This window comes from Aegilops tauschii, chromosome 7, assembly GCF_002575655.3.
Source record: "Aegilops tauschii subsp. strangulata cultivar AL8/78 chromosome 7, Aet v6.0, whole genome shotgun sequence".
In the NCBI taxonomy this organism is placed as follows: domain Eukaryota; kingdom Viridiplantae; phylum Streptophyta; class Magnoliopsida; order Poales; family Poaceae; genus Aegilops; species Aegilops tauschii.
Window position 1 is genome coordinate 8,082,207 of NC_053041.3, and position 60,948 is coordinate 8,143,154.

Sequence of the window (60,948 nt, forward strand, 5' to 3'; positions counted from 1 at the left end):
TGATTTGGAATAGGTTTGTAACCTTTTACACAAGCCCCATATTCCAAATGTTAAGAAAAGATATAACATGGTTGGGCGTACCATACCATGGCTTCATTTCAACAGACCCGATGTAGCTCTTTTCAGTGTAAAAGCCGCAGTCTCTAAAGCATCACTTTAAAAGGGATAATGGCAAATTTATTTATGTCATCTTTCACCTTACCATGTCATAAATGGTTTGATTACATCTCCACAGACTTTTCACCTGCAGTGGTGTTCCGGGAGGTGCAAGTTATGAAACCCCTTTCACAACTCATCAGACATTCGCTAAACATGTAACTCAAATATTCCTTTGTGCAATCAAATTGCAGAAACATAATTTTCTTGTTACAATAACTTCTACTTCATTTTTGAGAACCTTTCGAATGATTTCAAAAGATCCAGACTTACGTCTCATCAAGTAAATATCCATATATCTACTTGAGTCATTTCTGAAGATAAATAAATCCACCACTAACAACACTTATCGGACTACACACATCAAATGTATGATCACTAATAAGTTTGTTGTTCGTTCCTTATGGCCTGTGAACGGTATTTTAGTCACTTCACTTTTCGGAGGAAAGTTGCAAGTGTCAGATGATTCAAAATCAAGAAGACTTCAAAATCCATCATAGTGGAATTTTCCATGCGGTTTCTCCAATGTGACCAAATGTAGTGCCACACTTGTGTGGTATTCTTTTAGTCTTGCGACATTTAGCGTCAGTGTTATGGATGTATCATATTACCATCAATATTCATAACATACATGCCATCTTGGATGGAAGCATGGCCCTTCATGTTATTCATAATACTTAACAACAATTGTTGTTTTTATGAACAACTCTTTTGCAACAAACATTGTGCAATGGGCTAGAGTGTATGAAACTCTAAAATGAATTATGAAAGTAAACCCAGAGGTATTGTATTATTATCAATATTCATAACATACATCTCATTCATAATGAAAGTATGGCCCTTGTGTTATTCATAACATCGAACATAAAAAGTTCTCTTATGAACAACCTTCTTGCAAGATACCTTATGCAATGGGATAAAGTTTGTAAAACTCTAAATGAATTATGAAAATAAATACAGACGGCAATACACCGATGGAAGGTATAGTAACATTTACTATGTTCCCTGTGTATCCCTTAACCTCATTTCTAGCTACTCTTTCAGGCCATAGTAGTTCTTACATCGAGTTGCAACAGAATGCAATCGAGCGGGCAATTTTGTGATGAACTCACATACCCAAGAATTAGTGATTAACATGTTTAACCATAATTCGCAAGAACTATATCTTTGACCAGCCTTCTATACATCAAAAACTTGTATGACATTCATACATGAGCTGGATATTCCAGTCTTCTTTCCTTTTGCCTTTATACTGCTAACAGTTTAACTTTTAGTATTTCTCCTACTCTCAGAAGAAGCACCCAACTTAAGAGTGGCATTAGCCCCGGACTTCCTAGGCGTGTTAGTCATACTAACACCCTTTGGACACTTCCTTTCTCTTTAAGTTGTTGTTTTATTCACCTTTCATTATATGACAGGCGTTCTTCTGGATCCCTTTCCCAACAGTCAAATGCATAGTAAACACTTTTACTAATACTTGCAAACAAACATTGCTTTGTTTGTATCTGAAAATAATTTTCAGTTCCATGAATATCATATAAGTATCCCAACTTTCGAAGTTTGGGTTTCATGGAAGCAAACATATTCCACTTGACTGTAACAGAATTCTAGCTTTTGGATCGAAGGACGAGAGTCACATGATCCATAGCATTAGCGGGAGGATACGGAAAGCATGCGATAGGACAATGTCCTTCTCGGCACTTTTGAGGACAATCCTCATATTACGTTACCAATCGTAAAGTTTTAACCAGATATTTGACAGCTATTCAATTTTAATAGGGAAGGTGGAAATGCGAGCCATTATTCTACAACTATTATGCAAGAAACACTTAGACAGTGTTCATAATTAATTGCACTGAGAATTAAATATGTTAATTCAACAGTGCGCTCCCACTCAAATCAATATCTCTCACAATTAATTTTGAGTGATACAAGATCCAGACTTCAATTCATCGCCATAGAATCATCATCTCATAACGGGAATTTTAATCGGTAGGCCAACTTGCCGATCACATCTCTATGTGACTCTTGCTCATCTTTCGATGCGTGTGTTCCGAGCTCAGGACTATCCTGCCATGAACGTCAAGACAACCAAGTGATCTTGCTGCGAGGTCTGACCTCACCCGCCTCACACTTCTCTAATCGTTCGTACCCATGCATCCATGGCGCACCCCGAAAAGATAGGTGCCGTGACGGTGCTACACTTGGGAGAACACTAACTACTTGATATTTTAAGTGAGAGATCACCCTAATAAAAGAGACTACCGCGCAATCAAGAAGGGTGCATCATAAGGGATAAACATCTCAGGCAATTCATAATAGCATGATATTGTATAGCCCTTTCTGACGGAGAAGTATTTCATTTCTTCGTCTTCGGCAATCGCGTCGGTGTTCACCTTCGCGAAGATTGCCACCACCTTGTCGATGCACCAGATAATATTGCTATCTCTATAGCTAACAAAATAATGCATTACAACAAGGTTGACACGCAGGTCATTAAAGTGCAATCATATGGCTCCAGCCATCATGCCGAATCATGACACGCAGGTCATGTTAATCAAATTACATCATATAGTCATCTCATACATAATCGAATTAGTATGAGCACTGCTATACCACATCACATGCACATCCTGCAAAACCAAGTTAGACGCCTCTAATAGGTTTATGCAAAATTTTATTTTACGTGGCTTCTAAGGTTTTGACTTAAACCGCAGCTACCAACGTTTTATCATCAAGTATGATTATTCAAGTTGCTACATTAACATCTCGGGGTGTATGAAACACGGGATAATTAGATCTCGAGCCCCATACTAAACTTCGTCATACGCATGACCCCCGTGCAGATCATATCTGCAATGCCCTTTCATCTGCGAATTTCATCTTTCTTTTGACTACGACAGAACCCAAAGAACTGATAGCACTTCCATGATCAATCAGGATCACGGATTGCCAGAACTTTGTCAAATTCCACCATGCTGTCTCGAGATTGAGCAAACGCAAATTCTAGGGAAGCAACAAGAACCTCGGGTAACAGATTTCATCTGTCACCCGCATAAATAATTTTCAGCAATAGATCTCATCTACTACCTAATTATATTATGCAATACCCATACATCTCCATGTATTCTAGATCGAAACCTGCATCTACGCATAGCACGGCTCTTGATGCCACTGTAGGGGAACGCAGCAGAAAACAAAAAATTTCTGACCTACGCACCAGCCCAGGACCACTATGGAGACTGCATACATGGTTTGATCTTTTTCGTTACCGACTCGTAGCGCAGCGGGAAGTAGAGTCAATGACGATCGGCGATGCAGATCCCTGCAGCTAGGATTTACAACCTCCCAACCGCGAGGATGTATACCCTCATCTGCTCCTCAGACAGCCCTCCGGGAGGCGGTCGAACAGCCCCCCGGACGGTGTCGCGGACAGCCCTTCGGGAGGACCTTCGAAACTCGAACGGTCACTCGGACAGCCCTTCGGGAGGACCTTCGAAACTCGGACGGTCACACGGACAGCCCTTCGGGAGGCACTCACGAACTAAGACCGAAACTACGATCTCTCTACAGAGTTGCACACATACGGTGTCATCTATCCGGCAGGGCTTCGCCGTCCAGAGCTAGTTCCTGCCGGAACCCAGACAGCCTTACGGCTCTACGAAACTCTTTTCGTGGGAGGGAGAGAAGAAGCCAGATAATGCATGGCATGTGTATGAGAGCAAGGGATGAGTGTGGAGGGCTGCCCCTCCACCTCTATTTATAGGAAATCCCAAGGGGGTAGGGTAGTTTCACAAAAAACCCAAAATGCACATGAATGAAGTCCTTCCACAAGGACCTAGGAGTGAAACCAAGGAACTAGAGGGTCCCCAAGGGGGGATACCCCATGTGGCCGGCCACACCCCCATGAGGGGCCCCAAAAATGGCTCCTATCCATCCATGTCATCCCCAAGATCTTTTGGAGCAAAGCCCCAAAAGGTGGCTTTCCATAAAGTAACCATAAAGCTGATTTTCACTATTCACGACGACATTTTTCAGCGTCTGATCGAACTGAAAATATTTATGTGGGCTAAGAACATTTCCAGTACCCACTAAAATGATTTTCAACGCGTTCCGAAACAATTCCGGTTTTAGTGATTTTCATCTGCGAAACGCATCTGAAGTGGCTCCAGCAGCTCCGGAACATTTCCGGTTTTTATCTCAGAAAATTCCAAAAAGCTTCCAGAATGATTCTGGCATCCTCCAAGAATTATCAGGCATGTGCCGAAACCAATTTGACTTAATGGTGTATCCCGAAACAACTTTTCGGTATCATCGAAACTTATCCGATGACCTCTCTCTGCGGTACGATTCCGCTGTCCGAAACTTTTTCGGTGATTTTCTCTCAGACTCCCTGTCTAGTATTCAGCAGATAGATGACCCTTAAGCGTGTGACCCTATAGGTTCGGTGAAGTATAGACATGACCCGGAACCCCTTCCGATCAATGATCAACATCGGAGCCGTGGACACCCATATTGACCCCTATACCCACACGAATAAATATTCGAGTGAACCTCCAGTTGCCGTGTGCTATTCCTGTTGCTTCGCGATATGTTACAAATACCCGAGGTGAGACATGTTGGCATTCCCGTGGATCAACAACTTGTCCACTATGCTAGTTACCTCGTTACCGGTATTGTTCTCTTTTCTCGTTATCGTGTTCCGGCATCCCCGTGATCAAATCACAAAGTGTCTGGCCAGACGATGATGGATACCGTAACACCGAGAGGGCCCAGAGATATCTCTCCATTGTCGGAGGAGCAAATCCCAATCTTGAGCTATCAAGTTACTTGACACACTTTTCCATGAACCCGTAAGCCGCCGTAATAGCCACCCATTTACGGATGACGTTTAACAAACCCCAAAGTTCATGAAGCAAGCATGAAGAAACTCGATACTCTCATGGTCTAAGGAATCATGCAAACGTTAACCATCTCTGTGTTATGTACCAATAAACTTGTGACGAATGAATCTCATAGCATAACATCAATCCGGGTCGATTCAACACAAATGTTCTCTTAACATTGTGCCCTCAAGGTTGCTGACATAGACATGCCCATGATCAGGAAAACATAACCATCATGCAACACTTGAGCTAGTCTTAGAGGCCAGACTAGGAATACATTTTACCGTTTATTATTCCACACGTGCATATGAGTCTTCCTCCGAGCCTCGTGGTTATTGCAGACTCGAGAACCATAGCAGTTATAGCATGGAACATAAACATAATTATGAACTCGGAGATAAATAATATCATTTATTATTGCCTCTAGGGCATATCTCCTACAAGTACGACGCTCACTCTCGGTTCGACACATAATATTGTTCTCCCGCATTAGCTAAAATGGCTAAAACCGAATGCGATAATCCTAGTGTTCTCTTGTGGTGGTGGTGAGATGCCCATATCATGCATTGGTGGGCAACGATGATTAGATTAAACTGTAACCAGGCACATACTTACAGGTGTTTGCTAATATGAAAAAGGAGTGGACCATTGGGTACAAAGGAGTGGACCTGAACGGTGCAAACAAAAAGAAACTGATAAAAAAGATGAGTGTTGTGTTCCCGGGGGTGGAAGAACATGATAGGGCCAGCCGACGATTACTAACTCGATCAAAAAGTGATTATTGCCCATGGAAATGGCACCAAATCCCTCCGGATCGTTAACAAGGGAGGATGTAGACAGGGGACTTCAATCAATCGAGCATCAGCAGCACAACGGCGTAACCAGATGGAATGGAATCGGATTGGAAGGGCAGCTAGCAAGCAACATGCAGAGCAGTAGTGTGGCGGCAGCAGAGAGCAGCATCAGCAGCGGGAAAGAGCAACGCCAAGGCAGCAGCAAGCAGCGGCCAAGCAGCGAACATCAATAGCAGCAGTAGTGCCGTCAACAGAGCAACAACAGCAGCGGGGACGGCGCGACAACAGTCAGCACGGGCGCGCGCGAGCGGTAACGGGCGGACGAGCACGGGCGAGGGATGGCCAGGGGCGCGCAGGCGGATGCGTGCCCAAGGGCAGGAGCAGCGGGGAGGGCGTGCGCCGGGGCGCGGCAGAGGAGCCCGGGGGCACGGGCCGGCTGTGGGGTGAGCGCGGGGTCGACGGCGGCTGCTTACGGCGGCCTATGGAGGCGGATCGAAGGGGGGAACGGGAGAGGGACACACCACGGAGATCGTGGCAGGCTCGGTGAAGGCCGGGGTGGACCGGAGAGACGGTGGCGACCGCGAGATGGCGACGGCTGGAGGAAGAAGAAGGACTCGTCGTCCTAGTGCTCCGGCGGCGACTCCGGCGGCGGAGCGAGCGTGGAGGTCGTCGGGTGCGGGGGGTCGTCGGCGGCGGTGGAGAGCGGGCGCGGGGGGTTTGCTCGGCGGCGGTGGAGAGCGAGAGCGGGCGAGGGGGATCTGGCGAGGGGGATCTGGCGCGGGGGGTTTGAAAATATCATCAAATTTGTTATTTGAAGATATTTGAAAAAATATCATAAAAATTTGTATACCAATGGCGCACCTCCTAGGGGTGCGCCATAACTACCCTGATAGCAATGACGCACCTTCCCCTGGTGCGCCATTACTAACTTTTTTTTTAGATTTTTAGTTGCATCTAATATATTTTTAGAAAATGACGATCAAATTTGAAAACATTTATGAATGTGAAAAAATATCATCAAATTTGTTATTTGAAAATATTTATGAATATGAAAAAATATCATCAAATTTGTTATTTGAAAATATCATCAATTTTTTTTGGATTTTTAGTTGCATTCATTTGTGAATTGGTAAAACATTTATGAATATGAAAAAATATCATCAAATTTGAAAAAATATTCATGAATTCAAAAAGTGCCCATGAAATTTAAAAATATTCATGAGTTCAAAAAATATTAACAAATTCAATACTTTTTGTGAGTTAGAAATTCAATACCAGAATGAACATAAATAAATATTCATGAGGGACTAGAACAGAAGAAATATCATTTCAATATGTCGAAATACAATCGAGAAATGAAGACTACAATTTAAATACAATCGATCTTAGCTAGTTATCTTTTCACAATCTTCTTGCCCTTCTTTTTCGCAAATGGAGTTCTTCTGTTGAACGGACGTCCTTTAGGTAGGGTGGTCCTGCTTCTTCTTGTGGTGTATGGCACTTCATCGTCGTCGTCATGTTCCATCTTCGGGTCACCGTACTTGTCGAAGTCTTGCTCATTGGCGAATCCATCCATTCCGATGATCTTCCTTTTGCCTCTCCTCACGACAACACGACTGGGCTTTGACGGGTCGGTAATGAAGAAGCATTGGTCCACTTGGGAAGCCAGTACCCATGGCTCATTTTTCGCGGTGACGTTTGCACCCGCGGTCTTGGATTTGGCTTCGGGTATAACCATGGTGGTGAAATACCGGTCTTCTTTTAGGACGCTCTTGGCCCATCTGACACGGAACATCGGGACCTTCTCTCCAGCGTAGCTCAGCTCCCAGATCTCCTCGATCCTTCCGTAGTATTTGTCCTTGTCGTTACCGGTGTAGGATTCCATCGTTACCCCGGAGTTCTGATAACCATCGCTCTTCATGTCCTTGTCCTCGGTGTAGAATGTGTAGCCGTTGATATCGTACGCCTCATAGGTCATCAGGTTGTGCTCGGCGCCCTGTGACAAGGCGAATATGAGTTTGTCTTACGCGGAAGAATCCTCATGTAAAGGGTACGACAGAAGCTTCTCCTTGAACCAACGCGTGAAACATGAGTTGTGCTCTTTGATTATATCTCCGTCCGTCCTTTGTTGGCCTCGGTTATTGTACGTCTTCTCAATAAAAGTTTTGTGCTCTACCACCCAAGGATCGACCACGTCTATGTGTTGTAGCGCGACTAGGTTTGCTCTTTCCAAGTCGGCGAGTTGACCCTTGAAGTCGACATGCATTTCGCGGTGACCATCGCGGTGACCCCATCCAGCGAGCCTGCCGAGGTGCCTGTTGACTGGCAGACCAACGGGGTTCTCGATGCCTAGATAATTCGTGCAGTAGGAGATGCACTCTTCGTTCAGAAAGCCCCTGGCCATGCTTCCCTCTGGACGTGACATGTTGCGAACGTATCCTTTGATGACACCATTCATCCTTTCGAATGGCATCATGTTGTGCAGGAACGTCGACCCGAGTTGGATGATATCCTCCACGATATGGACTAGCAGATGCACCATAACATCGAAGAATGCGGGCGGGAAGTACATCTGAAGCTCGCATAGTATCACCACGATCTCTTCCTGTAGCCTTCTGAGTTGCCTCACGCCAACCAACTTCTGAGAGATGACGTCAAAAAAGTTGCATAGGCCAAATAGCGTTTCACGGACGTGCGCGTCCATGATCCCACGGATTGCAACTGGAAGTATCTGTGTCATCAGCACGTGACAGTCATGAGACTTCATCCCGCTGAACTTCTGCTTCACTGAGTCTAGGTATCTGCTTATCTTCCCCGCGTAACCGTAAGGAAGTTTTACTCCTACGAGGCAGGTGAAAAACTGCTCGATCTCCTCCTGACTTAGAGTCAAGCACGCGGAGGGTAGTCATTTCCGATCTTCTTGGCCTTTTTGCTTTTGTGACGACTTTCCGTGTCCTGCTTCGCCTCATCATCATCATCATTAGCGTGAAGCTCCTCCCTGATGCCCATTGATTTCAAGTCTGCCCTTGCTTTCGGCCCATCTTTGGTCCTCTCTGGCATGTTGAGCAGGGTACCAAGCAGACTCTCGCACACGTTCTTCGTGATATGCATGACATCAAGGCTATGAGGCACACGGAGGATCTTCCAGTACAGCATGTCCCAGAAAACAGACCTCGTTTTCCATACCTTCAGCAGCGGCTCTGGCCTTTCGCTTCTTTCCCGGCTCTGGCGCCTTTTGCTTCTTTCCCGGTAGTGGGCAATCTTTCCAATTTTTAACAGCTCGTCTATTTCCTCGCCGCTCCTCGTACGCGGGCGTCTTCGGGGTTCGGTTTCACCATCGAACAGATCCTTGCGTTTTCTCCATGAGTCATCGTCGCGAAGCCACCTTCGATGTCCCATGAACACGGTTTTCGAAGACCCGGGATCTCTATCTAGCTGGCGATACGTTGTGTCATCCATGCACCTGACGCATCCAGAAAATCAGTGGACCACCTGCCCCGCGACATATCCGTAACCGAGATAGTCGTGCACCGTCGTGAGCAGTGCGGCTCTCATAGGGAAATATTCTTTCTCTGCGGCGTCCCACGTATTGGCTGGCGTTTTCCACAGCGTGTCTAGCTCCTCTTTCAGCAGCCCCAGATACAGATTGATGTCGTTCCCTAGTTGTTTCGGCCCTTCAATTAGCATACTCATGTGAATGTACTTCCTCTTCATGCACAACCAGGGGGAAGGTTGTACATCCACACAAACACAGGCCAGGTGCTATGTGTGCTTCTCTGGCTGCCAAACGGATTGACTCCATTGGTGCTCGCGCCCAGCACGATGTTCCTTGGATCGTCCCCAAATTCTGGGTGTTCGAAGTTCAACGCTTGCCACTGGCTCGCATCCTTAGGCTGACTCAACATCTTGTATTTTTTATTTATCTCCGGATCATTTCCGTCATCTTCTCGCTTCTTCTCCTCCCTATCCGCGTGCCAACGCAGGAGCTTTGCTAGCTTAGGGTCCGCGAAATACCGCTGCAGATGAGGAGTGATCGGAAAGTACCACACCACTTTTCGAGGAGCTTTCTTCCTCTTCTTGTATCGAGTGACGCCGCACACCGGACATATGGTAGACTCCGCGTGCTCATTGATACGTCTCCAACGTATCTATAATTTTTGATTGCTCCATGCTATATTATCTTCTGTTTTGGACATTATTGGGCTTTATTATTCACTTTTATATTATTTTTGGGACTAACCTATTAACCGGAGGCCCAGCCCAGAATTGCTGTTTTTTGCCTATTTCAGAGTTTCGCAAAAAAAGAATATCAAACGGAGTCCAAACGGAATGAAACCTTCGGGAACGTGATTTTCGGAACGAACATGATCCAGAGGACTTGGACCCTACGTCAAGAAATCAAACAGGAAGCCACGAGATAGGGTGGCGCGCCTACCCCCCCAGGCGCGCCCTCCACCCTTGTGGGCCCCACGTTGCTCCACCGACGTACTCCTTCCTCCTATATATACCTACGTACCCCAAACGATCAGATACGGAGCCAAAAACCTAATTCCACCGCCGCAACCTTCTGTACCCGTGAGATCCCATCTTGGGGCCTGTTCCGGAGCTCCGCCGGAGGGGGCGTCGATCACGGAGGGCTTCTACATCAACACCATAGCCTCTTCGATGAAGTGTGAGTAGTTTACCTCAGACCTTCGGGTCCATAGTTATTAGCTAGATGGCTTCCTCTCTCTTTTTGGATCTCAATACAATGTTATCCCCGTATCTCGTGGAGATCTATTCGATGTAATCTTCTTTTGCGGTGTGTTTGTTGAGACCGATGAATTGTGGGTTTATGATCAAGTTTATCTATGAACAATATTTGAATCTTCTGAATTCTTTTATGTATGATTGCTTATCTTTGCAAGTCTCTTCGAATTATCAGTTTGGTTTGGCCTACTAGATTGATCTTTCTTGCAATGGGAGAAGTGCTTAGCTTTGGGTTCAATCTTGCGGTGTCCTTTCCCAGTGACAGTAGGGGCAGCAAGGCACGTATTGTATTGTTGCCATCGAGGATAACAAGATGGTTTTTTTTATCATATTGCATGAATTTATCCCTCTACATCATGTCATCTTGCTTAAAGCGTTACTCTGTTCTTATGAACTTAATACTCTAGATGCATGCTGGATAGCGGTCAATGTGTGGAGTAATAGTAGTAGATGCAGGCAGGAGTCGGTCTACTTGTCTCGGACGTGATGCCTATATACATGATCACACCTAGATATTCTCATAACTATGCTCAATTCTGTCAATTGCTCAACAGTAATTTGTTCACCCACCGTAAAATACTTATGCTCTTGAGAGAAGCCACTAGTGAAACCTATGGCCCCCGGGTCTATTTTCCATCATATTAGTCTTCCATCAACAAGCTATTTCCGTTGCCTTTTATTTTACTTTGCATCTTTATCACAAAAATACCAAAAATATTATCTTATCATATCTATCAGATCTCACTCTCGTAAGTGACCGTGTAGGGATTGACAACCCCTTATCACGTTGGTTGCAAGGATTTATTTGTTTGTGTAGGTGCGAGGGACTCGCGCGTAGCCTCCTACTGGATTGATACCTTGGTTCTCAAAAACTGAGGGAAATACTTACGCTACTTTGCTGCATCACCCTTTCCTCTTCAAGGGAAAACCAATGCAGTGCTCAAGAGGTAGCACTCGGCCCGATAAATGATGCAATTGTTCATGCACACATGGTATTTCACGTGCGGTAAATCCAGAGGACACACGATTTTCTTCGCCTCCTCGAAACTGGTCGGGCACTTGTTCCCCTTGGGAAGACGTTCGTGCCAGAATGACATGTTCTCGTCGAAGCATGCGTCGGTCATTTTGTGTTTTACCTTCATCTCCAGAGCCATGAGCGTTAATTTCAATCGGGTATCCTCGGGCCTGCATCCTTCATACAATGGAGTAACCGCGTCTATCTCTAGTTGATCCAGCTTGGCTTTCTCTCAGGCGGCAGCTCTTGCGTTATCCGTCTGCTTGAGAAGCAGCTCTTGAATACGAGGGTCCTGCACCCAGCCCATCGATGGTCCATCGTCGTCTGCTCCGGCATCTTCATCTTCATGATCATGCCCTTCGTCTGCTCCGGCATCTTCCTCATCATCATGTCCGGCATCTTCTACATGATCACTTTGTACTGCATCTACTTCGTGATCATGTCCTGGAGATTCTTCGTCTTCTCGCCCGCCCTCGCTGCGGTTGTCTTGCTGCCCTTCCTCATTTCTTGCCCGGCCCCCATGGACGACTTCATAATCATCTTCATCACCTTGCCAGCGATAGCCATCCATGAAACCACGCAAGAGCAGGTGGTCCCGCACCTGTACGGAGTCCGGGTCCATAAGGCTCCTCTGCTTGCATCTTCGACACAGACATCTTATCTCCGTCTCGTTCTTTTGAAGCATCTCGGCCTTCGCGGAGCTCAAAAACCTATTCACGATGCCTTCGGTCATCGTGCGGACCATGGTCGCCTGCGGGGTAGAGCAAAACGATATTTTAGAACCAAAAAAAATTTGGCATGACTTTGCCTAAAAATAGGACAAAAAAGAATGCATAGTGCCAAATTCTCGCCAAAACGTAAATGAATCAACATTCCGGTAAAATATTGGCAACTATCGCATTTCAAATACCGGTACCAGCTGCAAACACAAACATATGCAACACCACAAACATATGCAACACCACAAACATACGTAGATCTAGGCCATAAAAAGTGCATGTGCACGTTGTTGGAGGGAGAAAAAAGTAGATCTACAACATAAAGAAAGCTTTCCCCTTACTTACCTATCAAAAAAAAGGAAATTTAACCACTTAATTTGGGTGAATCTATGGTGCAAATGAGGTGAGGAGGAGGAGGCAGCCGAGACAAGCTTGGAGGAGGAGGTGGAGAGAATGAAGTGGGGAAAGTGAGTGTGGTAGGTGGCTGTCCAAAATATCTAGCTGCTCTCAGGTTACCAATGGCGCACCACCTAACAATGCGCCATTAGTAACCCTGGTTACTAATGGCGCACCTGTTACGTGGTGCGCCATTACTAGTTTTGCAAAAAAATAAGAAAAATAATTGTTAGTAGTGGCGCACCATGGTTGTGGTGCGCCATTACTAGTTTGAACTAGTAATGGCGCACTATACCCTGGTGCGCCATTACTAGTTTTGAAAAAAAAAGTAAAAAAAAATTGTTAGTAGTGGCGCACAGAGTGTGTGGTGCGCCATTACTAGTTAAAACTAGTAATGGCGCACTATGCACTAGTGCGCCATTACTAGTTTTGGAAAAATAAGAAAAATTGTTAGTAGTGGCGCACCGTGTGTGTGGTGCGCCATTAGTGATATGGACACTAATGGCGCACCTACACATGGTGCGCCACTGCTATATAGCAGTGGCGCACCACATATGTGGTGCGCCATTAATGTCCATATTAGCTATAGCCCTTTTCCTAATAGTGTACCATGGACGGCATCCTAGCTCACACTTTTTTCCTCCTCATCTACAATGTATCCCTCCTCACCAAGTTGTTCGGCCACGAACGCGGTGAGCCGCGACGGGCGGTGCGGCAAGCTAGAAAGCAAACCGCGGGACGCTGCAGAGATGCCCGTGGTTTTTGCTGGACCGTGCCCCGGCAAGCTGCCATGGTCACCGCAGCGATGTCCTTTTTGCTGCAACCGGGGCATACCAGAGCTGGAACCGGTGAACCCCACTATTTCAACCGGCGAAAGGTCTTCCCGCCCTGGATGCATACGGCGGGCAGCGACAACCTTTGCTGCAACCGGCCATCCCATTTTACTATAACCGACATTGGTTTTTGCTGCCATCGGCCATGCGATTTGCTGGAAACCCCCGGCGTCGGGGTTACAACCACGGTGGTTGTTTGCTACAACCGCAGTGAACATCTTTTATGTTGGAACCGAGGCGAGGGTTGCAACCGACATACCGACGAGCTACACGCCTTTTTACACATGTTACAAGCATGGACTATGAATGTTAGAACCACGGACGACGGTCGACCATCCACGCGGCAGGGGGGTTGCAACTGACGTCCCGAGGAGCTACAAAGGATGTCCTGAGGACCCGAATTCGGTAATTTTTTTTGTTACTACCTCAACGGCAAGGCAATACGACGACCACGTGAATGCTACAACTGTAGTATGGGGCAGCTGCAACCGTGAACTATTTTTGCTGGAACCGGTGACCCCGGAGAGCGCGACGGTCACCACGGCGGGCTGGAAATCATGGGGGCGGTGAGCTGGGATTGTGGTTGGGGTTGGTACAACCGTGTGTATCTGTGCGCTGGAACTGCAACCGCAGCGAGCTGCATTAGCCAGCACGGCGGAGTTGGAACCATGGTGGCGCCCGCGCGTGTGCTGTAATTGGCAATGCGTCGTGCTGCGACTGTCGGCAAAATTTGCTGGAACCAGCGGTCTACGGTGCTACATGGGGGCGTGTGGCGTGCAAGGATGCTGGAAAAGGCGGCTACATTTGCTGGAACGAGCTACTTGGAGTGTTACCATGGGTGTGTGGCGTGCCAGGATGCCATGCAATACCGCGTGATGGTTGGGGTTCTCTAACCGCGGGGGGGCGCGGCGCGACACTATGAGTTGCGAGACGCGGCGGCTCAAAGTCAACGTGAGCGCCCTATCTCTGTTTGGACGAATCGGTGGTGGGAAGTGGTGGGGAAGATTCAGATCAGACGGTTCTAGCGGAGCGCCTAGGAACCAGGGTCTCCTGTTTTTTCTTCAATCGGGACCCCATGATTTTTGTGACCAAACCAAAGCAAGAATACCACCTCCTTTTAATAATGCGCGTCAATGTCATTGGTTTATGGGTCCTGACTCTTGGCTATGTGCCTAGTCCCAACCTTTTAACACGGGCGTTTCTGGCCAGCCCCAAAGTCCGGCTTGTCCTTTATTGATTAAGGAGTAGTTTACACTGGTGGCGTGTAAAAACTCCTGACGTATTCATCAAACATGATAGCAGTACAAAGAACATTAGAAATAATAAAAATTAAGTAGATCATCTAGTGACAACTACATGCATAGTCATGTGTATATATAGTGTCCTTCGCAAAAACATAATGTGAACATATAGTGGAGTACTTTTGTGCGGAAAACATAATGTTGATTTTTTTTCAAACAATATTTGTTTTAATTAAGTAGGGTGTAGAATTTTTCTAATATATACATTGAAGTCGGCACGGGTAACTAGTTTGGCATTGTATCCTGTCAAAAACAAAAAACTAGTTTGGCGTTGCACATAGCAGATGGAAATGCTTGCAGACGCACAGCGGGTTCTTTGGGCACGTAACAGATACGAACAAAACGCATGGCAGCCAAATTGGTACTGCTGGCCGGTCGGCGAAGCATGCAAGTATCTACTGCTGAAACGCAGACGTGACAAACTAGCTAGTCATCCATGTATGTGTGCATTCCTGGGCAGTGAAGACAAGATAACGCAATGCTGGTCCACTCGTGCAGGCACTATGGACACGTACGTACGTAAACCTTGAAAACTTAACCAAATCCAATCGACCGAACCCATAAAAAATGGAAAAGCTTACCATCACCCGGCAGATCGCAGCGGCCGCGTGCGTCACCTCCTCTGGATGACACGCGTCCAAGTGAGGGCCCGCATGTCGTCCTTTGTCGAACACACTTCTAGAACATGCTAAGTTTCTGAAACATATGCCGTGTTGCAAGGGTCTACGACGAGTCTATGTTTTGCAAAAAAAACACTGTTACGGAATTTTTTTGCAACAAGACCTGAGTTGAAAAAAAACTTGCAACAAAACCTCAGTTGCAATTATTTTTTTGCACTAAAACATATGTTGGAAAAAAAATATGTAACAAGACCTATGTTGCAGAAATAATTCTTCAACAAGACCTTTGTTGCAGTGTTGGAGGCACGCTCGGCTCGATTGATGTGGCAAATCAAACGGCTCGCGACCCGAAAGATCAGCCGGCGAACGCGTAGCACGCCCCTAAAGAAAGACGCAAAAAGCGAGTCACTTGAGAAATACCACAAAAAAATGTACATTCGGATTCCTAATACCAATTTATCGTAAGTCGAACATGTTTATGTTTGACCAAGTTGTAGAAAAATATATCAACATATACACTACCAAATCAGTATTAATCATGAGATGTGTTTTTTCATGTACTTATTGGGTCCTTTATATTGAATTTATGCTCCAACCGGTTGCTCGAAAAGTCTGAACTGATGAAGGGAGGCGAGCAATATATTTTAACACTTCCCCTCATGCCTAGACCAATTTAGTCCATAGACGTGGGATTAATGTAGGCCACATAATCGGGTTTTTTAATACTACGTTGGCAGGGTATTGAACTCAGGACCTCTTGACTCTGATACCATATTGAATTTATACTCCAGCCAGTTGCTTTAAAAGTATGAACTGATCAAGGGAGGCGGGCAATATGTTTCAACACTTTATATTGTACAATTTTTTTTTGTAAGTTTGGTCAAACTTAAACAAGTTTGACATAAGTTGAGATTAATTGGCCTTATCAATACGAATAGAGGGAATAACTCTTTTTTGTGATTAAAATTCGACACAATTCGGTGGGGCATAACCGCTATATCACATGGGCTTAAAGCCCATTTAATTACTATAATCATAGAAACATCATCCCAGTTGCATTGCATGTGTAAGAAGTTTAGTCACGTATTGCCACTGCCAGAGAATGGACATAAACATACAAGGTGGTTGGTTCTACTTCTTGTGGCATGAGTAAAGAGAGCAACAATGAGTGCGCTCCCTTGCATGCGTCGCCACACTAAACCCGCTTCCTCATGTGCCTCGCCATACCAAACTACCCGTGCGCCAAGTTTCAACTGAGCTAGTACCTTGAAAGTCTATCCCATCTCAGCACTTAGCAGCCCTTTGCACAGTTGTACGAGAGAGCAGACCTTTGAAACCACGTCCTTATAGAAACTGCACCAGGTAACGGGCGATAAAGGTTTTGTGGAGTGTATCTGCCGGTCAGCTCGCTTGATCATCTAATTAGTCTAGAACCACTTCGTTGATCGACTCCTACATCTACGACCTCTTCTTCGATCGACTACTTCGGCTATGATGACTTATCTGAGGGGACTACTTTGGCTATGACAAATTCTCTAATCAGACCACTGCTACGACAACCACCTCACCACATGAGCACTATAGTGACAAGAACACTTCTGCTACCTTCGCGACCAATGTTTATATGCTGATTATCTCGCTGTTGGCATTTGCGCTTGCTTCATATGCACACTCCTGTATTTCTCGTTACAAACTTGCGTGTCTAGTATCCCATTTATTAACAGATCTGCTAGCACACTCCCCTAAAAAAAAAATCTTTTTTTTGCATGCTAGTTTATTTCTCGTTACAAACTGGCATGCTAGGAGACTTGTCATGATATTAATCTTTATTAAATTATTCAAAAATTGCTTATTGTTCCAACAACAACCATGATGTTTGTCCTTTTTGTTGCTGGGAACTTTGATGTTTCTCTCCTTTTATTTAGTATATTAATGTCTTGTTTCGAGGAGATTTATTCACTTTTTATTACTTTATAAATCAAATTTATGCATTAATTCATATCGTATCTGTTTACCAAGTACTAGTTTTTTTCCATACCAGGAAGCGTGAAGTTCGCAGTTAGAAGCAGGTAAGGAGTTCCCGACAGGGATCCCTGCAAACTAGTGGCCGCTGCGCTAGGATCTGCTAGCTTTTGGAACGATCGATCGGCCAGCTTCATGGTGCGAAGGTGGACAAACGATACATAGCTACGTGTAGGTCGGCACTGGAACGCGCCAAAACTGCCTTCATTTGCGTGTAAATGTAATCGATCGATTCATGTGTGGGTTGAACTTGCACGCGTGCGTGTTGTCTTCTGAAACGTACTGTAATACTAGTATAGGGTTATCTGCTATATTTTGTATGTTGTGTTACTATATTTTGTACATAGCATTACTAGAGGTGTAGAATAAGCTATTCTACGCTTAGTTTAGCGTCAATATAGTAAAAAAAAGTATGCCCACACACCCTAAGATCATGGTTTTTTTTGGCGAGGAAAATTTTCGATTTATTCATCAACAGTTAAGATAGTACAAAGAATATCAGAAGTAAAAAATATATCCAGGTCCTTAGACCACCTAGCGACGACTACAAGCACTGGAGCGAGCCGAAGACCACCTATCGACGACTACAAACCTTGTTGTAGTAGACAGTCGGGAAGTCGTCGTGCTAAGGTCCCATAAGACCAGCGCACCAGAACAGCAACCGCTGCCGATGAAGAGAAGTGTCGATCAGAAGGATCTAACCTGTAGACACACGAACACAAACGAACGAAGGCCGAATCCATGTTGATCCACCGAAGACAAACGCCGACCGAATTCCGTGAGACCCGCCGGAGAAAAACCTCCACACGCCCTCCGACGATGCTAGAAACACCACCGGAATGATGGCTAGGCGGGGAGGACCTTATTCCATCTACAGAGAGCCGCCTCCGCCTCGCATCTCTGATTAGGATACAACCCCTAACAAAATTCAAAAAAGCATCAGAAAACGGAGCACTCCCGCCGGCAAGGGCCGCTATCCGCCACGCCTCCATGGTTCTAAGATCACATGAGACGAGGTAGACCAGCGGCGACACCAGCAGGGGCAGGAGAAACCCTAGCACTGGGTGCAGGCACTGCAAGGTACGAGCGGCCGGCCGCCGCTATGCGTTCCCATTTGCAGTTAGATAATCAATCATCATCAGTAACTAAGATCATGGTTCAACCGCAAAAAAACACTAAGATCATGGTTAGTCCTGCTAACTAAGCGAAGCTATTAATTTCTGAATACGGCAAGGAAAGTATGGTTGTGGTTAGCAATGAGGAAAATATTAATTATACCGCAAGGAAATTATGGTTGTGTTTTTTTAACACAGTACAGACGCAAGCGTTCATATACACGCGCATACACTCATCCCTATGAACGCACACACGCACACCCTACCCCTATGAGCACCTCCGAAAGACTGAGCCGGCATATCATCTTGAAATTTACGAAGTCGCCGTAGGCACCTCGTCGTCGACGGGAACGTCTCCTCCCATCAAATGCGCATTGCCGGAAATCCTGACATAAATCCAGAAATAAATGCGAGCACCTGGACTTGAACCCTGATGGACTGGGGATACCACAGTTCCTCTAACCATCCAACCACAGGTTGGTTCGCAAATATGGTTATGTTTAGCAACGAGGAAAATAGTGATTATAGCAGCTCTAGAGGACCCCGTTAACAAAACCTCTAGCAGATCTCAAAAGTCAATAACTTTCAAAAGGCTGTAACTACTAGCCCGTAACCTGGAAAAAAATCTAGCCGGCACTAACCCTCATCCTCGCATTTTAAGTCTGTTGGTCACCCTAACCTATGGTGACGAGTTTCAGTGCGAGAGGCGCAGATCTTCGCCCTCCTGTGGAATCTTGGTCTAGTTTGTTATGTTTTGGTGGCCTTGTGTCGTTTTCCGCGTGATGGAAGATACATCACTGTTGAATAATAAGTACATCGGGCCCCTAAAATTGCTCCTTCCACCCCTCATCGCATATGCTATCATAAGCAAATTAATCACATATTGCAAAACAGTAGAGTGTGATCCATATACATGTGAAATCGTATAATGGGCACCAAAGGACAACAACAAAATAAAACATGCAACTCAAACCAATCACAAGCACCAATCAACCCATAGGACAAAGGTGATCTACTCAAACATACGAACCACTGTACGTTAGTAGAAAAACGGCCTTTAGTCCCGGTTCATAATGGCCTTTAGTCCCGGTTCTGGAACCGGGACTAAAGGGTCGTTACTAAAGCCTCCCCCTTTAGTCCCGATTCTTACACGAATTAGGACTAAAGGCCCTCCACGTGGCCGCTGCCTGGAGGTCCACCTTTAGTCCCGGTTGGTAACACCACCAGTACTAAAGAAAATTTTATGTTTTTCTTTTGAAATTTTTTTTGATTTTCAAATTTCTGAATTATTTTAACCTCTAATCTCTAATCACCCCTCATCACTACTCAATTTAACCTCTATTCTCTAATCACCCCTCATCATTCCAAATCATCTAACTTCCCGAACGGTCACCCATCCTCTCACTACTCCAGCCTCAGCACGCTTAACTTTCGGGTTCTATTCTACCTCATTTCCAAGTTTGCACTTGTTGTTTTCCTGACAATATTAAGATGTCAATCCTATTAACCCTCAGGAATTTAGCTTGAGCATGAAGTCACACATTTCACTGTTTGAGTTTAAAACTATTTTTCTAAAAAACAATAATTATTTAGTAACACTAATATTTCTTGAATAAGTAGTTTGACCACAGTTTGACCAGATTTGACCAAAATTCAAAAAAACTGAAAATAATTATTTAGTAACACTAATATTTCTTGAATAATTAGTTTGACCATTGTTTGACCACAGTTTGACCAGATTTGACCAAAATTCAAAAAAACTGAAATAATTATTTAGTAACACTAATATTCTTGAATAATTATTTAGTAACACTAATACTTCTTGAATAAGTAGTTTGACCAGATTTAACAAAAATTCAAAAAAAGAAACAGAAATTTGAGCATAACTTTTTTTCCTTTTAGAATTTGAGGATTCTAAAAATTTGCAAACAGCCCGTAGGCCGTCAAAATCGGATGCCGATTTTCGTGCTGAACATTTTGATATATTATACGTTTTTTCTGACATCGTATGCAAAAGTTATAGCCGTTTTACATTTTCCCTACACTTTTTGCAAAACATGTCCAAATTTAAGTTTTTAAATTTTCCTAACTAGTACATGTAGTAACATAACTACATCTGGAAGGATTTTAATTTTTGCAGTTTTTATCATTTTCTTTTGCTTTTTACAAGACTGAAAAGGCGATCCACGGAACGGGGGGGGGGGGGGGTAGAGTTTGAAAATGGGACCTTTAGTACCAGTTCGTGCCATGAAACGGTACTAATGCCTCAAACCCCATTAGTACCGGTTGGTGGCTCGAACCGGGACGAAAGGTCTAACCTTTAGTACCGGTTGGTGCCACGAACCGGTACTGATGGGCATCGCACCCTTTAGTCCCGGTTCGTGGCACCAACCGGGACTAAAGGTCCCATTTGAACCAGGACTAATGCATGTACGGTGCCCTAGTCGCTCGAACCGGGACTAATGCTCACATTAGTCCCGGTTCGTAATGCAACCGGGATTAATGCTCTTTTCTGGCCGAACCAAAGCCCTGTTTTCTACTAGTGCTCTTTCGACATAGGCATAGTGACGGTCCTATTTGACTCTACTGGTGTAGATATGTCCAATTTTTTATCTTTTTGTCTTTTTCAGACTGTTTGTGTTTGGCTGTGTGCATCCTAACAATGCGGAGGCCGGGTGTTGCTCAACATGAATTGTATCCATTTGATGCTACATTTTTAGTTAATAAAAGCGCACTTTAACAAAAAAACATAATGTTCAAGTAGAGGACTACATTGGGTTGTGTGAGAGTGGACCGCTTATTATTCAGGGAGGAAGGTGATGAGGTTTTGATGACGGTGGCGAAGTTGTTGGTGTAGATCACCATCACGATGGTTACCCTGGCGGCGCTCCGGCGCCACCGGGAGAGAGCCCCCTGCTTCTTCTTCTTGCTTGGCATTCCCCTAGATGGGAGAAGGGTTCGCCATCTGGTCCTTGGCCGCCATGGCTCCGGAGGGGCGGGGCCCCTCCGAGATTTGATCTCTCTCTCTCTCTCTCTCTCTCTCTCTCTCTCTCTCTCTAGGGTTTCTTCAAATTTCCGGAACCGTCTCTGCGGCTGAGCACCGTTCCTTAAATAGCCGGAGATCCGTAATTTCGATTGGGATGAAATTTTAACACGATATTTTTTTCTCATAATTAGCTTCCTTGCGCCCGAAGCAGAGCTTCGGAAGGTTCACGGTCTCTCCACAAGGCATCACAGCGCACCCTATGGGGGCACCTCTGGCTTGTGAGGCCCACCGGCCTCGTCTTGCGTTGGTTTTTGCGCCAAAATTCAGATATATTCCACACAAAAAATCCACGTAAATTCTCAGGAAAGTATGATTGTCTGTGAATGATACTTTGAAGAAGAATGATAACCAGAGTTACATGCATGCGTACTGTAGAAACATGCAGAACAGTTATCTCAGTTTTGTAAAAGTTAAGATCTTTGTGTTTACCATTATGTTGAGGCAATTTATAATCACAATATTATGAAACTTCACATATTTTTCAGCTTTATGTCTCGGGCTGCATAATTTATGGTCTCATATGACCATTCTTTCTACGGTTCACAAACCAAGATTTTTGATTCAATTCAGCGGTGCTGATGTGATGGATTTTTTTTGCGGGAAAGATCAGCAAGTAAGATTCGAGAACTATGTTGTTTTTTTTGCGAGAAAACTTTCGATCTATTCATCTTCAATCATGGCAGTACAACGAATACCAGAAGTACTAAAAATTACATCCAGATTTGTAGACAACCTAGCGACAACTACAAGCACTGAAGCGAGCCAAAAGCGCGCAGCCGTCATCGCCCCTCAATTGCCGGAGTCAGGAACAATTTGTTGTAGTAGACAGTCGGGAAGTCGTCGTGCTAAGGCCCCATATGACTATCGCACCAGAATAGGAGCCGCCGCTGATGAAGAATAACGTAGATCGGAAGAATCCAACCCAAAGACACACGAACATAGACGAACAACGATGAAATCCGAGCAAATCCACCAAAGATAGATCCGTCGGAGACACACCTCCACACGCCTACCAACAATGCTAAACGCATAGCTAGAATGGGGACTAGGCGGGGAGACCTTTATTGCATCTTCGGGGAGCTTCCGCCATCTGGTCTTTCTGAGTAGGATACAAACCCTAACAAAGCGGAAAAGAACGACTAAAACTGGAGCCCTCCCGCCGGCCCTTGCCAGGATCCACCGAACCCACATGGCCCTCGGGCCACCGGGGACAAGGCGAACCTGCAGCGGCGTCGGCGAGAGGCAGAAACCCTAGCTTTCTTTGGAGGTGGAGCAGGTATAGTTAGCAGTAGTTCTTTGATGACAGAGGCTCGTCTCGAGCCTTGTCTTTGCTTTATTGCTTTCGATGATCATTATAGCCTACATGTTATATGATAAGACAAATACGTGTGAACTTAGAGCAGAATGGTAAGTTAGAAGAGTGGATGGTTGCAAACGGCGAGTGTTAAAAATTTATACCGGGTAATTCAAAATGGGAGTTGGTTCACAAAGGATGTGGTCAACCTTCTAACCTTGTACAGAATATAATAAATTGTGGAAGTAGCCAAAACGTTTTCCCAAATTTGTACACAAATGTAAAACGCTTATCTGGACCATAACTACAGGCAGAACGTTGATCCAACAATTACGTAATAATCAGTGGTATATTCAATGTCATTTATCTGGACCATAACTACGGGCCCATAGTGTCACAGCTTCAAATTTTTACATAATATAGCTTAATGAAACAAAATTGGATACGTCATTGTAACTTTATTGGAAGAATATTTGACCACTGTCTTTGGCAAACCCCCATTATTGTCTGCATCACCATATACAGATTTTATTAAGTGTACATATAATATTACTGACCAACAATCTATGTTTCATCATGAACTGATCTATCACAATGCAAAATTAATAGTTGCCTCACAATCTGAAGATTAGTTTCTCATCTAATACTCTACAAAGGCAACAATACATGCGATACTTAGTGTGGTGTTCTTGTAAGGATATAAAAAATCTGGTCACAAAAAATTTAAAGATAATTAAGATATTCCCTGCATGATATTGTGTTTAGCATAACATTGGAGGTGGTTATAAACCACATTATATACTATTAATAGTATTGCATGCATATTTGAAGAAGATGCCCTCGCAATGCTAGTTTTTTTTATTAAAGTACAAACTTAGTATGTTTTTGTACTTAACACATAACAAGAATGATAAGTTTTACTTACAGTGTTCTTCGTTATACATTTTGAACTCCTATCATTGACAAATACATGCAAACCATTATAAATTTGTGTGTCTGTGTGTGCGCGCGCGCGTGCGCGTGTGCATGTGTGCGTGTGTGTGTGTGCATATGTGTGTTTGTTCTGTGTTCATGTATATTTTAATATTTTTGAAATATCTCGGCACATAGCTGCAAAGCGTATGATTCAACAAGTTTCTTGGTAGGGTTACTAGTACATGTGAAAACTTTATTTACACAACACAAACATTTTATTCATAATTCTTCAAAAAGAAAACACACACTACAAAACCGATGGAAGACCACAATTGGTAACATGTTACACGGTAACTATATGATACACAGTTACACAAACACAATGTATGCATGCTCCACAGCTCCGCACAAGTAGCAAGTCAGAGCTGCAAGTCCATGTGCATATAGATTATTACACATCGATACGTGACCTGTGTGACCACACAAGAGAATTTAAGGCACGTATCGCATACAGATGCAGGTGATACTGATAGTACATACATATAGTAATCAATGGAGCTTAGTTCGGGCAGTGGAAGCCGTCCGGCACTCTCTTGCCGCACTGGTTGACGAGCACCTCGATGGCGATGGGCAGCACGAGGCTGACGTTGAGGGCCTTGACCTTGATGGTGGTGCAAAGGCAGAGAGCGGCGTCGAGGTCGGCCACGCCAGACAGCAGCGGGCAGCATGTATCGCTGGTGCTATTGCCGATCACCGCGTGCAACAGCCCATTGAGCACATCCACGCACGCCAGCAGCTTCAGCGTATCAACAGGGCACTTGCCAGTCGGTGTCGCCAGGCCTGGGGCCGGGGCCGGGGTTGGCGTCGGAGTCACAGGGGTGTGTGTTGGCGGCATCACAGGGGTCGGTGTTGGGGCCACCAGGGTTAGCGTTGGAGAGACATGGGTCGGTGCTGGAGTCGGAATCACAGGGGGTGGTCTTGGCGGCATCACAGGGGTCGGTGTTGGGGCCTCCGGAGTTGGCGTTGGAGAGTCAGGGGTTGGTGCCGGCGTTGGTGTCACAGGGGTCGGTGTTGGCGGCATCACAGGGGCAGGTGTTGGGGCCACCGGGGTTGGCGTTGGAGAGACAGGGGTTGGTGCTGGCGTCGGAGTCGGTGTTGGTGGCATCACAGGGGTCGGTGATGGGGCTGCCGGGGTTGGTGTTGGAGAGACAGGCGTCGGTGTTGGGGTCACCGGGGTTGGTGTTGGAGAGATAGGAGCTGGTGCCGGCGTCGGAGTTGTAGGGTTTGGTATTGGTGGGATTACAGGGGACGATGCCGGTGTCAGAGTCTGAGGGATTGGTATGGGCGTGGGTGCGGGAGTGTTTGTAGGTGGAGGGCATGACATAGTCGGGGTCGGTGCCGGTGTCGGAGTCACCGGGATCGGTGTGGGCATGGGTGAGGGAGTGGGAGTTTGCGAAGACGGAGGGCATAACCGGGACTTGTGCTTACGCGGTGGAGGTTGGGAAGGCTTTGTGGTCGGGCAGGATCGGCATGCCACGGATGGAGCGAGATGCATGGCTAAGGAGAGCAGCGCTACCAGCAAGAGGGCCGCAAAGCGGGCCATGCTCTTGGAGCTTAAGGTCTGGGTGTCGATATAGCTTTCTTGCTCTTGACTAACAGAATGCCTTATAGGCGTACGTGAGGTGGTGCAGCGTTTTTATGATTGAAATGGTGTACTGTCTTGGTCGACCTGACCAAGTGTGGAGCCCCCCCCCCCCCCCCCCCCCCCCGCGCGTGAGGCTCTTTCCAAGATTGCTGGACCTCTCTCACTTGCACATATCTGGATGAAATTGACACACCTCATTGTCCACGTAAGAGACGACCGCTCCGCTAATCTATCTATCTTCTACTCCTTCCATTCGAAATTACTTGTCACAAAAATTGATGTATCTACAACTAAAATACATCTAGATACATTCATTTCTTAGACAAGTAATTCCGAACAAAGAGAGTATCTATTAGTATATATTAGAAGTAAAATATGGCTGAAACATATAGAGAATAACTAGAAAATCGACAGTTAATTATGAAATACTAGTTCTAGCTTGATTATTGGCTCCGCTGTACGTACTAACTCCGACGTGTACTTTCCGCGGAGACGCTAACCAGGCAAACAAGCTGCTACGTGAAACTAGCTCGTATCCTCACGTAGGAAACTAGTCGGCCGCCGGCCTTGACGCGTAAATGTACGCACGAACAGGAGATAATCCGGCGACAAACATACGCGAGACACACGCCGGGATTTTATGGCCACAGGCCGTATCGGTCCTGTGAATTTTCTATTGCTTTGTTGATCTGGTTACAGGGGATACACGCACAGGTATTTATATTACCCTACCTACTAGTACATGTATGACTCGGCTACTGATACAAGTCCGTTATTATACTACCTAGTCGTGATTATTTTCAACAATCATCCTTCCAAACACGATGACCTCATTTCATAGTTTGAACGCCGATTCTTTCCCTCATCTCCATGAATATCTGTCGTCCCAAAGAATTGGCGAGGATATCTGCAAGCTGATCGTCGGTGCAAACATAGTTGACTTCAAAATTGCCTTCTTCCACACACTTCCGTATGTAGCGATACCTCTTATCGATGTGCCTGCTCCTGTCATGATACACTGGATTCTTACATTGGGCAATCGCAGCATTGTTGTCAACATTGAGCACCACTTTTTTTTCGGTTCCTTGTCTTCATGGCCACCGAGTAGCCTTTCTAGCCACACACCTTGACCCGCCGCGATTGCAGTTGCAATATACTCTGCTTCACATGATCATAATGCAACCACCTTCTGCTTTTGTGATAGCCAACTCACTATGCTTCTTTCTAAAAAAATGTCACGCACGTGGTACTTTTACGGTCGTCCACATCTCCTGCCATGTCGCTATCACTGTAGAAATGTAGCTCCACCATCTCCTTCCTCTTCTCTCTCAAATAGACACAACCAAAGTTTGTTGTCCCTTTGATGTATCTGGGTATTTGTTTCAGAGCTGCCCAATGTTCCGTCGTGGGTGCTTCCATGAAGCGACTCACTATGCCAACGGAACGGGCCAAGTCCACTCATGTATTCACAAGATACCGTATGCTTCCGACCACACTCCTATACTCCATTGCATCAACCGTGAGTGCTTTGTTTCTCTTGGTAACTTTAAGACGAGGCTCCATTGGAACATAAGTTGGATTGCTAGATTCAAGGTACAAATAAAGGAGCTTTTATTATTGGAACTCGCCCACTGAATCGATCACATCACACATCACAACCACCTTATTGGTCGAGGGGTTGCATGCACGGTATGCCTTCGTGCCCGCTTCGTAGCCAACCAATACCATTGGAGTACTCCGATCCACCAATTTGCTAGTATGCTCGGCCACTGTTTTCACATGCGTCACGCGTCCGAATGTGCGAAGATGATCAACCGTAGGCTTACTCCATCCACAAAATATAAACAAGAGCAAGAGTAGGGCATTACCTCTTAGAGGGAGCCCGAACCTAAGTAAAGTTGTGTCCTTGTGTTCTCCTGTTACCATCGTGCCAAGACTACCAGCTCAGGAGCTCCTACTAGAGATCCACCGGTATTAGCACCGACACCACCTCCCTTTAATAATACGTATAGGTTTATGTTTTGTTGCCACATCACCTTCACAAATCGCAACAATGTTATGCTTTTTTGCATTTGATTGAATTCTTGCTATTTTTGTAGTGACGATTCCATTCAACTCCTCATGGGATCCATACTTTTACTTATCAAAATGATCAATTGACCCCCTACACTTGAAACATGCCTATAACCTAGCTGTACCGAGATTAGATCTACGCAATTATAAACTACTCCTTCATCAATAAAGACCGAGCTAGACTTTGGGGCTTGCTAGAAAAGCCCGTGTTGAATGGACGGGACTAGGCGCATACCCAAGTAGAGCCTGTGGGGGGCAGGCCCCAGCTCAAATTTCAAATTTCAAGATAATTTGTTTTTATTTCTTCTATGTTTAAAAAAATTGCAAAGTAATGCAAGATGTGCCTCCACGTCATTGGTTTATGGGTCCTGTCTCTTGGTTGGGTCTAAGCCTTAATGAGTCAGAAGTTTCTTTTTCCTCCCCGCAAAAAAAAAAGAAGTTTCTTTTTCCTGCAATCCTCTCAAAGAGTTATATATTTTATTTCATCAAATGTTTTTGAAGATTTTGAAGATACATATTTTATTTTTCCGATTCTACACTTTTAATGCTTATGGATCCCAAAATCTTGGAGCGAGCCTGTCCATGAATAAATGGGGTCGGTCGACGTTTCCCATTGCAAGGGTAGTGAACTCAGTTATGGACGTTTCCGTCCCCCTTGAGCTATATGTCAACACCAATGGTAGTGTGTTGTGTACTTTTTTTGGCAGGAAAACTCCTCATCCTTTCACCAAACATCATGGCAGCACAAAGAATATCTGAAACAATAATAATTACATCCACGTCCCTAGACCACCTAGCGACAACTAGAAGCGCAGTCATGTGTATATATAGTGGAGTACTTTTGTGCGGAAAACATTATATCATTTGTATTGATTCTTTAAACAATATTTGTATTAATTAAGTAGGGTGCTAATTTTTCTAATATATACATTGAAGTCGGCAGGAGTAACTAGTTTGGCACTGTATCCTGTCAAAAACAAAAAACTAGTTTGGCATTGCACATAGCACATGGAAATGGTTGTAGATGCACAGCGGGTTCTTTGGGCTCGTAACAGATACGAACAAAATGCATGGCATGCAGGTATGTAGTGCAGAAACACGGACGTCCCAGAAACTCAGACGTGACAAACTTGCTAGTCATCCGTGCATGTGTGCGTTCCCGGGCAGTGAAGACAAGATAACGATATGCTGGTCCACTCGTGCTGGCACTGTGGACACGTACATACGTACACCTTGAAAACTTAACCTAACCCAATCGTTCGAACCCATAAAAAAAGACAGAAAAAAGTGAGTCACCTGAGAAATAGCACAAAAAAAGAATTGTACATACTCCCTTCATCCGGATACATAAGGCCAATTTATCTTTTCTTGAGTCAAACATATATCAACATCTACACTACCAAATCAATATTAATCATGAGGTATGTATTTTTATGTACTTCTTGGGTCCTTTATATTGTGCATTTTTTTACTATTGTAATTTGGTCAAAGTTAAACAAGTTTGATTTAAGTTGAGATTGATTGGGCTTATAAATACGGATAGAGGGAATATCTCTTTTTTGCGATGAGGATTCTACACAATTTAGTGGGACATAACCGTCATATCTTACTGGTTTATAGCCCATTTAATTAATAAAATCATAAAACTTTATCCACTTGCATGGTATGTATAAGAAGTTTAGTCACGTATTGCCACAGGAAGAGAAATGACATCAAAATATAAGGTGGTTGGTTTTACTTCTTCTTGTGGCATGAGTAAAGAGAGCCTATAAACCGAGAGGCCCACTGCACACACGACTTAGTCTAACACTCGGCTTATTGTCACACCGCATGGCGCCACCGTCAGATTCTGTCGGCCGTGATCTCACTTTGTTTGCCGGCCTCCACCCTTTTATACTCTCCTTACATATAAGGCGTGTTCCCGATATCCAACATTTTGCTTATAGCCCTAAGTCGAAACGTACTAAGCAATGTACACTAAACCGAGTGTAACACTCGGTGTGGACTTCATGGTTAAAATGGCCTTTGCCCTGTATGTTTCGTATAGGGCTTCATTTATTTTTTCCAGCAGTGCCACTTGCAAGGCATGTGTAAGAGGTTTAGTCACGTATTGCCAGTGCGAGAGAAAGGACATCAACATATAAGGTGGTTGGTTTTACTTCTTCCTGCTTGTGGCATGAGTAAAGAGAGCAACAACGAGTGCGCTCCTTGCATGCCTCACCACACCAAACCCGCTCGCTCATGTGCCTCGCCACACCAAATCCACCCGTGCCCCTAGTTTCAACCGAGCTAGTACCTTGAAGGTCCAACCCAACTCGGCGCTCAACTATCATTTGCACAGTTGTATGAGAGAGCAGATCTTTGAAACCACGTCCTTATGGAACCTGCGCCAGGTTAGGGGCGCTAAATGTTTTGTGGAGGGTCTTTGCTAGTCTGCTCGCTTGATCATCTAATTATTCTAGAACCATTCCGTCGACAGGCTCCTACATCTACGACCTCTTCTTCGATCCATTACTTCGGCTATGATGACTTATCTGATCGGACTACTTTGGCTACGACGAATCTCTCTAATCAGACCACTGCTATGACGACCACATCACCACCATGAGCACTATAGTGACAAGAACACTTCCGCTACCTTTGCAACCAATGTGTATATGCTGATTATCTCGCTGTTGGCATTTGCGTTTGCTTCATATCCAAATATTATTGGCATGCTAGTTTATTCGTCGTCACAAACTTGCATTTCTATTATCCCATATATTACCAGATCTGCTAGCACATTTGTCATGATATTAATCTTGATTAAATTATTCGAAAAATGCTTATTGTTCCAACAATAACTATGGTGTTTATCCTTTTTGTTGCTGGGAACTTTTTTTTTGCGGGGGTGTTGCTGGGAACTGTGATGTTTCTCTCCTTTTATTTAGTATTAATGTTGCTTTTCAAGGAGGTTTATTCACTTTTTAGTTACTTTGTAAATCAAATTTACTCATTAATTCATATCGTATCTGTTATTCTGTTTACCAAGTAGTTTTATTCCATAACAGGAAGTGTGACGTTCGCAGTTAGAAGCAGGTATGAAGTTCCCGACAGGATGTGAAAGCGCTTCTGTACATCCCGACGGCGCACCTGCTAGTTTCCTAATCGATCCCTGCAAACTAGTGGCCGCTGCGCTACGATCCAAGGATCAGTCGATCGGCCAGCTTCAGGGTGCGAAGGTGGACAAACGATGCATAGCTATGTGTAGGTCGGCACTGGAACGCGCCGAAACTTTCTTCATTGTGTGTAAATGTAATCGATCGATTAATCTGTGGGTGGAACTAGCACGCATGCATGTTGTTTTCTAAAACATACTGTACTACTAGTATAGGGATATCTGCTATAGTTGGCTAGGATTTGACGAGTCAAATCATTAGATTTGGTAATATCTAGTGGCAATAATGCATTTTCCCGTTGGAGGCTACCTAAGAGCATCTCTAGCAGACCCCGCATAACGCCGACCCGCAAAACGCGTTTGCAGTTCGCGGAAAAACGGCTTTGCGGGCCGGCGCGGACGGCCGCAGAGGCAGACCCCGCAAAACGGACCTGTATAAAAGGATATTCGCGGAATATGCTCTTTCATGGGTCGGCTTTGCGGGGACTGGTCTGGTGCCGCTCCCGCCGGCCCGCAAATCCGAAATTTGCACTTCAATTTGACACATAGGACATCATCAAATCTTTGCTAGAATAGCAATACAAAAGAAAACAAGAACCACAATTATGCATTTTAGAAGATTTCCAACTTCCATAACTCCTCCCACTAGTTGAAGCAATATCTTTTCCATGCACTCATTGTTGATCTGCGGATTCTTGATCTTGCATTCTTCATTCTTCTTCTTTGGTTCTAAAAAAGTAGACGTTGCTTCCCCTCTAGTTGCACATGCAGCCACTTCATTACCTTCGATTGTACTAAGGAGTGCACGGACGTCTATTAAGTTTCTTTCTGTCAATAAATCAATGTATTCGCCTTCCCAAAACCAAAATAAGCATCCATCTTCCTACACACATGATGATGTTCGAAATGGGATATCGCAATTGAACCAAAGAATGCCGTGCCAAAGCCTAATGAAAAGAACACGTACCCCGTCGTTTTCGCATTTAAAGAACACCCATCTGGGGTGCTTCGGCGTGCCCGAAGTTAGCCGCAGCACTCTCCGCGTGCAGTCGTCGCACTGTATGAGCGGCATCGGTGAGCCATAGAGCCGCTGCGCGAGCGCCGAGCCCGGCAGACGGACGGCCGAATCCATGTCGGCAAACCGTCAGCAGCAGCGACAGGACGAACTCGTACCTGCATGTGGCGATGGGACTTTGCCAGGGCCGCGCACGGTGCTCCCCGACCATTCCATCACTTGGCGCAGCCATCGGCGGCCGGAAAAGCCAAATCCGGCCGCCCGCGACGAAGGGCCGCAGATCTTCAACTTTTCGGCCCGCCGACGCACGGGGGGTGAAGGGCAACCTCGTGCGTGTGGCGGCCTTCGGCGTGATCCCGCGGGCTAGTTTCGCCGGAATCGTGGGCGGCGGCCCGGCGGCGGGGCGAGGGGGAGAGGGGAGGTGGTAGGTGGGCAAAAGCGCGGGCTGAAATGTCCTCCTCACCAACCGTTCCCGCTATATGCAGGGCACCGACGGGCCGGGGGAGGAACCCACATATTCGCGGGTTGGGGTCAAAATTTTGCCGCGCCCCTCAAAATTTTTTACGCACCGGCCACGTTTGCGGGGTCTGTTCGGGCGGGATTTTCCACACCGACCCACATTTTGGTGGTTACTTTGCGGGTCGAGGCTTTTACGGGGTCTGCTAGAGATGCTCTAACGCCCCCCCCCCCCCCCCCCCCCAACACACCCACACACACACAAAGATCATGCTCAGTCCTGCTAAGTAAGCAAAGCTATTAATTGTTTTTTTTTGTTTTAAACTCTCAAGACACTGGGAGAAACTCGCACTGTCACTTTTTATTAATAAAAGATGAGCTAGCAAGGAGTGTACAATCATAGATTATTTACATCAGACGGGGAGCGGGATATACAAGGGTTGTATGTGAACTACTCACAATTCATTTAGAGTAAGGGGATCAGATAGAGGCTACAAAGGAGGTAATGTAGAGCCCTAGGCTCTCCTTAGACCTATGCACAAGCACGGCAAAGTCCTCGTTAAACCTGCTTCTCCAAGACTCATGAGACTGATCAATGTTTCTGAAATATTTGTTATTCCTTTCCTTCCAAATCCCCTATCTAGCAACAATGAAAGTCGATTCTCAAAAAAAAAAAAATGAAAGTCTCGATGAACGTGGGTCTGCCCCATGCTAGCTTGGCAGCACGCAGAACTTAAGCCCGATCGGTATTCACCTCGATCCGCACAATCCGTTGAGGAGCCAAACTGACTCATGTAGTACGTACACATCCACCACGCGTGAATCCAATCGAGATCACGATCGGATCGGATCGCATCGCATCGTCTCAACCGTGCTGCCGATCGACGTAGGCGATGGCCGGCGGTGGCGTGGACCGGCTGTCCTCGCTCCCCAACGACCTCCTCTGTCGCATCCTCCACTTCGCCCCACTCAAGGAGGCAGCCTCCACCACCGCGCTCTCCCGGCGTTGGCGAGAGCCGCTGTGGCTCTCCTCGGGCGCCGTAAACCTCGAGACGGGAGTCGTCGAGAAAAAGAAACACCGCCGACGACCAGGGCAAGGGCACGACCACGCCCATGCCCGCTTCTTCTCCGGGAGCGACGACTTGGTCTCCGCGGCCACGGGGGCGCTCGACACCGCCGTCGTCCCCGTCACCAGGCTCAGTTTAATCAGCTGGTACTCCAACCATTACGAGGTCGTGTCGTCCTACAAAGACATGGTCGAGGTCGTGCTCTCCCACCGGGCGGCGCGCAACGTGGAGGAGCTCCTGCTCGTCGCCAAAGATCCTTCCGGCAACCCCTATAACCGGTGGGTATTCAACTGCACAGTCACCCTTGACTCCCTTCAGATGGAGACACTGCGGATCCTAGAACTCACCAACTGCAGTGGAGTAGGAGTCTATCACACGGAGGCTCTCCACCCTAAGGCTGAGCCATTGCACCCAGCAACTAGGATCCCTCCAACGCGTTATTGACGCGGCGCCGTCGCTTGCTGCCGTCCGACTCGAGTTTGTCGTCATAACACACGGGGAAGCCATAGAAGCTACATGGCGCCACCTCGGATGCCCCGCAACCACCGTGCTTGTGCTTGAGAGTTGCAGGTGGGAGGTGAAGATAGGGCCCCCTGGCGGCGGCTGGTACTTCGAGAAGACCGTTGATCGATTGAAGATCGACGCGATGAGGCTGCGGCGTTTCAGCTACAAGGGGCAACTCCGCTCCTACTCATTCAGTCCACAACATCTAGAGTTAGAACAAGTGGATCTGGAATTTTTCGAGCAAGACTACCACAGGGTAAAGGATCCAAAATGTGACTTAGAAACTTTCTGGTGATTCACTCGGAACTTCACTAGCACCAAGGAGATGAGGCTGAAGGTGAACCACCTCAAGGATATCGCCGTCCTCAGTGAGGCAAGGCAGGTCGAGCTCCTGCCGGCATTCCGCCGCCTCGAGCGTCTCGAGTTTCAAGGAGCACATTGGACCAATGACAAGACTGCAGCAGTGACGACCATCTTGAACCTGCTCCACTGCTGTCCTGTGCTCACTACCCTCCAAATCAACCTCACCGCAAAAGTACGAGGAGGAGGATGCATCGAATAAGCAAGGGGCACAGAAACATAAACGAACTACTCGGAATGAAATTTTGATGGCTGCGATGGTAGGTCCGCGCTACTTATTCCAATGCTTGCAGAGCTCTCTGAGGAGAGTGGACTTACAGTTCCAGCTAGAGAAGAAGGACTGTCTTGGTGTCAAGCTGATAAAAAGTTTTGCCGAGAATGCGATGGTTCTTGAAGAAATACGTATTGACATTGGAGACGAAAAGTTGTGTGAGCACATGAATCCCAGGATTGCAAAGTGGAACTCGAGTAGGAAAGTGTTCGGGGCGACAAGTTTTGTGGTCTTACCTCTTAAGATGTGACTCTACAAAAGAGGAAATATGGTACGTATACTCCTGTTTATGTAGTGTTTTTTTCTCAGACATTGTTATTTTATTGAAGGGGAATTTCGGGCTGGAATGTGCTGGTACATCTTGACAGAATAAACATTCACAGTGTCAGAAGAGATTGTAATCGCTTGGCTCACTTCTTATACTGGGAAACTGCGTATTGGATAGGAGGTTATATAATTGATGCAATGTGTATATTTGTTGTGATATTCTGTTACACGAGGGCACATTCATCATTCATGATAACAGGCATTTCATATTATTACGACTATGCGCTTACTAGTAAAATGTTAAGACAAAACCAATGTACATGCTGTACTTTTAAGTAAACAAAGTTGTTCTTTACCTGCATGCGTGTATTACTCGGACCTACCAAACTGTTAATTTCCAAGCTGGCTAAGTGGGCTCTAGGGGACAAAACAAATATGCTGATGCAACAAGTTTGAAGGCTCAGCAGATCGATATATTAAGCTATGTATGTTTTAAAATAGTTTTTTGCAACTCTGCTTTCTGAATGGTCATGGGTATTTCTCCTGATGCTTTTGCAACCATGATTTGCTGAATCATCATCTCTCTGCTATTTGATGTTATTTTGCAACCTTGACTGCGGGATGTTCACTGGCCTTTCTGCAGTTTTGTTACTGTACCTCTATCAAACATGATTATTGTTTCCTTGTGTTGACTCAATTGGAATTATTAAAATGTATTATTTTGCAGGCATTTGATGGCTCACCATATGTGCAGGATTACAGTCTGTAACTAGAAGAAGGGAGCGATCTGAAACCAAGATTCATGTCCGTTACTAAGCTCCTGAGGCAGCCCTGCAAGAAATATTCAGTCAGAGTATCTAATTAACCGCTGAATTTGCAAATGACAGGATGTGAATGTTGTCTTTGTACCGAACTTCGACAAATAAAAAACGAAAATAAAGATGGTTCTAAACTTCTAATATCTGAAGTCATTATGTGAATCAAAAGATCAATAACAATGAAATTGATGAAGCAAGAAATTCGAAATTGTTTATGGTAGGTATCGTTGCATTTGGTCTCCAATCCTAAATCAATGCGGTTGCGTGTTTGCTTTTTTCTATTCTAAAATGCATGTTGTTCTTTTTCGTAACTCACTACGGCTGTCAAATTGGCAGGTAGTTGAAAGTTGGATGAGCAAGTTTGGAACATGAAGAAGCGAGACAAGAACGGAAAGAGCAAAACTATGTTTTTTACTGTTTGCTTCCTTTTATAGTTTATTTTTCAATTTTCCTCATGTTTTTATTTTCACCTTTTTCTGCTTATTTCTTCATTTTTTTATTTTTTACCTTTGTTCAGTTTCTTTTCACTGTTTTTTTTCATAAATTAAAAATTTCCAATATTTTTTGAAATTCCAAATTGTGTTCATGTTTTAAAAAACAGTTCATATTTTGAAAATTATGCCGTTTCAAAAAAAAGGAATTCCAAATTCCAAGTTTGTTAATTTTCCTGAACTTGTTCATGTTTTTTTAAATCACGTTATTGAAGAAAAATATTCATCATACATTGAAATAAATGTTCACTATGCATTAATTGTTCATTTTGTTCGGCGTGCATTTGTAAAAAGTTCACCGTATATTTAGAAAATAATTATATGTGTATTTAAATAAAGTTCACTATATAATAAAAAAATATGTTGTGTGTACTTTAGATCCCCTTTCATAAAAGTTGCTCAGATTTTGAAATTTGTTCACAAATAAAGGAAATATTCATAGTAAAAAATATATTCAAAATTTGTTTATGAATTATTTTTTAAGAAATATTGAAAAAGAAAAAAAAGCATATGCCATTTTAATTATTACTTTAAATTGAGCGTTGCATTTAAGTTGTGATCCGTTTCTAGCTCGGTTGGCTAGCATCGGTAGTATGCATGACGAGGTTGGGGTTTCGACTCCTGTGGCAATACTCTGAACGACCCACCATACATATGAAAATATATACAATTTTAGAAATTTATATATTGCCATTTATACATTTAATGAGGGGATTGTACAAAAGTGGGACTCTTATACTATTTTTTTACATCTCATTATCAAAAAAAATTAACTAGTATTTACATTATATTTAACACATGTTCACATAGCAATACTTAAAATTTAGACATTTCTAGGAAACAACACAAACTTCCATCATGAAAATTATGTTGTAATTAAAACAATATTCCATATTGCTTTGTTGAAATAACTTATGTCGATCTAAATATAAAGAAAGCAAAAGAAAAAATCGCCTGCATTCATCAATGGAGTATTTTATTCCATTTGTTTAGAGATAAGAGAAGCAGGACATATGTTGGATCTAGTTTGGATTACCTGCACACACAGTGTGTCTAGCGTTTCTATATATATTGTAGTGCGTTTATACATGTTTTATCTACAAATATCTTGATGGAGGATCCTACACATTGCATGAGTATAAGAAATTGATTGTGATTATTTTGTCACCAGTTTCAATGTTAGCCTATTTATTAGCTTCATCATCTTCACTTCTATTCTTGAACCGGGTGAATGTTTAGTGATGTTTCATTGACATTTGGTTACATTCTACTTTACACACTTGTCAGTGAAACAGATATTAGTGGACGGGTTCTTTTGTATACAAGAAGAAAAATTGTCATGTCTCGGTAGGTATGCGGCAACCATATCAAGAGTTGACATACGAGATTAAATAAGTCAATCTAGTCGAATCCAAAGGCAGTTCCAAGAGAGTATGGATCCCATGAGGAGATGAAGGAAATCACCAGTGCAAAATGGCAAGAATTCACTACAAATACAAAAACGTATAATATTATTTTGATTTATGAAGGTGATGTGGAAACAAAACGTAAATCTATACACATTATTAAAGGGAGGTGGTGGGGAGCCCGTGTTGAAACTTTGGATTCCTTTTTGAAGGAAACCAAACTTCTAAACTTCTAAACTAGGCTTATACCCAACAAAGAGACGGAACCCATAAACCAATGACATTGAGGCACATTTTTGCGACCAAACCAAAGCAAGAATACCACCTCCCTTTAAAAAATCGCAAACTAATACAAGATGTGCCTCAATATATGTCATTGGTTATGGGTCCCGTCTCTTTGTTGGGTATAAGCCTGGTTTAGAAGTCTGGTTTCCTTCAAAAAGGAGTCCAAAGTTTCTTTTTCTTGCAATCCCCTCAAAGAGTTATACATTTTATTTGATAAAATGTTTTTGAAGAATTTGCAGATACATATTTTATTTTTTGGCTTCTACACTTTTAATGGTTGTGGATGCCAAAATCTATTAGTGAGCCTGTCCATTGAAAAATGGGGTCGGTCCAAGTTTCCAATTGCGAGGGTAGGGAACTCACTTATGCATGTTCACATGCACCTTGAGCTATTTGTCAGCACCGATGGTAGCGTGTTGTGTACTTTTTTTTGGCGGGAAAAACTCCTGATGTATTCATCAAACATGATGACAGTAAAAAGAACATTAGAAATAATAAAAATTAAATAGATCATCTAGTGATGACCACATGCATAGTCATGTGTATATATAGTGTCCTTCGCGAAAACATAATATGTACATATAGTGGAGTACTTTTGTGCGGAAAACATTCTATCATTTGTGTTGATTTTTTTCAAACAATATTTGTATTAATTAAGTAGGGTGTAGAATTTTTCTAATATATACATTGAAGTCGGCACGGGTAACTAGTTTGGCATTGTATCCTGTCAAAAACAAAAAACTAGTTTGGCATTGCACATAGCACATGGAAATGCTTGCAGACGCACAGCGGGTTCTTTGGGCACGTAACAGATACGAACAAAACGCATGGCAGCCAAATTGGTACTGCTGGCCAGTCGGCGAAGCATGCAAGTATCTACTGCAGAAACGCCGACGTGACAAACTAGCTAGTCATCCATGTATGTGTGCATTCCTGGCCAGTGAAGACAAGATAACACAATGATGGTCCACTCGTGCAGGCACTATGGACACGTACGTACGTACACCTTGAAAAATTAACCAAATCCAAGCGATCGAACCCATTAAAAAATTGGAAAAGCTTACCATCACCAGGGGTATCGCAGTGGCCACCTGCTACCTCCTCTGCCTGACACGCGTCCAAGTGATGGCCCACATGCCGTCCTGTGTCGAACACGCTTCTGTAACTGGCTATGTTTCTGAAACATATATGCGGTGTTGCAAGGGTCTATGACAAGTCTATGTTTTGCAACAAAACCTCTATTGCAGAAATTTTCTGCAACAAGACCTCAGTTGCAAAAAAAGGTGCAAAAAAACTCAGTTGCTATTATTTTTTTGCAATAACACAGATGTTGGAAAAAAATCTTCAACAAGACCTATGTTGCGGAAATAATTATGCAACAAGACCTGTGTTGCAGTGTTGGAGACACGCTCGACTCGATTGATGCGGCAAATCGGATGGCTCGCGACCAGCGGACGCATAGCACGCCCCTAAAAAATGACCCAAAAAAGTGAGTCACTTGTGAAATACCACGAAAAATTTACACCCGGATTCATAAGGCCAATTTATCATGTCTTAAGTCAAACATGTTTATGTTTCACCAAGTTGTTGAAAAATATATCAGCATATGCACTACCAAATTAATATTAATCATGAGTTGTGTTTTTTCATGTATTTATTCAGTTCTTTATATTGAATTTATGCTTCGGCCAGTTGCTTCAAAAGTCTGAACTGATGGAGGGAGACGGGCAATATATTTTAACACGCTGCCTCACGTCTAGCCTAATTTAGTCCATAGACGTGGGATCGATGTAGGCCACAAAATTTTGTTTTTCTAATACTGAGTTGGCAGGGTTTTGAACTCAAGACCTCTTGGCTCTGCTGACATGTTGAATTTATGGCCTAGCCAGTTGGTCCAAAAGTCCGAACTGATAAAGGGAAGCGGGCAATATATTTTAACACATTATATTATACAATTTTTTTTTGTTTTTAAGCTTGGTCAAAGTTAAGGAAGTTTGACTAACTTGAGATTAATTGGCCTTATAAATATGGATAGAAGGAATAAATCTTTTTTGCGATGAAAAATCTACACAATTTGGTGGGACATGACTGTAATATCTCATGGGCTTAAAGCCCACTTAACTAATAAAATTATAAAAACACTATCCCAGTTGCATTGCATGTGTAAGAAGTTTAGTCACGTATTGCCACTGCCAGAGAAAGGACATCAACATATAAGGTGGTTCGTTCTACTTCTTCTTGTGGCATGAGTAAAGAGAGCAACAATGAGTGTGCTCCCTTGCATATGCCCCGCCACACGAAACCCACCCGTGCGCCAAGTTTCAACCTAGCTAGTACATTTAAGGTCTATCCCATCTCGGCGCTCAGCAACCGTTTGCTCAGTTGTATGAGAGAGCAGACGTTTGAAACCACGTCCATATAGAACCTGCACCAGGTAAGGGGTGATAAAGGTTTTGTGGAGCGTGTCTGCCCGTCTGCTCGCTTGATCATCTAATTAGTCTAGAACGACTCTAGTCGATTGACTCCTACATCTATGATCTCTTCTTCGATCGACTCCTTCAGCTATGATGACTTATCTGATCGGACTACTTCGGCTACGACGAATTCTCTAATCAGACCACTGCTACGACGACCACCTCACCACCATGAGCAATGTGTGTATGCTGATTATCTCGCTGTTGGCATTTGCGTTTGCTTCATTTGCGAATAGGATTGGCATGCTAATTTATTACTCGTCACAAACATGCATGTCTAGTATCCAATTTATTACCAGATCTGCTAGTGCACTTGTCATGATATTAATCTTGATTAAATTATTTGAAAATTTCTTATTGTTCCAACAACAACTATGATGTTTGTCCTTTTTGTTGCTGGGAACTTTGATGTTTCTCTCCTTTCATTTAGTATTAATGTCTTGTTTCAAGGAGATTTATTTACTATTTATTTTCTTTTGAAATCAAATTTGTGCATTAATTCATATCGTATCTATTTACTCCCTCCATTCCAAAATATAAGTCTTTTCGGAGATTCCAATACAGACTACATACGGAGCAAACTGAGTGAATCTACACTCTAAAATGTGTCTATATACATCCATATGTTGTATGTATTCAAATCTCTAAGAGCTCTTATTTACGGAGGGAGGAGTTTTGTTCCATAACAGGAAGTGTAACGTTCGCAGTTAGAAGCAGGTAACAAGTTCCCGACAGGATGTGAAAGCTCTTCTGTACATCCTGAACAGCGCACCTGCTAGTTTCCTAATCGATCCCTGCAAACTAGTGCCGCTGGGCTAGGACCCAAGGATCGATCGATCTGCTAGCTTTTGGATCGATCGATCAGCCAGCTTCAGGGTGTGAAAGTGGACAAACAATGCATTGCTACGTGTAGGTCGGCACTTCAATGCGCCAAAACTGCCTTCATTTGTGTGTAAATGTAGTCGATCGATTAATCTGTGGGTGGAACTAGCACGCGTGCATGTTGTCTTCTGAAACATACTGTAGTAACAGTATAGGGATATCTGCTATAGTTGGCTAAGATTTCAACGAGTCAAATCATTAGTTTTCGTCAGATTTCAAGTGGCAATAATGCAGTTTCCCGTTGGAGGCTACCTAAAGTATAGGTGTATATATATAGTATGTACAGAAACAACCCCGCAAAAACAGAAGTATGCCCACACACACATAGATCTTGGTTAGTCCTGCTAACTAAGCAAAGCTTTTAATTGATGTCAAACAAAACAAAGCTTTTAATTGGTGAATACCGCAAGGAAATTAAGATTGTGTTTAGCAATGAGGAGAATAATGATTATAGCAACTCTAGAATATCACGTCAACAAAACCTCTAGTAGATCTCGAAAGCCAAGAACTTGCTGTAGAAGTGCATGCTCTAACCAATGCATCCAAAAGGCCGATATGATGGAACAGACTAGGCAATACATTTATACGTCAACACCCCCCTCACGTGTGGCTCCCTCAGGCCTAAACATGGACCGAAAGTGGGCTGCAATTTAATTCCGCCAGCTGGGTCTTGAACTGAAGACCTCTTGACTCTAATACCATGTAGAAGTGCATGATCTAGCTAATCCAACCAAAAGACCGATCTGATGGAAGAGACTAGGCAGTACATTTATACGTCAACACTTTCAAATGGCCGTAACTACTCGCCCGTAACCTGGAAACAAAATTCAAGCCGCCACAAAGCCCTCATCCTCCTGTTACGTCCATTGGCCTTTCTAACCTACAGTGACGAGTTTCAGTGTGAGAGATGTGTGGATACATAGACAAAACATAGTGTTCCTAGTAAGCCTCTACTAGACTAGCTCATTAATCAAAGATGGTTAAATTTCCTAACCATAGACATGTGTTGTCATTTGATGAATGGGATCACATCATTAGGAGAATGATGTGATGGACATGACCCATCCGTTAGCTTAGCATATTGATCGTTCAGTTTTATTGTTATTGCTTTCTTCATGTCAAATACATATTCCTCCGACTATGAGATTATGCAACTCCCGGATACCGGAGGAATGCCTTGTGTGCTATCAAACGTCACAACGTAACTGGGTGATTATAAAGATGCTCTACAGGTATCTCCGAAGGTGTTTGTTGGGTTGGCATAGATCAAGATTAGGATTTGTCACTCTGAGTATCGGAGAGGTATCTCTAGGCCCTCTCGGTAATGCACACCATAAGAAGCCTTGCAAGCAATGTGACTAATGAGTTAGTTGCGGGATGATGCATTACGGAACGAGTAAAGGGACTTGCTGGTAACGAGATTGAACTAGGTATGAAGATACCGACGATCGAATCTCGGGCAAGTAACATACCGATGACAAAGGGAATAACGTATGTTGTCATAACGGTTCGATCGATAAAGATCTTCGTAGAATAAGTAGGAGCCAATATGAGCATGCAGGTTCCGCTATTGGTTATTGACCGGAGAGGTGTCTCGGTCATGTCTACATAGTTGTCGAACCCGTAGGGTCCGCACACTTAACGTTTGATGACGATTTGTATTATATGAGTTATGTGATTTGGTGACCGAATGTTGTCCGGAGTCCCAGATGAGATCACAGACATGACAAGGAGTCTCGAAATGGTTGAGAGGTAAAGATTGATATATAGGACGATGGTATTTGGACACCGGAAGTGTTCCGGGTGATACCGGGTCACCAGAAGGGGTTCCGGGCACCCCCCGGCCAAGTTATGGGCCTATTGGGCCAAGAGTGGGACAGACCAGCCCCTAAGGGGCTGGTGCGACCATTGTAGGCCAAAATAAGGTGACAGGGAAGGAAAGGAGAGGAGGAAAAGGAATGTATGAAGTAGGACTCCTACTTCCTTCCCCTCCCCCCTCCTTCCCCCCCTTGTCCTATACAAGGAAAGGGGAGGCCGAACCAGGGCAGGAGCCCAAGTGGGATTCTGCCCCACGTGGTGCGTCCCTTGGTCTCTCCCCTCTCCCTCCCACCTATATATATGTGTGGGGGGCGCCCTAGAACACCCACAACATCATTGTTAGCCGTGTGCGGTGCCCCCCTCCATCGTTTACTCCCACGGTCATAATCTCATAGTGCCCCCCTCCATCGTTTACTCCCACGGTCATAATCTCGTTTACTCCCATGAACTCTTCCTAGTAGAAGGATCAAGAGTTCGAGGGACGTCATCAAGCTGAACGTGCGCAGAACTCGGAGGTGCCGTACGTTCGGTGCTTGATCGGTTGATTTGAGAAGATGTTCGACTACTTGGATGACGATGAGTTCGGCTTCCGTATTGTCTTCGCCATTGCAAGGCGGGTTCCTTCTTCCGAATATATCTTCTGCAAAAAGTGTATTGTGTTCGGCTCTGCAAGGTTAGTACAACCCTTAGCCGCGAAGGCAAGGCTCTTAAAAGAAAATGAATAGTGTGTCTCTACTGACAACTTTTTGGTGAAGCGTCGCGTCTATCCCACTAACATATCGAACCGTTTTATTTGGTCCTAGTTTCGCATTTCGAGGTATATCCTCATTGACACGTCCCATCAGAATAGAGATCGTGCCTGCTTATTGTGGGATCCTTATCAATATGACGTGAGCACCCACGTCGTGCATTACGCACGACCGCTTTGGGAACCGGCGAGGTATATGGCTAAAGTGGGGGGACATTCTGTATTCACAGCATTATAAAAGGATACCAATCCCTTTCATCAGCCCCAACATTTCCTCAAGCTCGAGCTCTCCTACTTCCCGAGCCCCTGCATCCTCATCTCTTGCGCCCACCACTTTTCGTCCCTCAACCACCCCTTCCGTCCCAGCAATGGCTGGATCCGGCGCCAGAGGCAAGTGGGAGGCCTCCACGGTGATTGAAAAAACCGTGGAGGATCTCAGGAGCGCGGGCTATCTCGCCGCCGATATCGCGCACCCAGTCCCCGCCAAGGGCCAGGTGATTCCCGTCCCAGAGGCGGGTGAGAGAGTAGTGTTTACTTCGCATTTCGTTAGGGGGCTAGGGTTTCCACTCCACCCCGTTGTTCGGGGTCTGTTGTTCTTCTACGGGCTAGATTTCCATGATCTAGCCCCGAACTCAATCCTTCACATATCCGCTTTTATAGTGGTATGTGAAGCTTTCCTCCGCATCCCTCCACACTTCGGCCTATGGCTTAAAACCGTCAACGTGAAGCCGAAGGTGGTGGATGGGTAGGACGCGGAGTGCAGGGGTGCTATGATTAGCAAGCTCCCGAATGTGACTTGCCCCAAATGGTCATTCGTAGAGACGAATAAGGTCTGGCAGCAAGAGTGGTTCTACATCACCGAACCCCAAGACGCTAAATGGGCGGTGGAGCCTGCTTTCGGATCCGGACCCCAGAGAGGTTGACCTCCAGGATCAAAATGGGTCTGGACTGGGGATCTCCAGTGTGTCAGACTGAAGTGACGACACTCCAGGGCCGTGTATCCGGCATGATTTCCAAAGGCTACCAACTCACAACCGTGGTTCAGGTAATGCTGGCCCGGCTTGTCCTTCCTTGCCAACGCCTGGACTCCCATCTATGGGAGTTCAATCCGGAAGGAGCCCGGCCCTTGAAACATCTCTATGGCTTCACGCACGAAGAGATCTGGAAACACCTTTTCAAGAATCAGAACGTGTGGCCAGAGGAAACCGAGGACGTAGGCTTCAGCACTGTGTTTACCGCACCTGAGGTAATCAAGAATTCTGCCGAACATATATCCCTTCTTTATATTAATGATAATAGGAATTGGAGTTTCTGCGTGATATACAGGGCTGGACGAAGAAGGTGACCCGAATTAAGTGTCCGGCGCCTTTGCCCGAAGACCCAGAATCGCCTCAACTGACGGCGATGCTGGTCCCGGCGCCGTACACGGCGCCGGTCAAGAAGCCCAAGAAGAAGAGCAAGGGGGCCGGAAATAGCCCCCGCCTTGCGGACAAGAAGTCCGAGGAGGTCAACAACCTCTCCTCCGACGAGGTGGAGGAAGATGACGAAGAGGAAGAAGAAGAAGAGGGGCCCCCTGCGCAAGGCAGGGGGCGAAGAGGGGCGTCGCTGCTGATGCAAGCACGGCTGCATCCCGGAGGAAACTGAACCTCGCGGCTAGTTCGGATTCATCCGAACATAGCTTCATGGTGAAGCCCAGGGAGAAACCCCTGCCCGAATCGTAAGTTTGTCCGGATTAACTGCTGCACCTTTGTTTGTTTAGTATTTACTTAGTATTTCTTACCTGCTGACCTACAGCCCTCCCGGTGGACACCCTGATGCCTCCTCATCGGAGGGGAACTCTCTAGCGCCCGGAGAGACGGAGAGTGACCCGCTGGTCCGAGCTCCATCACCCAGGATCGCCGGGGACACCGAAGTGTCCTCCCAGCGGGTGTCCTGCGCCCAAGGAGATGAGGGCGGGGTAGGTGACGGGGCGAACGGGGGTAATACCTCGACCGCCGCTGACCACGGGGAAACAACCCCCATGGAGACTGAAGACGGGGGGCCCAAACAGTCCGGGGCCCCGCCGAATACTGATCTGGAGCCTAGTGCGGCTCTGGAGTCCGAAGACCAGACCCCCAACGTGGGGGAGGAAACAACAGTTCCTTCGGCGCCCACCGTCAATCCAGGGGCGCCGGACCCTTTGGAGGGAGCACTGCAAAGTGCTGCCGTCGTGGAGGAGCACCGTACCATAATGGTTGCGGTGATGAAGAAGATTCAGTCCATCAAGGGCGGACTGAATGAAGCCTTCAACAGCCTGATAACAGGCTTTGAGGTAAGCAATGTAATGTTTTTTATAGAATTTTATTTTTTACACACATACATAGCCAGTAGCCCCTGATGCTTTGTGTGATTCTGGAGAGAATCGGACGAAGTATCCATAGTGTAGCATACTTACGGAGCTGAATTATTGTGCAGGCTTCACTAGTTGCGGCAACTGCGCGAGATGCGGAAGTTGCCGAACTAAACAGGAAGCTCTTGTTGGCCAACGCGGACCTCGACCGCGTCAATCAACGTTTAGATGAAACGCAAGGTATGCGGATTTTAAGATGTCAGTAAGACTAGTTAAGATTGATTGAGTATGTTTATAAACTCTTATATGGTATTCTGTATTACACAGTTGGCGCCACTGAGCTCGAGGCCCTCAAGGGCGAGGTTACCAAGGCCAAGAAGGAGGCCGAGGCGAACAAGGTAGCCGCTGACAAAGCGGCTGCTGATTTGAAGGCCAAAAAGGCTGAGTGCAAGAAGCAATGGGCTCGGGTGTCCGAAGTTGAGGTTGAGCTCAACGATGCCATTCTCAAATGTGAGGCATCGGAGAAGAAGGCTTCGGAGCAAGCATCCGAGCTTACTGCGGCAGTGAAGACTGCCCAGGATGCGCGAGTCGAGGCGCGTAGCGCCTATGAAGAAATCAAGCAGGCACGACAGATAACATCTGGTAAGACATTTCTCTTACAGAGCATCTTCGGAGGGCAGAAGTATCTTGGGCTGACACGGTTATGGAGTTCTCCAGGCGTGTGTGCTGATCTTCCAAGGAGCAGTACTGAAGCCGCCCAGTACTTCCGAGCCCAGGAGGGGAACGACACGGAGAAGTTGTTTTGGTCGTAGTTCTATGTGCCAAAACATCCGGTGCCCCTCAACGACCAGATGAAGCAGCTGGTCGATCTGCACAACATGGCGGATTCGGCCATGAAGGACTTAATAGTCCGGCTATGGCCCGCTGATCCAATCCCAAGTAGTTACTTTGGATTGGTGAAGCGGCTCGTCGAAGCGAGTCCGCGGGTCGACGCATTGACGCGTTCGGCCTGCATAGAAGGTGCTCGGATGGCATTCGCTCGCGTGAAAGTGCACTGAGCGAAGATGAATGCGAGGCACATAGCCACCGCAGGGCCGCCCGAAGGCAAGGAGCACCGCAAGCCGGAGAAGTACTTCAAGGACGTCATAGAAGGCGCCCGCCTTGTAGCAGCCAGTGCTCGAAGGACATTATCTTCCTAGTAGTTGTATCCGGATGTAAAGACTTAGGCTTATGACTCCGATGTATATGACTTTTGCGCTATTATAATATAAGCGTCTTTTACCTCCTGTGTGACCGTTTATTTAAATCTGAAAGTTTCCAGTCGTCGGCTTCAGCCCCCATGTACATAGTACTGGGGTGTTTGGTCATATGCATGTACACACTTTATCCAATGTCTTGGTCCGTATAGGAGGTGTATGCGGAGCGAACTAGGCAATCAGACTATGCGGCGTTATTGCTTTCACTTAGTCGTAGGAGTTTGACATGTGGGGCTAGGTACTAGCCCCTGGTGCGGATACGATATTCCTTACTTAGGGTATCCAATTGCACCTGGCTGGGCGAAAAAACCAACCCTTCGTATAACACGGGGTAGATCTCTATCGATCGTAGTATAAAACTAAGTCACCGCATTGCGAACCAGGTTCTCGCCTATCAAGACGGTCAGTTTTTCTCTACAGAGGTACTTGACCGGACGAGCCAGAAGTAGAATCGCAGTAGTTCTCCCTTTACACCCTAGCCGAACAATCGGGAACATAGGGGTAAGCATAGGAGCCGGGCAACCCAACTATTGACCCAAGACATGATTCGGAACTGATGCATATAATGCAAACATCCAGGACGCCAAACACCCCCTATAGGTGTTCGGTCTTTTTCAACATATACCGAGCTGTATACAGCCCCTAGTAATGGACCCTTATTGACAAGGCACGTATGGCAATCTGCTGTGGGGAGAGGAAATTTATGGTGAGTGAAAAAACTCCAAACATAATGCGAATCAAGCTGCTCTATTAATATCCCTTTATAATACAACGACTAAGCTTACAGATAATGCCGATGACTTTCTTGGACATTTTATATGCCAGAAAAGTATATAATAAGAAAGGGAAAAAAGGTTTACATAGGGTCTTAATCTAAAAAGAAGCCTTAGCCCGGATCCCTGCTGCACGTCTGTGCCGTTTCCTCCTATGTGTCCTTGAAGGGGTGGGAGTGTGATGGCCATATGTAAAAAGAAATCCAGTGTGGCCATGACAAGACTAGTTCGTTCAATGAACCTGAAAAGATAAGTTTAGAGTCCGAATAGGGTCAAGCCGAACTATGGACTATATGTAGTGTGCCCCCAGCGCCGCCCAAGGGATTTTTAATGCATAATTGTGCACTCGAGGTACATGTGCTATCACCTTATGGGGCAGTCGTTGGGGGCGTAGCTGCTAATCTAGCTCAGGTTCATCTGGGCTGCAGCACTGAGGCGTGTGCCGGACACGTTTAGTTATGACCGCGACTGACAGATTATCCAGCTTAAATAGGCCGTTTTGGACTTCGGCCGCTAGGGCCGCAGTGTCCTCTTCTATACGGAGAGAGCGCTCCATATTTTCATTGACCATGATGACGCCCCGTGGTCTAGGCATTTTAAGCTTTAGATAAGCATAATGCGGGACTACGTTAAAGCAGGCGAAGGCCATTCTTCCGAGTAGTGCATGATAGCCACTTCGGAACGGAGTACTGTCGAAGATTAGCTCTTCGCTTCGAAAGTTATCAGGAGAGACGAATACGACTTCCAGTGTTATATAGCCCGTGCAGCGGGCTTCTATGCCCGGTATCACTCCTTTAAAGGTCGTGCTGCTTGGCTTGATTTTTGACGGGTCTATCCCCATCTTGCGGACAGTGTCCTGATATATCAGATTAAGACTACTGCCGCCGTCCATGAGGACTCGGGTGAGATGGTATCCATCGATTATTGGGTCGAGCACTAGGGCAGCCGAACACCCATGACAGATACTAGTCGGATGATCCCTACGATCGAAGGTGATCGGACAGGCTGACCATGGGTTGAATTTGGGGGCAACAGGCTCCACGGCGTAGACATCTCGGAGTGCGCGTTTGCGCTCCCTCTTTGGGATATGAGTGGCATATATCATGTTCACTGTCTTGACCTCCGGTGGAAATTTCTTTTGTCCCCCTGTATTCGGCTGGCGAGGTTCGTCCTCGTCTTCGATCTGAGGCTCCTTCCCCTTGTATTCGGCATTGAGCTTGCCGGCCTGATTGAAGACCCAACAATTACAGTTGATATGGTTTGCAGGTTTCTCTGGGGTGCCATGTATTTGGCAGGGCCTATCTAATATTTTTTCTAGACTTGATGTTCCATCTTTGTTGCCTTTAAATGGCTTCTTCCGTTGACCGGGTCTGGAGCCACTGAATCCGGCGTTTACCGCTGTATCATCTAGGCTTCCAGCGTTGTTTCGATATTTGTTTTTCTTACGTCATGGCTTTCCATTGTCGTCCCTGACTTCAAATTTTCCAGGGTCGCTGGTACTAATACGAGCTAACCAGCTATCCTCACCTGCGCAAAAGCGAGTAATGAGTGTGGTCAGGGCCGCCATTTTCCTCGGCTTTTCCTATCCGAGATGTCTGGCTAGCCATTCGTCCCGGACACTGTGCTTGAAGGCCGCTAAGGCTTCAATGTCCGGACAGTCGACGATTTGGTTCTTCTTAGTGAGAAACCGATTCCAAAGCTTGCGGGCTGACTCCCCGGGTTGTTGGATGATGTGACTTAGATCGTCAGCGTCGGGGGGCTGGACAAAGGTCCCTTGAAAATTGGCCCGAAAAGCGTCCTCAAGTTCCTCCCAACTCCCAATGGAGTTTTCTAGGAGGCTGTTTAGCAAGTGCCGAGCTGGTCCTTTCAGCTTGAGGGGTAGATATTTAATGGCGTGGAGATCATCTCCTCGAGCCATGTGGATGTGAAGAATAAAGTCTTCTATCCAGATGGCAAGATCCGTCGTTCCATCGTATGCTTCGATGTTCACGGGTTTAAACCCTTCTGGAAAATCATGATCCAACACCTCATCGGTGAAGCACAGAGGGTGTGCGGCGCCTCCATATTTTGCTATGTCATGGCGTATGTCCGATGGTTGTGATGTCCGGTATTGACCCGGGACTGGTATATTACCGGCGCGATTGGCTTGATAGCCGTTGTCCCGTGCGGGAGCTCGGTCCCTAGGTCCGTATATAGACCTAGTCTTGCTAACTTTTTTGTTCAGGACCTCACGCAGATCGTGTTCTCTGATTTGAGCCGCATCCTCCTTTCCTTTACAGGGTGGTGGTGCGGGCTTGTGTACGTTGCTAGCAACTCTGTCTCATCCGCGAGGTGGTCGGTCCGGCTTATCGGCGGTGTTACTCTTCGGCAATATGGGCGCAGTGGCCTCTTCGTCGAATTCAGGCAGCGGTTTACGCTTGGGATAGCCTTTGGTTTGGCCGTTGTGGCCATGTTTTTGTTCGGCGTCTAGCACCTCGTTCCATCTATCATTGAGTGTGTCATGTGCGGCTCGAAGCCGTCTCTGCTGCTTTTTTAGGCTCCTTGCGGTGGCAATAAGCCTCTGATGGAAACGCTTTTGTTCTGAGGGTTCTTCTGGGACGATGTATTCGTTGTCCCCCTGGCTGACTTCTTCTTCAGAGACAGGTTCGTAACTACTGTCTTCAGCATCGCTGTCGTCAGACAGCGGCTTCGGACTCTGTTCGCCGTCCTCTCGCTCCTCCTGCTCCATCGTTGGGTCTGCGGGGTCTTCGGCTTGTTCCGAAATATCATCATTGTTGGTGACAGTGTTGCTATCTTTTCCTTTACGGGATTTGGTTCGGTGCTTTGGACGCCGACGTTTGGGAGGTTCTTCGACGAGCTTGTCCTCTAAGGGATTGTTTTCGCCGTCGCCCTCCGCCTCCTTAGGTGTATCCACCATGTACACGTCGTATGAAGACGTACCTGTCCACCGCCCGATTACGGGCCAATTTTGATCTGGATCTGCTTCGGCTTCGAGGTCCATCCCTTTGAAGTCTTCGGAAGCATAGTCAAGTAGTCGGTTAGATCTTTCAACCGTGGCTACCAAGTGGGTGGTGGGTGGGGAGCAAAATTCTCCATCAGCCTCTAGTTTGAACCAGATATAATATGGTTGTGTGTCCCCATCTAGGGAGAGGGATCTTAGCGACTTTAGCATGTCACCAAAGGGTGAGTGCTAGAAGATATCTGCAGCACAGAATTCGGCGATAGACGCCTGATATAGTTTGAAGGGCGCAGATGCGCGTGATTTGGAATCTGAGGCCGGAGTTAGGGCCGGGGTTCCTATGACACAGACCCCGTTTATAGTTGGGTCCGTGTGCGGCTCCAACGCCGTGGTGTCTGCGGCTTCCATGGCGGGGTTGAGCTTCCCGTCCTCGGGCGACGCGATCTGTTCCGGATCTAAGGCCAGAACTGCTGCAGGTGCTAATTCCTGATCCGATGACAGAGCTAGATCGTGTTCATCGTGAAGATCAAGTCTCCGTGGATATCAGCAACATATGTCTGGATGAAATTAACACACCTCATCGTCCACGCTCAGGGACCATCGCTCCACTAGTCTATCTATCATCTATTCTATACATAATATCTACAACTACTACTCCCTCCGTTCCAAAATAAATGTCTCAACTTTGTACTAACTTTAGTGCAAAATTATACTAATGTTGAAACACTTGTTTTGAGAAGGAGGGAGTAATAAAGTAATAATCTTCTTCCTCTGTGTCTGGTCATGATCATCTTCTTCCTCTATGTCTCTCTCTCTCATGGTCGACGGTGGGGCTCGCCGGGGTGAGGTGCTTGCTACTCCGACCTGCTCCTACCTCTCTTCTCTCTCTCTCTCTCTCTCTAATTCTCCCCCTCTCCCCCTCTCTCTTCCTCGTAATCTTCCTCTATTCTGCACTATAGGTTTAATTCCGGAGGGAGCCTCCCCTAGACGATACCGGGGACCCCGCTCGCCGCCACAACCACCGGACTTCATCTCCTAAATTCGGCCTCTCCGAGCAACCGTACAACACCCCGACCACCATGTTGTCTTTGCTATGACCATGCGAGCCTACTTCCCTCTTTCCCTGCTCGATTTCGTGCCCAGACCCCCTTGCTCGAAGCCCCAGCAATGATCAAGCTCGACTGAATCGGTTGTGCGGCGGCCCGCCTACGTCTGCCGCGCCAGTCACAGTGGCGCGCATCGTCTAGCTTCCCCACACCTCGCGCCCTCCGATTGCGGTCATTCGGCCACCTACGGTGAGCCGACGGTGAGCTACCGGCGAGCACATGAACTCAAGACCGGGCTTGTGTTCTAGGTGTGGACCGGTGTTGACCTTGACTGTGGGCCCATGGCCCACATGTCAGGGAGAGAGAGGGTCTGAGAGAGAAGGTTTTATTTTTACTTTTATAATTTTGGTTTGCCCCACTTGTAAGTTTGTGCGAGAGGGGCGAGAGAGAGTCTTTTTTTCTTTTTCTAGCTTGGCCCCACAAGTAAGTGAGTGAGAGAGGGGGTGAGAGAAAGAGTTTTTTCATTTGATTTTTCAGAGTGGGTCCCGCATGTGAATGACATCAGGAGACAGGGGCAATGATGTCCATAAAACGTCTAGTACACACTCAACGAGCTTTGGTCAGACGGAAACGACACAAAAGGGCATTTCTATAAGGGGGCTAACGACAGATGGGAAAATTTGAGTATGCATCGAGATTAGGGGCAAATCTGAGTAGTGGATTCGAGTTAGGGGCACAAATGTAAATGACCATATCTTTTAAACCGTAACTCCAATTTTAACATGTTACATGTGGAATTTGATTAGAAAAATGTGTAGAATCTGACTATGATGTTATTTTACATGTATACTATTTTTAAATGCTATTTATGCTGCAACCTTAATCAATACAGCACAATTCGTCTTCATTTTGGACGCGGATCCGTATTACAAGTTAACACGCGGCACACAAGGTTATGTGATGTTTGGCAATGAGTGAGCTAGGTAAATGATTATAGTGAGTCTAGTATAATCCATCGGCTTGTTGTATTTGCACCGGGTTCTCACTTTGTACATATACCATGATCTAAGAACCTACGTATGTATTTTTTCTTGGTGAAATCCACGCGCGTACTTACCAATGGACTGAACATTTCTTTTTTAGTGAATACACAGAATTTTTTTTAACAGGATGTACATACACTTACAATATTCATGAACATCTGAAGTGAATGAATGTTTATTTTGAAAATATCCAAACAATTCTTGTGATAGTCATAAATGTTAATATCGGAACCGATAAGTATGATATTAATTTGTGTTCCACCTGCTGCATGTGACGGTGACACATAATTTATAGATCTGGCCTCCTCAGTGTTGAGGGCACCACCCAGATGTTGCATGTTTGTGGTCGTAGGTGCACGGTATCAATATGGCAAGTCAGAATCAAAATTGAATTGAAATGAAAATAGTTGCTCAGCTAAAAAATGTTTACACTCCCGTTTGCAACGCACAGAAACCATGCATTTGTAAGAACTTTCTCTTGTATTGAGCATTCCGGAATATCCACACAATGCTTTATACCACCTACTTTCGGATTGAACAAGTGTCGCGTCCACAACGACCTTGCTCAAGCCCACCGGATTATTCACACCATGTCTTAAACCACAGACACTTCGTATTAGACATGTGTGACGTCCTCACCATCCTGGCTTTCAGAAATAAATATCCCGTGGAACATCCGAGCATCGACATGAAAATCACATTGATCATCCGTAACTCCGAGTGAACCCGAATGGGCACAAGGATACGAAATCAGACAATATCAAATAACAACGAATGCACACACAATGGTCAACCCTACAAAACAGGGGTTCGTCACGCACTTGCCTCGACTCAACTATTAGATCGTAGAATTGTCTCGACTTTTGAAACTCTCAAACCCATTCGTAAAAAATGATGTAGAAGGCTAATTCAAATACTAATCACTTAACATAGTGTGTATGCCTAACCATGTACTGGCATCTTTCATATACTTGTAAACATGGATCCATCAGTCCTTTTCTCAGAGTCCAATTTATGTACATAACAACGAATGCACACACAATGGTCAACCCTACAAAACAGGGGTTCGTCACGCACTTGCCTCGACTCAACTATTAGACCGTAGAATTGTCTCAACTCTTGAAACTCTCAAACCCATTCGTAGAAAATGATTTAGAAGGCTAATTCAAATACTAATCACTTAACATAGTGTGTATGCCTAACCATGTACTAGCATCTTTCATTTACTTGTAAACATGGATCCATCGGTCCTTTTCTCGGAGTCTAGTTTATGTACATAACATGCCAAAAGAATTTCCAACCTACAGCTGCCTAATTCTATTCTGATAGGCAGTTTGGCAGATAGATGCTTGTCCAACAAGGACATCCGCAATATCCATGGCACAAACATCAACCCGAATGCTCCGAATAATTGTCCCTGTTAGATGAGCATCAATCTGCCCAACTGCCTATACGAATAGAATTAGGCCATCTGTAGGTTGGAAATTATTTCGGCCTCTTATGTACATAAAGAGATAGAGACCGATGGATCCATGTTTACAACTATATGAAAGATGCCAATACACGGTAAGGATTGAACACAGTTGTAAGTGATTAATATTTGAAGTAGCCTGCTTAATTATTTTTAACGAATAGGTTCGAGAGGTTCAAGAGTCGAGGACAATTCTGCGGTCTAATAGTTGATTTGAGGCAAGTGCATGACGAACACCTGTTTTGTATGGTTGACCATTGTGTGTGCATTCATTGTTATTTTTTATTGTCTGATTTCATATCCTTGCGCCCATTCGGGTTCGCGCAGAGTTACTGATGATCAATGTGATTTTTATATGGATACACGGATGTTCCACTGGATATTTATTTCTGAAAGCCAGGACGGTGAGGACGTCACACATGTCCAATCCGAAGTGTTGGTGGAATAAGGCATGGTGTGAATAATCTGGTGGGCTTGAGCTAGGTCGGCGAGGACGCCACACGTGTTCAATCTGAAAGTGTCGGTGGTATAAAGCATTGTGTGGACATTCCAGAATGCTCACTACAAGAGAAAGTTCTTACAAATGCATGGTTTCTTGTTGGGATGGTTATAGCCTTTCTAATATTGTGCTTTCAGATATATTTTTGTGTTCCCATCCGAAAGCATGGAGTTCCTCATTTACTGATGTTCTATATTGTGATTCCTGAGTATTTTTGTACTCACTCTTGCATACATATGGATTTCCGGTACTAAAGGACACTGGTAGAAAACAGGGCTTTGGTCACAGCCCAATATACAGATTAGTCCCGGTTGCACTATGAACTGGGACTAATGTGAGCATTAGTCCCGGTACGAGCGGCTAAAGGCATTAGTCCCTATTCAAATGAGACATTTAGTCCCGGTTTGAGATATGAACCGGGACTAAAGGGCATCGCACCCTTTGATACGTGTCCAACGTATCTATAATTTTCGATTGTTCCATGCTATTATATATTCTATTTTGGATGTTTAATGGTCTTTATTATACACTTTTATATAATTTTTAGGACTAACCTATTAACCAGAGGCCCAGCCCAAATTGCTGTTTTTTTGCCTATTTCAGTGTTCCAAAGGAAAAGAATATCAAACGGAGTCCAAACGGAATGAAACCTTCGGGAACGTGATTTTCGGAACAAACATGATCCAGAGGACTTGGAGTCTACGTAAAGCAATCAACGAGGAAGGCACGAGGCAGGGGGCGCGCCTACCCCCTGGGCGTGCCCTCCGCCCTCGTGGGCCCCTAGTTGCTCCACCGACGTACTTCTTCCTCCTATATATACCCATATACCCTGGAAACATCATATACAGAGCCAAAACCCTATTTCGCCCGCCGCAACCTTCTGTACCCATGAGATCCCATCTTGGGGCCTTTTCCGGCGCTCCGCCGGAGGGGGCATTGATCACGGAGGGCTTCTACATCAACACCATAGCTTCTCCGATGATGTGGGAGTAGTTTACCTCAGACCTTCGGGTCCATAGTTATTAGCTAGATGGCTTCTTCTCTCTGTTTGGATCTCAATACAAAGTTCTCCTCGATCTTCTTGGAGATCTATTCGATGTAATCTTGTTTTGCGGTGTGTTTGTCGAGATCCGATGAATTGTGGGTTTATGATCAAGATTATCTATGAACAATATTTGAATCTCCTCTGAATTCTTTTATGTATGATTGGTTATCTTTGCAAGTCTCTTCGAATTATCTGTTTGGTTTAGCCTACTAGATTGATCTTTCTTGTAATGGGAGAAGTGCTTAGCTTTGGGTTCAATCTTGCGGTGCTCGATCGCAGTGACAGAAAGGGAAACGACACGTATTGTATTATTGCCATCGAGGATAAAAGGATGGGGTTTATATCATATTGCATGAGTTTATCCCTCTACATCATGTCATCTTACTTAAAGCATTACTCTGTTCTTATGAACTTAATACTCTAGATGCATGCTGGATAGACGTCGATGTGTGGAGTAATAGTAGTAGATGCAGAATCGTTTCGGTCTACTTGTCACGGACGTGATGCCTATATACATGATCATACCTAGATATTCTCATAACTACGCCCAATTCTATCAATTGCTCGACAGTAATTCGTTTACCCACCGTAATACATAAGCTATCTTGAGAGAAGCCACTAGTGAAACCTATGGCCCCCGGGTCTATTTTCCATCATATTAATCTCCCGACAACAAGCTATTTCTGGCGCCGTTTATTTTACTTTGCATCTTTATTTACTCTTTATCATAAAAATACCAAAAATATTATCTTATCATATCTATCAGATCTCACTCTCGTAAGTGACCGCGAAGGGATTGACAACCCCTTTATCGCGTTGGTTGCGAGGTTCTTATTTGTTTGTGTAGGTGCGTGGGACTCGAGCATGGTCTCCTACTGAATTGATACCTTGGTTCTCAAAAACTGAGGGAAATACTTACGCTACTTTACCGCATCACCCTTACCTCTTCAAGGGAAAACCAACGCAGTGCTCAAGAGGTAGCACCCTTTAGTCCCGGTTCGTGTCTCAAACCGGGACTAAAGGGGTTCGTGTCTCAAACTCTACCCACTTGTGTATCGCCATTTCAGATTTTTTTTTAAAAAAGAAAATGATAAAAACTTCAAAAATAAAATCCTTCGAGATGTAGTTATATTACTACATCTACTAGTTAAGAAAATTTAAAAACTTAAATTTGGACATGTTTTGCAAAAAAGTGTTATGAAGAAGTAAAACGGCTATAACTTTTGCATACGATGTCGGAGAAAATGTATAATATATCAAAATGTTCAGCACGAAAATCCGCATCCTGTAAAGCGTATGGTTCAACAAGTATGTTGGTATGGGTTACAAGTGGATGTGAAAACTTCTTTTACACAGTACGGACATTTTATTCATAGTTCTTCAAAAAGAAAACACACACTACAAAACCGATGGAAGACCACAATTGGTAACATGTTATACGGTTACTATATGATACGCTGTTACACAAAGACAATGTATGCATGCTCCACAGCTCCCCGTCACAAGTAGCGAGTCAGAGCTGCAAATCCATGTACATATAGATTATTACACTTCGATATGTCAGCTGTGTGACCACACAAGAGAATTTAATGCATGTATCGCATTCATATGCAGGTGATACTGATAGTACATATAGTAATCGATGGAGCTTAATTAGGGCAGCGGAAGTCTTTCGGCACTCTCTTGCCGCACTGGTTGACGAGCACCTCGATGGCGATGGGCAGCATGAGGTTGATGTTGAGCGCCTTGACCTTGATGGTGGTGCAAAGGCAGAGAGCAGCGTCGAGGTCGGCAACGCCGGACAGCAGCGGGCAGCATGTATTGCTGGCGCTACTGCCGATCACCGTGTGCAACAGCCCATTGAGCACGTCCACGCACGCACGCAGCTTTAGTGTGTCCACGGGGCACTTGCCGGTCGATGTAGCCGGCGCTGCGGCCGGGGCTGGGGGTGGCGTCGGAGTCACAGGGGTGGGTGCTGGTGGCATCACGGGGGTCGGTATTGGGGCCACCGGGATTGGCGTTGGAGAGACAGGGGTTGGTGCTGGCATCGGAGTCACAGGGGTCGGTGGTGGCGGCATCATAGGAGTCAGTGTTGGGGCCACCGGGGTTGGCGTTGGAGAAACGGGGGTCGGTGCTGGCATCGGAGTCACCGATGTTGGTGTTGGCGGCATCACCGGGGCCGGTGTTGGGGTCACCGGGGTTGGCATTGGAGAGATAGGGGTTGGTGCTGGCGTCGGAACCACATGGGTCGGTGTTGGGGCCACCGGACTTGGCGTTGGAGAGAAAGGGGTCGATGCCGGCGTCGGTGTTGGTGGCATCACAGGGGTAGGTGTTGGGGCCACCGGGTTTGGCGTTGGAGAAACAGGGGTCGGTGCCGGCGTTGGTGTCACAGGCGTCTGTGTTGGCGGCATCACGGGTGTAGGTGTTGGGGCCACCGGTGTTGGTGTTGGAGAGAGAGGAGCTGGTACCGGCTTCGGAGTTATAGGGGTTGGTATTGGAGGCATCATAGGGGTCGGTGCCGATGTTGGAGTTACAGAGGTCGGTATGGGCGTGGGTGCCGGAGTGTTTGTAGGTGGAGGGATGAAGACAGTCGGGGTCGGTGCCGGTGTCGGAGTCACCGGGGTGAGTGTGGGTGTTGGTGAGGGCAAGGGAGTTTTTGAAGGTGGAGGGCAGGGTATGGACGATGGTGAAGACTTGTGCTTACACGGTGGAGGCTGGGAAGGCTTTGTCGGCGGGCATGATCGGCACGACGCGGACTGCGTGAGATGCACGTCTAAGGAGAGCAGCGCCACCAGCAAGAACGCCGCAATGCGGGCCATGCTCTTGGAGCTTAAGGTCTTGGTGTTGGTATACCTTTCTTGCTCTTGACTAACAGAATGCCTCGGTATCGGCGTGCTTATATAGGCGTGCCGCGTACTGTCTTTTATTTTTCAATTGAAATGGTGTACTTTCTCTGTCGACCTGACCAAGTGTGGAGCCCTCTTCCCCTGTGACGATCTTTCCAGGATTGCTGGACCTCTCCCACTTGCACACGTCTGGATGAAATTAACACACCTCATCGTCCACGCTCAGGGACCAGCGCTCCACTAGTCTATCTATCTTCTATTCTATACCTAATATGTATAACTACTACTCCCTCCGTTCCAAAATAAACATCTCAACTTTGTACTAACTTTAGTGCAAAATTATACTAGTGTTGAAACACTTGTTTTGAGAAGGAGGGAGTAATAAAGTAATAATCTTTTTCCTCTCTGGCTGGTCATGATCATCTTCTTCCTCTCTGTCTCTCTCTCATGGTCGACGGTGGGGCTCGCCGGGGTGAGGTGCCTGCGACTCCGACCTGCTCCTACCTCTCTTCTCTTTCTCTCTCTAACTCTCCCCGTCTCCCCCTCTCTCTTCCTCGCAATCTTCCTCTATTATGCACTATAGGGTTAATTCGGGAGGGAGTCTCCCCTAGACGATACCCGGGACCCCGATTGCCGCCACAACCACCGGTCTTCATCTCCTAAATTCGGCATCTCCGAGCAACCGTACAACACCCCGACCAACATGTCGTCTTCGCTATGACCATGCGAGCCTACTTCCCTGTTTCCCTGCTCGATTTCGTGCCCGGACCCCCCTGCTCGGAGCACCGCCGTGATCAAGCTCGACATAATCGGTTGTACGGCGGCCCGCCTACGTCTGCTGCGCCAGTCACACTGGCGCGCGTTGTCTAGCTACCCCGCACCTCGCGCCCTCCGACCGCAGTCATTCGGCCACCTACGTTGAGCCGACGGTGAGATACCGGCGAGCACATGAACTCAAGACCGGGCTTGTGTTCCCGGTGTGGACCGGTGTTGACCTTGACTGTGGGCCCATGGCCCACATGTCAGGAAGAGAGAGGGTCTGAGAGAGAAGGTTTTATTTTTACTTTTACAATTTTTGTTTGGCCCACTTGTAAGTGTGTGCGAGAGGGGTGAGAGAGAGTCTTTTTTCATTTTTGTAGTTTGGCCCCACATATAAGTGAGTGAGAGAGGGGGTGAGAGAAAGAGTTTTTTCCTTTGATCTTTCATAGTGGGTCCCGCACGTGAATGACATAAGGAGACAGGGGCAATGATGTCCCTAAAACGTCTAGTACACGCTCAATGAGCTTTGGTCAGACAGAAACGACACAAAAGGGCATTTCTATAAGGGGAACTAACGACGGGGGGGGGGGGGGGGGGGGAATTTGAGTATGCATAGAAATTAGGGGCAAATCTGAGTAGTGGATTCGAGTTAGGGGCACAAATGTAAATGTCCATGTCTTTTAAACCGTAACTCCAATTTTAACATGTTATATGTGGAATTTTATTAGAAAAATTTGTAGAATCTGAATATGATGCTATTTTACATGTCTACTATTTTTAAATGCTATTTATGGTTGAACTTTAATCAATACAGCACAATTCGTCTTCATTTTGGACGCGGATCCGTATTACAAGTTAACACACGGCACGCAATGTTATGTGATGTTTGGCAAGGAGTGAGCTAGGTAAATGATTATAGTAAGTCTATTATAATCCATCGTCTTGTTGTATTTGCACCGGGTTCTCACTTTGTACATATACCATGATCTAACAACCTACGTATGTAACTTTTCTTGCTGAAATCCACGCGCGTACTTACCAATGGACTGAACATTTGTTTTTTAGTGAATACACAAACAATTTTTTAACAGGATGTACATACACTGAAAAAATTCATGAACATCGGAACTGAATGAATGTTTATTTTGAAAATATCAAAACAATTCTTGTGATAGTCATAAACTTTAATATTGGAACCGATAAGTATGATATTAATTTGTGTTACATCTGCTGCATGTCACGGTGACACATAATTTATAGATCTGGCCTCCTCAGTGTTGAATGGGACCACCCAGATATTGCATGTTTGTGGTCATAGGTGCAC

At 45.5% G+C, this 60,948-nt stretch overlaps 1 protein-coding gene across 1 annotated transcript; it reads right to left on the bottom strand.

Moving 5' to 3' along the window:
* Positions 1-24,420: 24,420 nt before the first annotated feature.
* Positions 24,421-58,868, bottom strand: LOC109785085 (uncharacterized). The gene is made up of 3 exons (XM_073505727.1): positions 57,674-58,868; positions 24,860-25,058; positions 24,421-24,697 (listed from the first exon to the last, which is right to left on the bottom strand). The coding sequence occupies exons 1-3, from the start codon at positions 58,836-58,838 to the stop codon at positions 24,421-24,423; spliced, it is 1,641 nt and encodes a 546-aa protein (XP_073361828.1). The 5' UTR covers positions 58,839-58,868.
* Positions 58,869-60,948: the final 2,080 nt, after the last annotated feature.

Excerpts from the sequence above, each read along its gene's own strand:
- LOC109785085 (XM_073505727.1), bottom strand. The coding sequence starts at position 58,838 with ATGGCCCGCATTGCGGCGTTCTTGCTGGTGGCGCTGCTCTCCTTAGAC. Across the intron at positions 25,059-57,673 it reads GAAAGACTTCCGCTGCCCTA|CAACCCCGGCAGCCCCATCA; the intron begins ATTAAGCTCCAT and ends TCTCTCCAACAC. Across the intron at positions 24,698-24,859 it reads ACTCCGGAGGCCCCAACACC|GGCGACACCGACTGGCAAGT; the intron begins GACCCCTGTGAT and ends GGCCCCAGGCCT.